General features: G+C 43.7%; 4 non-coding genes across 4 annotated transcripts; all 4 read right to left on the bottom strand.

Annotated features, from left to right (window-relative positions):
- Positions 1-24,045: 24,045 nt before the first annotated feature.
- On the bottom strand, positions 24,046-24,119 carry TRNAI-AAU (transfer RNA isoleucine (anticodon AAU)). The gene has a single exon. It is a non-coding gene; the product is annotated as a tRNA-Ile (tRNA).
- A 3,590-nt stretch (positions 24,120-27,709) lies between these two features.
- On the bottom strand, positions 27,710-27,783 carry TRNAI-AAU (transfer RNA isoleucine (anticodon AAU)). Its single transcript has one exon. It is a non-coding gene; the product is annotated as a tRNA-Ile (tRNA).
- Positions 27,784-35,038: 7,255 nt separating this feature from the next.
- On the bottom strand, positions 35,039-35,112 carry TRNAI-AAU (transfer RNA isoleucine (anticodon AAU)). The gene has a single exon. It is a non-coding gene; the product is annotated as a tRNA-Ile (tRNA).
- A 3,574-nt stretch (positions 35,113-38,686) lies between these two features.
- Positions 38,687-38,760, bottom strand: TRNAI-AAU (transfer RNA isoleucine (anticodon AAU)). Its single transcript has one exon. It is a non-coding gene; the product is annotated as a tRNA-Ile (tRNA).
- Between the last annotated feature and the right edge of the window lie 14,362 nt (positions 38,761-53,122).

Genomic DNA, 53,122 nt, shown 5'->3' with positions numbered 1-53,122 from the left:
TTCTGAACCCCTGGCTCTTCTACCTCCTTGGGTACTGCTCAAGTGTGTCTCTTCTCAGAACGACGTCCCTGACCTTCTTGCTCCAACTCACTCTTTCGCTTTGGAGGTTGAGAAGTCTGGACTGCTAGCAAAGGGTCTTTCCTCTTCCTTAGTGGAGTTAATTCAGCACTCCAGCAGGCCTTCTACTTCGAAGTCTTACTCAAAGAACTGGAAGTCCTTTCAGACGTGATGTTCTGCTCATGATCTTTTGGCACCTACCTGTAGTTTGTCTGCTATTTTGCATTTTCTTCTGAATGGGTTTAACTTGAATCTCTTTCCACTCTGAAAGCTCATTGGTTTGCGATAAAGGCTTTTAGGGACTTTTTTGAACTTTCATCGATGTTACACTCTTCGGTGTCTAGACTGTTATGATCTTTTGTCAATGGTAAGAACAATGAAAAATCCCTTTTCTCCAACTCAGAATCTTCCTACTCTTTTATAGGCTTTGCAATATTATCTCTTTGAGGATCTGGATACTGTAGAATTAAAGATTGTCTCCTATAAAGTTATTTTCCTATTTGCTATCACCTTGCTGAGAACAATTGGGGAGCTGGGAGCCTTAAAATGCTGTCCTCTCTTCATTTGATACTTTGGAAGATGGGGTAACTTTAAGGCCTAGCCCTACCTTTGCTGCAAAGGTTAAGTCTATTTTTGATAGATCTTAGGAAATAATTCTTCCTTCTTTCATTCCCTCTCCTTCTTCTCCGGAAGAACATTTGTTGAATACACTTGATGTTTAAAGAGCTCTTTTCATTTATGTCACCAGGCCTCTGCAGTTCAGGAAAACCGACTCCTTGTTTGTGACTTTTGGACAGCCTGGAAAAGACAAGAAGGTGACTTTTATGACTCTGAGTAGGTGGATTAAGTTGTCAATTTTTCTGGCTTTGCAAGGCTTTTTAGAAAATCTTCCAGGTCAGGGATGGTCTACGAGAGGAATGGCCACCTCCTGGGTTGAATTCCAGTGAGTTACAATCTAGGAAATTCCTAGGGTGGTTACTTGGGCTTCAGGGCATACATTTGTCAAGCATTATCGCTTAATAAATTTTCTGTTTTGCATTTGAGTACCAATGTTTTGAACTCTGCATTACCCTAAGTCCATCTTGTCCTTGTCACAAACATTACATCCTGCCCACCTTCCCATCAGTCCTTTGGCAAGGGCTTGGCACCCAGGTTGGGTGCATGGCGCTAGCATTTAAGAATCCTCCTGTTCCTTCTTCCTCTTGGAGGGTGACATCACTTTACTTTGTAATGACTGTCACAAGGACGCAATGGACTAAGGCTAATGAAGATTACCAATAAGTAACCAACGCATCACCACTCTTTCTGAATGTGCGTGGCTCATTCTGCAGAACTTGTTCTTTGTATGATTCCTGGATTTTCACAAGCCCTTTGATGGCAGCACCCCCACACTGAAAATTGTTTCAGCACCACTGGACAAGGGTCAGTTGTCATGCTCATCTGCGGCGTAAATTTGCATTGAAGTAGTCTAACTCCCCAGGTCCTGTCTTTTGCTCAATTTGCCTTTGTGAGTTTTCTCTCAATCACTGTTGATTTCCTTTGATCTTTCTTTCTTCTTTCACTTCACCTTCGCCTTCAGTGTATCTTTCGGCCCTGTTAAGAGACACGCCCCCTTGTAGCCACTTCTATACTTCTGTCACCTAATTATTTTCCTATCCTTTCCCCTCTAACGTTGCTGATCCTAGCTGTAGCATGACTATCCAGAATCTGTTCACCTGAGTTATGTTTCTCTTATCCCCACGCATCTAATAATCAGCTCTTGGTCTCCCTCCACCTCTCACGTGACATAGTCTGAGCCAGTGTCTCCATCTTGGAGAGATAATCTCTTGCACTTCTGTTGTTCTACTGGCGCTGCCGGCTTGAGCTTTGGTCAGAAGTGGCAAAAGAAGGACTAATGGAAAGTGAACGTGTACTGGAGCAACAGAGTGTATGGATTTACAAGCGTTTGATTAAATGAGAAAAAAAGAGTCTACTTGAGAGAAAAAACTTAACTTGGCCTGTACGGGGATCGAACCCACAACCTTGGCAGTATTAGCACCACGCTCTAACCAACTGAGCTAACCAGCCATGAATGACAGAGTTATCCTTTTTCCTTGACATGCAGATACACAGAAGAGTCGGTCTCACTATCGCAATTCCTTCCTACTTTTCTAATTCCGTCCCCTGTCTGGATTGCAATAACAAGAGCTGTTGAGTGCTGCACGCCAGCCTCAGCGCCTCTTCTTTCAGTCAATGTCACTGTGTGCTGTGATATCTTTGAAACATTGGTTGTTGCCGGAAGAAAAGGAAAGGATGGATAGGATTTCTATTCTTTTACAACAAAACCCAAAATGCATCGGCTTGCTTGCTCATTAAGTTTACAAGGCCAGCTGCTTTTGAGATATTCTAATTATAGTGGTTATTCGGCGTTGGAGGTAAGAGAGTTGTTTTTAGGTCTGGCCGTTCCTTCTGCTTTAAATTACTCTAGCTCATGTCAACAAAGTAACAACAAAACATAGCCAACGGTTTGTTGCTCAAGCCTTCCCTACTGCACCTTCCCATGTCTCTCCTGCCGACCACAGTGCAGGAAATTTGAATTTGCATTTGCGCAAAGAGACGCACAACACAAGAAGGCGCGCTTTCGTGCGCCGGGCACCACCCGGCCTGTGCATTCCTCACTGCCGTGAGATCAGTTTACTCAGCAGAGCATGACGCTGCAATTGGTTAGTAAGGCCTGCCAGACCAGAATAGTATATTTGGGGTCATGTATTTGATTGCATTTTTAAAACAGTAACAGAACTTAACTGCAATGTTTAAATAGGTCTAGACATATTTAAAAAGTGTCAATTTGATAGAAGAATTCTGGAAAATTCAGAGGGGAGGCACCAATGTTTTTTTTTCCCTTTGGGTGGATGTGGCATTAAAGAGTTTGAAGACCACTGGTCTAAGTGGACACTAATACACCTGGATCCTCCTGAATTCCTCGCAACAGATGCCATCAAACCTGGCTGGAGAGCTACTGTGTTGGACTGATCCTGTTGATTCAAGTGGTCTTTCCTAGAGAGTCGGAGGTCATGGAAGTAGATGGAGTTAATGGTAAGCTTCAGGGCTTTGAAGTTTTCCCATCATCATCTGTCTCAGAAAAATGTGCTAGTAAAGACAGAGAATAAGGTAGCGGTCTTTAACATTAACCAGCAGTGAAGCATGCATTCAATATCCCTCAATGCAATAGCAGAACAATTGGGCTATTGGGCAGAGATCAACCTGTTGAATACGTCGGCAGTACACATCAAGGGCACCGACAATGTGATGGCAGACAGCTGGAGGTTTCCAAATTTGCTGGAGTTGACGTTATCCAGGTCGTTGTTTTGAGAGATATGCCGAGAGTTTGTGAAACCCTTTCTGGATCTCTTTTCAAACAAGGACAATGCTCATCTTTGTCGATTCTGATCCAGGTTTCCGGAACAAGGAGCCTAGGTGGTGGACGTATTGGTGATAAAGTGGCTGAGAAGTCTCCTTTATACATTCCCCCCCTTTTTATTGATCCAGATGGTTCTCTTCAAGTCTCAGCAGGGGGGAGGGGACTTGATTCTTGTTGGCCCTGATTATCCAGAGATGTCATGGTTTCCTCTTCTGAACCCCTGGCTCTTCTACCTCCTTGGGTACTGCTCAAGTGTGTCTCTTCTCAGAACGACGTCCCTGACCTTCTTGCTCCAACTCACTCTTTCGCTTTGGAGGTTGAGAAGTCTGGACTGCTAGCAAAGGGTCTTTCCTCTTCCTTAGTGGAGTTAATTCAGCACTCCAGCAGGCCTTCTACTTCGAAGTCTTACTCAAAGAACTGGAAGTCCTTTCAGACGTGATGTTCTGCTCATGATCTTTTGGCACCTACCTGTAGTTTGTCTGCTATTTTGCATTTTCTTCTGAATGGGTTTAACTTGAATCTCTTTCCACTCTGAAAGCTCATTGGTTTGCGATAAAGGCTTTTAGGGACTTTTTTGAACTTTCATCGATGTTACACTCTTCGGTGTCTAGACTGTTATGATCTTTTGTCAATGGTAAGAACAATGAAAAATCCCTTTTCTCCAACTCAGAATCTTCCTACTCTTTTATAGGCTTTGCAATATTATCTCTTTGAGGATCTGGATACTGTAGAATTAAAGATTGTCTCCTATAAAGTTATTTTCCTATTTGCTATCACCTTGCTGAGAACAATTGGGGAGCTGGGAGCCTTAAAATGCTGTCGTCTCTTCATTTGATACTTTGGAAGATGGGGTAACTTTAAGGCCTAGCCCTACCTTTGCTGCAAAGGTTAAGTCTATTTTTGATAGATCTTAGGAAATAATTCTTCCTTCTTTCATTCCCTCTCCTTCTTCTCCGGAAGAACATTTGTTGAATACACTTGATGTTTAAAGAGCTCTTTTCATTTATGTCACCAGGCCTCTGCAGTTCAGGAAAACCGACTCCTTGTTTGTGACTTTTGGACAGCCTGGAAAAGACAAGAAGGTGACTTTTATGACTCTGAGTAGGTGGATTAAGTTGTCAATTTTTCTGGCTTTGCAAGGCTTTTTAGAAAATCTTCCAGGTCAGGGATGGTCTACGAGAGGAATGGCCACCTCCTGGGTTGAATTCCAGTGAGTTACAATCTAGGAAATTCCTAGGGTGGTTACTTGGGCCTCAGGGCATACATTTGTCAAGCATTATCGCTTAATAAATTTTCTGTTTTGCATTTGAGTACCAATGTTTTGAACTCTGCATTACCCTAAGTCCATCTTGTCCTTGTCACAAACATTACATCCTGCCCACCTTCCCATCAGTCCTTTGGCAAGGGCTTGGCACCCAGGTTGGGTGCATGGCGCTAGCATTTAAGAATCCTCCTGTTCCTTCTTCCTCTTGGAGGGTGACATCACTTTACTTTGTAATGACTGTCACAAGGACGCAATGGACTAAGGCTAATGAAGATTACCAATAAGTAACCAACGCATCACCACTCTTTCTGAATGTGCGTGGCTCATTCTGCAGAACTTGTTCTTTGTATGATTCCTGGATTTTCACAAGCCCTTTGATGGCAGCACCCCCACACTGAAAATTGTTTCAGCACCACTGGACAAGGGTCAGTTGTCATGCTCATCTGCGGCGTAAATTTGCATTGAAGTAGTCTAACTCCCCAGGTCCTGTCTTTTGCTCAATTTGCCTTTGTGAGTTTTCTCTCAATCACTGTTGATTTCCTTTGATCTTTCTTTCTTCTTTCACTTCACCTTCGCCTTCAGTGTATCTTTCGGCCCTGTTAAGAGACACGCCCCCTTGTAGCCACTTCTATACTTCTGTCACCTAATTATTTTCCTATCCTTTCCCCTCTAACGTTGCTGATCCTAGCTGTAGCATGACTATCCAGAATCTGTTCACCTGAGTTATGTTTCTCTTATCCCCACGCATCTAATAATCAGCTCTTGGTCTCCCTCCACCTCTCACGTGACATAGTCTGAGCCAGTGTCTCCATCTTGGAGAGATAATCTCTTGCACTTCTGTTGTTCTACTGGCGCTGCCGGCTTGAGCTTTGGTCAGAAGTGGCAAAAGAAGGACTAATGGAAAGTGAACGTGTACTGGAGCAACAGAGTGTATGGATTTACAAGCGTTTGATTAAATGAGAAAAAAAGAGTCTACTTGAGAGAAAAAACTTAACTTGGCCTGTACGGGGATCGAACCCACAACCTTGGCAGTATTAGCACCACGCTCTAACCAACTGAGCTAACCAGCCATGAATGACAGAGTTATCCTTTTTCCTTGACATGCAGATACACAGAAGAGTCGGTCTCACTATCGCAATTCCTTCCTACTTTTCTAATTCCGTCCCCTGTCTGGATTGCAATAACAAGAGCTGTTGAGTGCTGCACGCCAGCCTCAGCGCCTCTTCTTTCAGTCAATGTCACTGTGTGCTGTGATATCTTTGAAACATTGGTTGTTGCCGGAAGAAAAGGAAAGGATGGATAGGATTTCTATTCTTTTACAACAAAACCCAAAATGCATCGGCTTGCTTGCTCATTAAGTTTACAAGGCCAGCTGCTTTTGAGATATTCTAATTATAGTGGTTATTCGGCGTTGGAGGTAAGAGAGTTGTTTTTAGGTCTGGCCGTTCCTTCTGCTTTAAATTACTCTAGCTCATGTCAACAAAGTAACAACAAAACATAGCCAACGGTTTGTTGCTCAAGCCTTCCCTACTGCACCTTCCCATGTCTCTCCTGCCGACCACAGTGCAGGAAATTTGAATTTGCATTTGCGCAAAGAGACGCACAACACAAGAAGGCGCGCTTTCGTGCGCCGGGCACCACCCGGCCTGTGCATTCCTCACTGCCGTGAGATCAGTTTACTCAGCAGAGCATGACGCTGCAATTGGTTAGTAAGGCCTGCCAGACCAGAATAGTATATTTGGGGTCATGTATTTGATTGCATTTTTAAAACAGTAACAGAACTTAACTGCAATGTTTAAATAGGTCTAGACATATTTAAAAAGTGTCAATTTGATAGAAGAATTCTGGAAAATTCAGAGGGGAGGCACCAATGTTTTTTTTTCCCTTTGGGTGGATGTGGCATTAAAGAGTTTGAAGACCACTGGTCTAAGTGGACACTAATACACCTGGATCCTCCTGAATTCCTCGCAACAGATGCCATCAAACCTGGCTGGAGAGCTACTGTGTTGGACTGATCCTGTTGATTCAAGTGGTCTTTCCTAGAGAGTCGGAGGTCATGGAAGTAGATGGAGTTAATGGTAAGCTTCAGGGCTTTGAAGTTTTCCCATCATCATCTGTCTCAGAAAAATGTGCTAGTAAAGACAGAGAATAAGGTAGCGGTCTTTAACATTAACCAGCAGTGAAGCATGCATTCAATATCCCTCAATGCAATAGCAGAACAATTGGGCTATTGGGCAGAGATCAACCTGTTGAATACGTCGGCAGTACACATCAAGGGCACCGACAATGTGATGGCAGACAGCTGGAGGTTTCCAAATTTGCTGGAGTTGACGTTATCCAGGTCGTTGTTTTGAGAGATATGCCGAGAGTTTGTGAAACCCTTTCTGGATCTCTTTTCAAACAAGGACAATGCTCATCTTTGTCGATTCTGATCCAGGTTTCCGGAACAAGGAGCCTAGGTGGTGGACGTATTGGTGATAAAGTGGCTGAGAAGTCTCCTTTATACATTCCCCCCCCTTTTTATTGATCCAGATGGTTCTCTTCAAGTCTCAGCAGGGGGAGGGAACTTGATTCTTGTTGACCCTGATTGGCCAGAGATGTCATGGTTTCCTCTTCTGAACCCCTGGCTCTTCTACCTCCTTGGGTACTGCTCAAGCGTGTCTCTTTTCAGAACGTCGTCCCTGACCTTCTTGCTCCAACTCACTCTATCGCTTTGGAGGTTGAGAAGTCTGGACTGCTAGCAAAGGGTCTTTCCTCTTCCTTAGTGGAGTTAATTCAGCACTCCAGCAGGCCTTCTACTTCGAAGTCTCACTCAAAGAACTGGAAGTCCTTTCAGACGTGATGTTCTGCTCATGATCTTTTGGCACCTACCTATAGTTTGTCTGCTATTTTGCATTTTCTTCTGAATGGGTTTCACTTGAATCTCTTTCCACTCTGAAAGCTCATTGGTTTGCGATAAAGGCTTTTAGGGACTTTTCTGAACTTTCATTGATGTTACACTCTTTGGTGTCTATACTGTTATGATCTTTTGTCAATGGTAAGAACAATGAAAAATCCCTTTTCTCCAACTCAGAATCTTCCTACTCTTTTATAGGCTTTGCAATTTTATCTCTTTGAGGATCTGGATACTGTACAATTAAAGATTGTCTCCTATAAAGTTATTTTCCTATTTGCTATCACCTTGCTGAGAACAATTGGGGAGCTGGGAGCCTTAAAATGCTGTCCTCTCTTCATTTGATACTTTGGAAGATGGGGTAACTTTAAGGCCTAGCCCTACCTTTGCTGCAAAGGTTAAGTCTATTTTTGATAGATCTTAGGAAATAATTCTTCCTTCTTTCATTCCCTCTCCTTCCTCTCCGGAAGAACATTTGTTGAATACACTTTATGTTTAAAGAGCTCTTTTCATTTATGTCACCAGGCCTCTGCAGTTCAGGAAAACCGACTCCTTGTTTGTGACTTTTGGACAGCCTGGAAAAGACAAGAAGGTGACTTTTATGACTCTGAGTAGGTGGATTAAGTTGTCAATTTTTCTGGCTTTGCAAGGCTTTGTGGAAAATCTTCCAGGTCAGGGATGGTCTACGAGAGGAATGGCCACCTCCTGGGTTGAATTCCAGTGAGTAACAATCTAGGAAATTCCTAGGATGGTTACTTGGGCCTCACTGCATACATTTGTGAAGCATTATCGCTTAATACATTTTCTGTTTTGCATTTGAGTACCAATGTTTTGAACTCTGCATTACCCTAAGTCCATCTTGTCCTTGTCACAAACATTACATCCTGCTCACCTTCCCATCAGTCCTTCGGCAAGGGCTTGGCACCCAGGTTGGGTGCATGGCGCTAGCATTTAAGAATCCTCCTGTTCTTTCTTCCTCTTGGAGGGTGACATCACTTTACTTTGTAATGACTGTCACAAGGACGCAATGGACTAAGGCTAATGAAGATTACCAATAAGTAATCAACGCATCACCACTCTTTCTGAATGTGCGTGGCTCATTCTGCAGGACTTGTTCTTTGTATGATTCCAGGATTTTCAGAAGCCCTTTGATGGCAGCACCCCCACACTGAAAATTGTTTCAGCACCACTGGACAAGGGTCAGTTGTCATGCTCATCTGCGGCGTAAATTTGCATTGAAGTAGTCTAACTCCCCAGGTCATGTCTTTTGCTCAATTTGCCTTTGTGAGTTTTCTCTCAATCATTGTTGATTTCCTTTGATCTTTCTTTCTTCTTTCACTTCACCTTCGCCTTCAGTGTATCTTTCGGCCCTGTTAAGAGACACGCCCCCTTGTAGCCACTTCTATACTTCTGTCACCTAATTATTTTCCTATCCTTTCCCCTGTAACGTTGCTGATCCTAGCTATAGCATGACTATCCAGAATCTGTTCACCTGAGTTATGTTCCTCTTATCCCCACGCATCTAATAATCAGCTCTTGGTCTCCCTCCACCTCTCACGTGACATAGTCTGAGCCAGTGTCTCCATCTTGGAGAGACAATCTCTTGCACTTCTGTTGTTCTACTGGCGCTGCCGGCTTCAGCTTTGGTCAGAAGTGGCAAAAGAAGGACAAATGGAAAGTGAACGTGTACTGGAGCAACAGAGTGTATGGATTTACAAGCGTTTGATTAAATGAGAAAAAAAGAGTTTACTTGAGAGAAAAAACTTAACTTGGCCCGTACGGGGATCGAACCCACGACCTTGGCATTATTAGCACCACGCTCTAACCAACTGCGCTAACTGGCCATGAATGACAGAGTTATCCTTTTTCCATGACATGCAGATACACAGAAGAGTCGGTCTCACTATCGCAATTCCTTCATACTTTTCTCCTTCTGTCCCCTGTCTGGATTGCAATAACAAGAGCTGTTGAGTGCTGCACGCCAGCCTCAGCGCCTTTTTCTTTCAGTCAATGTCACTGTGTGCTGTGATATCTTTGTAACATTGGTTGTTGCCGGAAGAAAAGGAAAGGATGGATAGGATTTCTATTCTTTTACAACAAAACCCAAAATGCATCGGCTTGCTTGCTCATTAAGTTTACAAGGCCAGCTGCTTTTGAGATATTCTAATTATAGTGGTTATTCTGCGTTGGAGGTAAGAGAGTTGTTTTTAGGTCTGGCCGTTCCTTCTGCTTTAAATTACTCTAGCTCATGTCAACAAAGTAACAACAAAACATAGCCAACGGTTTGTTGCTCAAACCTTCCCTACTGCACCTTCCCATGTCTCTCCTACCGACCACAGTGCAGGAAATTTGAGTTTGCATTTGCGCAAAGAGACGTACAACACAAGAAGGAGCGCTTTCATGCGCCGGGCACCACCCGGGCTGTGCATTCCTCACTGCCGTGAGATCAGTTTACTCAGCAGAGCATGACGCTGCAATTGGTTAGTAAGGCCTGCCTGACCAGAATAGTATATTTGGGGTCATGTATTTGATTGCATTTTTAAAACAGTAACAGAACTTAACTGCAATGTTTAAATAGGTCTAGACATATTTAAACAGTGTCAATTTGATAGAAGAATTCTGGAAAATTCACAGGGGAGGCACCAATGATTTTTTTTCCCTTTGGGTGGATGTGGCATTAAAGAGTTTGAAGACCACTGGTCTAAGTGGACACTAATATACCTGGATCCTTCTGAATTCCTCGCAACAGATGCCAGCAAACCTGGCTGGAGAGCTACTGTGTTGGTCTGATCCTGTCGATTCAAGTGGTCTTTCCTAGAGAGTCGGAGGTCATGGAAGTAGATGGAGTTGATGGTAAGCTTCAGGGCTTTGAAGTTTTCCCATCATCATCTGTCCCAGAAAAATGTGCTAGTAAAGACAGAGAATAAGGTAGCGGTCTTTTACATTAACCAGCAGTGAAGCATGCATTCAAACTCCCTCAATGCAATAGCAGAACAATTGGGCTATTGGGCAGAGATCAACCTGTTGCATACGTCGGCAGTACACATCAAGGGCACCGACAATGTGATGGCAGACAGCTGGAGGTTTCCAAATTTGCTGGAGTTGACGTTATCCAGGTCGTTGTTTTGAGAGATATGCCAAGAGTTTGTGAAACCCTTTCTGGATCTCTTTTCAAACAAGGACAATGCTCATCTTTGTCGATTCTGATCCAGGTTTCCGGAACAAGGAGCCTAGGTAGTGGACGTATTGGTGATAAAGTGGCTGAGAAGTCTCCTTTATACATTCCCCCCCTTTTTATTGATCCAGATGGTTCTCTTCAAGTCTCAGCAGGGGGGAGGGGACTTGATTCTTGTTGGCCCTGATTGGCCAGAGATGTCATGGTTTCCTCTTCTGAACCCCTGGCTCTTCTACCTCCTTGGGTACTGCTCAAGTGTGTCTCTTCTCAGAACGACGTCCCTGACCTTCTTGCTACAACTCACTCTTTCGCTTTGGAGGTTGAGAAGTCTGGACTGCTAGCAAAGGGTCTTTCCTCTTCCTTAGTGGAGTTAATTCAGCACTCCAGCAGGCCTTCTACTTCGAAGTCTTACTCAAAGAACTGGAAGTCCTTTCAGACGTGATGTTCTGCTCATGATCTTTTGGCACCTACCTGTAGTTTGTCTGCTATTTTGCATTTTCTTCTGAATGGGTTTCACTTGAATCTCTTTCCACTCTGAAAGCTCATTGGTTTGCGATAAAGGCTTTTAGGGACTTTTCTGAACTTTCATCGATGTTACACTCTTTGGTGTCTAGACTGTTATGATCTTTTGTCAATGGTAAGAACAATGAAAAATCCCTTTTCTCCAACTCAGAATCTTCCTACTCTTTTATAGGCTTTGCAATATTATCTCTTTGAGGATCTGGATACTGTAGAATTAAAGATTGTCTCCTATAAAGTTATTTTCCTGTTTGCTATCACCTTGCTGAGAACAATTGGGGAGCTGGGAGCCTTAAAATGCTGTCCTCTCTTCATTTGATACTTTGGAAGATGGGGTAACTTTAAGGCCTAGCCCTACCTTTGCTGCAAAGGTTAAGTCTATTTTTGATAGATCTTAGGAAATAATTCTTCCTTCTTTCATTCCCTCTCCTTCCTCTCCGGAAGAACATTTGTTGAATACACTTGATGTTTAAAGAGCTCTTTTCATTTATGTCACCAGGCCTCTGCAGTTCAGGAAAACCGACTCCTTGTTTGTGACTTTTGGACAGCCTGGAAAAGACAAGAAGGTGACTTTTATGACTCTGAGTAGGTGGATTAAGTTTTCAATTTTTCTGGCTTTGCAAGGCTTTTTAGAAAATCTTCCAGGTCAGGGATGGTCTACGAGAGGAATGGCCACCTCCTGGGTTGAATTCCAGTGAGTAACAATCTAGGAAATTCCTAGGGTGGTTACTTGGGCCTCAGGGCATACATTTGTGAAGCATTATCGCTTAATAAATTTTCTGTTTTGCATTTGAGTACCAATGTTTTGAACTCTGCATTACCCTAAGTCCATCTTGTCCTTGTCACAAACATTACATCCTGCCCACCTTCCCATCAGTCCTTTGGCAAGGGCTTGGCACCCAGGTTGGGTGCATGGCGCTAGCATTTAAGAATCCTCCTGTTCTTTCTTCCTCTTGGAGGGTGACATCACTTTACTTTGTAATGACTGTCACAAGGACGCAATGGACTAAGGCTAATGAAGATTACCAATAAGTAACCAACACATCACCACTCTTTCTGAATGTGCGTGGCTCATTCTGCAGGACTTGTTCTTTGTATGATTCCTGGATTTTCAGAAGCCCTTTGATGGCAGCACCCCCACACTGAAAATTGTTTCAGCACCACTGGACAAGGGTCAGTTGTCATTCTCATCTGCGGCGTAAATTTGCATTGAAGTAGTCTAACTCCCCAGGTCCTGTCTTTTGCTCAATTTGCCTTTGTGAGTTTTCTCTCAATCACTGTTGATTTCCTTTGATCTTTCTTTCTTCTTTCACTTCACCTTCGCCTTCAGTGTATCTTTCGGCCCTGTTAAGAGACACGCCCCCTTGTAGCCACTTCTATACTTCTGTCACCTAATTATTTTCCTATCCTTTCCCCTGTAACGTTGCTGATCCTAGCTGTAGCATGACTATCCAGAATCTGTTCACCTGAGTTATGTTCCTCTTATCCCCACGCATCTAATAATCAGCTCTTGGTCTCCCTCCACCTCTCACGTGACATAGTCTGAGCCAGTGTCTCCATCTTGGAGAGACAATCTCTTGCACTTCTGTTGTTCTACTGGCGCTGCCAGCTTGAGCTTTGGTCAGAAGTGGCAAAAGAAGGACTAATGGAAAGTGAACGTGTACTGGAGCAACAGAGTGTATTGATTTACAAGCGTTTGATTAAATGAGAAAAAAAGAGTTTGCTTGAGAGAAAAAACTTAACTTGGCCCGTACGGGGATCCAACCCGAGACCTTGGCGTTATTAGCACCACGCTCTAACCAACTGAGCTAACCGGCCATGAATGACAGAGTTATCCTTTTTCCATGACATGCAGATACACAGAAGAGTCGGTCTCACTATCGCAATTCCTTCATACTTTTCTCCTTCTGTCCCCTGTCTGGATTGCAATAACAAGAGCTGTTGAGTGCTGCACGCCAGCCTCAGCGCCTCTTCTTTCAGTCAATGTCACTGTGTGCTGTGATATCTTTGTAACATTGGTTGTTGCCGGAAGAAAAGGAAAGGATGGATAGGATTTGTATTCTTTTACAACAAAACCCAAAATGCATCGGCTTGCTTGCTCATTAAGTTTACAAGGCCAGCTGCTTTTGAGATATTCTAATTATAGTGGTTATTCGGCGTTGGAGGTAAGAGAGTTGTTTTTAGGTCTGGCCGTTCCTTCTGCTTTAAATTACTCTAGCTCATGTCAACAAAGTAACAACAAAACATAGCCAACGGTTTGTTGCTCAAGCCTTCCCTACTGCACCTTCCCATGTCTCTCATGCCGACCACAGTGCAGGAAATTTGAGTTTGCATTTGCGCAAAGAGACGTACAACACAAGAAGGCGCGCTTTCGTGCGCCGGGCACCACCCGGCCTGTGCATTCCTCACTGCCGTGAGATCAGTTTACTCAGCAGAGCATGACGCTGCAATTGGTTAGTAAGGCCTGCCTGACCAGAATAGTATATTTGGGGTCATGTATTTGATTGCATTTTTAAAACAGTAACAGAACTTAACTGCAATGTTTAAATAGGTCTAGACATATTTAAACAGTGTCAATTTGATAGAAGAATTCTGGAAAATTCAGAGGGGAGGCACCAATGTTTTTTTTCCCTTTGGGTGGATGTGGCATTAAAGAGTTTGAAGACCACTGGTCTAAGTGGACACTAATACACCTGGATCCTCCTGAATTCCTCGCAACAGATGCCAGCAAACCTGGCTGGAGAGCTACTGTGTTGGACTGATCCTGTCGATTCAAGTGGTCTTTCCTAGAGAGTCGGAGGTCATGGAAGTTGATGGAGTTGATGGTAAGCTTCAGGGCTTTGAAGTTTTCCCATCATCATCTGTCTCAGAAAAATGTGCTAGTAAAGACAGAGAATAAGGTAGCCGTCTTTTACATTAACCAGCAGTGAAGCATGCATTCAAAATCACTCAATGCAATAGCAGAACAATTGGGCTATTGGGCAGAGATCAACCTGTTGCATACGTCGGCAATACACATCAAGGGCACCGACAATGTGATGGCAGACAGCTGGAGGTTTCCAAATTTGCTGGAGTTGACGTTATCCAGGTCGTTGTTTTGAGAGATATGCCGAGAGTTTGTGAAACCCTTTCTGGATCTCTTTTCAAACAAGGACAATGCTCATCTTTGTCGATTCTGATCCAGGTTTCCGGAACAAGGAGCCTAGGTGGTGGACGTATTGGTGATAAAGTGGCTGAGAAGTCTCCTTTATACATTCCCCCCTTTTTGCTGATCCAGATGGTTCTCTTCAAGTCTCAGCAGGGGGAGGGAACTTGATTCTTGTTGACCCTGATTGGCCAGAGATGTCATGGTTTCCTCTTCTGAACCCCTGGCTCTTCTCCCTCCTTGGGTACTGCTCAAGTGTGTCTCTTCTCAGAACGTCGTCCCTGACCTTCTTGCTCCAACTCACTCTCTCGCTTTGGAGGTTGAGAAGTCTGGACTGCTAGCAAAGGGTCTTTCCTCTTCCTTAGTGGAGTTAATTCAGCACTCCAGCAGGCCTTCTACTTCGAAGTCTTACTCAAAGAACTGGAAGTCCTTTCAGACGTGATGTTCTGCTCATGATCTTTTGGCACCTACCTGTAGTTTGTCTGCTATTTTGCATTTTCTTCTGAATGGGTTTCGCTTGAATCTCTTTCCACTCTGAAAGCTCATTGGTTTGCGATAAAGGCTTTTAGGGACTTTTCTGAACTTTCATTGATGTTACACTCTTTGGTGTCTAGACTGTTATGATCTTTTGTCAATGGTAAGAACAATGAAAAATCCCTTTTCTCCAACTCAGAATCTTCCTACTCTTTTATAGGCTTTGCAATTTTATCTCTTTGAGGATCTGGATACTGTACAATTAAAGATTGTCTCCTATAAAGTTATTTTCCCATTTGCTATCACCTTGCTGAGAACAATTGGGGAGCTGGGAGCCTTAAAATGCTGTCCTCTCTTCATTTGATACTTTGGAAGATGGGGTAACTTTAAGGCCTAGCCCTACCTTTGCTGCAAAGGTAAAGTCTATTTTTGATAGATCTTAGGAAATAATTCTTCCTTCTTTCATTCCCTCTCCTTCCTCTCCGGAAGAACATTTGTTGAATACACTTGATGTTTAAAGAGCTTTTTTCATTTATGTCACCAGGCCTCTGCAGTTCAGGAAAACCGACTCCTTATTTGTGACTTTTGGACAGCCTCGTAAAGACAAGAAGGTGACTTTTATGACTCTGAGTAGGTGGATTAAGTTGTCAATTTTTCTGGCTTTGCAAGGCTTTTTAGAAAATCATCCAGGTCAGGGATGGTCTACGAGAGGAATGGCCACCTCCTGGGTTGAATTCCAGTGAGTAACAATCTAGGAAATTCCTAGGGTGGTTACTTGGGCCTCAATGCATACATTTGTGAAGCATTATCGCTTAATACATTTTCTGTTTTGCATTTGAGTACCAATGTTTTGAACTCTGCATTACCCTAAGTCCATCTTGTCCTTGTCACAAACATTACATCCTGCCCACCTTCCCATCAGTCCTTTGGCAAGGGCTTGGCACCCAGGTTGGGTGCATGGCGCTAGCATTTAAGAATCCTCCTGTTCCTTCTTCCTCTTGGAGGGTGACATCACTTTACTTTGTAATGACTGTCACAAGGATGCAATGGACTAAGGCTAATGAAGATTACCAATAAGTAACCAACGCATCACCACTCTTTCTGAATGTGCATGGCTCATTCTGCAGGACTTGTTCTTTGTATGATTCCTTGATTTTCAGAAGCCCTTTGATGGCAGCACCCCCACACTGAAAATTGTTTCAGCACCACTGGACAAGGGTCAGTTGTAATGCTCATCTGCGGCGTAAATTTGCATTGAAGTAGTCTAACTCCCCAGGTCATGTCTTTTGCTCAATTTGCCTTTGTGAGTTTTCTTTCAATCACTGTTGATTTCCTTTGATCTTTCTTTCTTCTTTCACTTCACCTTCGCCTTCAGTGTATCTTTCGGCCCTGTTAAGAGACACGCCCCCTCGTAGCCACTTCTATACTTCTGTCACCTAATTATTTTCCTATCCTTTCCCCTGTAACGTTGCTGATCCTAGCTATAGCATGACTATCCAGAATCTGTTCACCTGAGTTATGTTCCTCTTATCCCCACGCATCTAATAATCAGCTCTTGGTCTCCCTCCACCTCTCACGTGACATAGTCTGAGCCAGTGTCTCCATCTTGGAGAGACAATCTCTTGCACTTCTGTTGTTCTACTGGCGCTGCCGGCTTGAGCTTTGGTCAGAAGTGGCAAAAGAAGGACTAATGGAAAGTGAACGTGTACTGGAGCAACAGAGTGTATGGATTTACAAGAGTTTGATTAAATGAGAAAAAAAGAGTCTACTTGAGAGAAAAAACATAACTTGGCCCGTACGGGGATCGAACCCGCAACCTTGGCAGTATTAGCATCATGCTCTAACCAACTGAGCTAACCTGCCATGAATGACAGAGTTATCCTTTTTCCATGACATGCAGATACACAGAAGAGTTGGTCTCACTATCGCAATTCCTTCATACTTTTCTCCTTCCGTCCCCTGTCTGGATTGCAATAACAAGAGCTGTTGAGTGCTGCACGCCAGCCTCAGCGCCTCTTCTTTCAGTCAATGTCACTGTGTGCTGTGATATCTTTGTAACATTGGTTGTTGCCGGAAGAAAAGGAAAGGATGGATAGGATTTCTATTCTTTTACAACAAAACCCAAAATGCATCGGCTTGCTTGCTCATTAAGTTTACAAGGCCAGCTGCTTTTGAGATATTCTAATTATAGTGGTTATTCGGCGTTGGAGGTAAGAGAGTTGTTTTTAGGTCTGGCCGTTCCTTCTGCTTTAAATTACTCTAGCTCATGTCAACAAAGTAACAACAAAACATAGCCAACGGTTTGTTGCTCAAGCCTTCCCTACTGCACCTTCCCATGTCTCTCCTGCCGACCACAGTGCAGGAAATTTGAGTTTGCATTTGCGCAAAGTGATGTACAACACAGGAAGGCGCGCTTTCGTGCGCCGGGCACCACCCGGCCTGTGCATTCCTCACTGCCGTGAGATCAGTTTACTCAGCAGAGCATGACGCTGCAATTGGTTAGTAAGGCCTGCCTGACCAGAATAGTATATTTGGGGTCATGTATTTGATTGCATTTTTAAAACAGTAACATAACTTAACTGCAATGTTTAAATAGGTCTAGACATATTTAAACAGTGTCAATTTGATAGAAGAATTCTGGAAAATTCAGAGGGGAGGCACCAATGTTTTTTTTTCCCTTTGGGTGGATGTGGCATTAAAGAGTTTGAAGACCACTGGTCTAAGTGGACACTAATACACCTGGATCCTCCTGAATTCCTCGCAACAGATGCCAGCAAACCTGGCTGGAGAGCTACTGTGTTGGACTGATCCTGTCGATTCAAGTGGTCTTTCCTAGAGAGTCGGAGGTCATGGAAGTTGATGGAGTTGATGGTAAGCTTCAGGGCTTTGAAGTTTTCCCATCATCATTTGTCTCAGAAAAATTTGCTAGTAAAGACAGAGAATAAGGTAGCGGTCTTTTACATTAACCAGCAGTGAAGCATGCATTCAAAATCCCTCAATGAAATAGCAGAACAATTGGGCTATTGGGCAGAGATCAACCTGTTGCATACGTCGGCAGTACACATCAAGGGCACCGACAATGTGATGGCAGACAGCTGGAGGTTTCCAAATTTGCTGGAGTTGACGTTATCCAGGTCGTTGTTTTGAGAGATATGCCGAGAGTTTGTGAAACCCTTTCTGGATCTCTTTTCAAACAAGGACAATGCTCATCTTTGTCGATTCTGATCCAGGTTTCCGGAACAAGGAGCCTAGGTGGTGGACGTATTGGTGATAAAGTGGCTGAAAAGTCTCCTTTATACATTCCCCCCCTTTTTATTGATCCAGATGGTTCTCTTCAAGTCTCAGCAGGGGGAGGGAACTTGATTCTTGTTGACCCTGATTGCCCAGAGATGTCATGGTTTCCTCTTCTGAACCCCTGGCTCTTCTACCTCCTTGGGTACTGCTCAAGTGTGTCTCTTCTCAGAACGTCGTCCCTGACCTTCTTGCTCCAACTCACTCTATCGCTTTGGAGGTTGAGAAGTCTGGACTGCTAGCAAAGGGTCTTTCCTCTTCCTTAGTGGAGTTAATTCAGGACTCCAGCAGGCCTTCTACTTCGAAGTCTTACTCAAAGAACTGGAAGTCCTTTCAGACGTGATGTTCTGCTCATGATCTTTTGGCACCTACCTGTAGTTTGTCTGCTATTTTGCATTTTCTTCTGAATGGGTTTCACTTGAATCTCTTTCCACTCTGAAAGCTCATTGGTTTGCGATAAAGGCTTTTAGGGACTTTTCTGAACTTTCATCGATGTTACACTCTTTGGTGTCTAGACTGTTATGATCTTTTGTCAATGGTAAGAACAATGAAAAATCCCTTTTCTCCAACTCAGAATCTTCCTACTATTTATAGGCTTTGCAATTTTATCTCTTTGAGGATCTGGATACTGTACAATTAAAGATTGTCTCCTATAAAGTTATTTTCCTATTTGCTATCACCTTGCTGAGAACAATTGGGGAGCTGGGAGCCTTAAAATGCTGTCCTCTCTTCATTTGATACTTTGGAAGATGGGGTAACTTTAAGGCCAGCCCTACCTTTGCTGCAAAGGTTAAGTCTATTTTTGATAGATCTTAGGAAATAATTCTTCCTTCTTTCATTCCCTCTCCTTCCTCTCCGGAAGAACATTTGTTGAATACACTTGATGTTTAAAGAGCTCTTTTCATTTATGTCACCAGGCCTCTGCAGTTCAGGAAAACCGACTCCTTGTTTGTGACTTTTGGACAGCCTGGAAAAGACAAGAATGTGACTTTTATGACTCTGAGTAGGTGGATTAAGTTTTCAATTTTTCTGGCTTTGCAAGGTTTTTTAGAAAATCTTCCAGGTCAGGGATGGTCTACGAGAGGAATGGCCACCTCCTGGGTTGAATTCCAGTGAGTAACAATCTTGGAAATTCCTAGGGTGGTTACTTGGGCCTTAGAGCATACATTTGTGAAGCATTATCGCTTAATAAATTTTCTGTTTTGCATTTGAGTACCAATGTTTTGAACTCTGCATTACCCTAAGTCCATCTTGTCCTTGTCACAAACATTACATCCTGCCCACCTTCCCATCAGTCCTTTGGCAAGGGCTTGGCACCCAGGTTGGGTGCATGGCGCTAGCATTTAAGAATCCTCCTGTTCTTTCTTCCTCTTGGAGGGTGACATCACTTTACTTTGTAATGACTGTCACAAGGACGCAATGGACTAAGGCTAATGAAGATTACCAATAAGTAACCAACGCATCACCACTCTTTCTGAATGTGCGTGGCTCATTCTGCAGGACTTGTTCTTTGTATGATTCCTGGATTTTCAGAAGCCCTTTGATGGCAGCACCCCCACACTGAAAATTGTTTCAGCACCACTGGACAAGGGTCAGTTGTCATTCTCATCTGCGGCTTAAATTTGCATTGAAGTAGTCTAACTCCCCAGGTCCTGTCTTTTGCTCAATTTGCCTTTGTGAGTTTTCTCTCAATCACTGTTGATTTCCTTTGATCTTTCTTTCTTCTTTCACTTCACCTTCGCCTTCAGTGTATCTTTCGGCCCTGTTAAGAGACACGCCCCCTTGTAGCCACTTCTATACTTCTGTCACCTAATTATTTTCCTATCCTTTCCCCTGTAACGTTGCTGATCCTAGCTGTAGCATGACTATCCAGAATCTGTTCACCTGAGTTATGTTCCTCTTATCCCCACGCATTTAATAATCAGCTATTGGTCTCCCTCCACCTCTCACGTGACATAGTCTGAGCCAGTGTCTCCATCTTGGAGAGACAATCTCTTGCACTTCTGTTGTTCTACTGGCTCTGCCGGCTTGAGCTTTGGTCAGAAGTGGCAAAAGAAGGACTAATGGAAAGTGAACGTATACTGGAGCAACAGAGTGTATGGATTTACAAGCTTTTGATTAAATGAGAAAAAAAGAGTTTACTTGAGAGAAAAAACGTAACTTGGCCCGTACGGGGATCCAACCCGCGACCTTGGCGTTATTAGCACCACGCTCTAACCAACTGAACTAACCGGCCATGAATGACAGAGTTATCCTTTTTCCATGACATGCAGATACACAGAAGAGTCGGTCTCACTATCGCAATTCCTTCATACTTTTCTCCTTCTGTCCCCTGTCTGGATTGCAATAACAAGAGCTGTTGAGTGCTGCACGCCAGCCTCAGCGCCTCTTCTTTCAGTCAATGTCACTGTGTGCTGTGATATCTTTGTAACATTGGTTGTTGCCGGAAGAAAAGGAAAGGATGGATAGGATTTCTATTCTTTTACAACAAAACCCAAAATGCATCGGCTTGCTTGCTCATTAAGTTTACAATGCCAGCTGCTTTTGAGATATTCTAATTATAGTGGTTATTCGGCGTTGGAGGTAAGAGAGTTGTTTTTAGGTCTGGCCGTTCCTTCTGCTTTAAATTACTCTAGCTCATATCAACAAAGTAACAACAAAACATAGCCAACGGTTTGTTGCTCAAGCCTTCCCTACTGCACCTTCCCATGTCTCTCCTGCCGACCACAGTGCAGGAAATTTGAGTTTGCATTTGCGCAAAGAGACGTACAACACAAGAAGGCGCGCTTTCGTGCGCCGGGCACCACCCGGCCTGTGCATTCCTCACTGCCGTGAGATCAGTTTACTCAGCAGATCATGACGCTGCAATTGGTTAGTAAGGCCTGCCTGACCAGAATAGTATATTTGGGGTCATGTATTTGATTGCATTTTTAAAACAGTAACAGAACTTAACTGCAATGTTTAAATAGGTCTAGACATATTTAAACAGTGTCAATTTGATAGAAGAATTCTGGAAAATTCAGAGGGGAGGCACCAATGTTTTTTTTCCCTTTGGGTGGATGTGGCATTAAAGGGTTTGAAGACCACTGGTCTAAGTGGACACTAATACACCTGGATCCTCCTGAATTCCTCGCAACAGATGCCAGCAAACCTGGCTGGAGAGCTACTGTGTTGGACTGATCCTGTCGATTCAAGTGGTCTTTCTTAGAGAGTCGGAGGTCATGGAAGTTGATGGAGTTGATGGTAAGCTTCAGGGCTTTGAAGTTTTCCCATCATCATCTGTCTCAGAAAAATGTGCTAGTAAAGACAGAGAATAAGGTAGCGGTCTTTTACATTAACCAGCAGTGAAGCATGCATTCAAAATCACTCAATGCAATAGCAGAACAATTGGGCTATTGGGCAGAGATCAACCTGTTGCATACGTCGGCAATACACATCAAGGGCACCGACAATGTGATGGCAGACAGCTGGAGGTTTCCAAATTTGCTGGAGTTGACGTTATCCAGGTCATTGTTTTGAGAGATATGCCGAGAGTTTGTGAAACCCTTTCTGGATCTCTTTTCAAACAAGGACAATGCTCATCTTTGTCGATTCTGATCCAGGTTTCCGGAACAAGGAGCCTAGGTGGTGGACGTATTGGTGATAAAGTGGCTGAGAAGTCTCCTTCATACATTCCCCCCCTTTTTATTGATCCAGATGGTTCTCTTCAAGTCTCAGCAGGGGGAGGGAACTTGATTCTTGTTGACCCTGATTGGCCAGAGATGTCATGGTTTCCTCTTCTGAACCCCTGGCTCTTCTACCTCCTTGGGTACTGCTCAAGTGTGTCTCTTCTCAGAACGTCGTCCCTGACCTTCTTGCTCCAACTCACTCTATCGCTTTGGAGGTTGAGAAGTCTGGACTGCTAGCAAAGGGTCTTTCCTCTTCCTTAGTGGAGTTAATTCAGCACTCCAGCAGGCCTTCTACTTCGAAGTCTTACTCAAAGAACTGGAAGTCCTTTCAGACGTGATGTTCTGCTCATGATCTTTTGGCACCTACCTGTAGTTTGTCTGCTATTATGCATTTTCTTCTGAATGGGTTTCACTTGAATCTCTTTCCACTCTGATAGCTCATTGGTTTGCGATAAAGGCTTTTAGGGACTTTTCTGAACTTTCATCGATGTTACACTCTTTGGTGTCTAGACTGTTATGATCTTTTGTCAATGGTAAGAACAATGAAAAATCCCTTTTCTCCAACTCAGAATCTTCCTACTCTTTTATAGGCTTTGCAATTTTATCTCTTTGAGGATCTGGATACTGTACAATTAAAGATTGTCTCCTATAAAGTTATTTTCCCATTTGCTATCACCTTGCTGAGAACAATTGGGGAGCTGGGAGCCTTAAAATGCTGTCCTCTCTTCATTTGGTACTTTGGAAGATGGGGTAACTTTAAGGCCTAGCCCTACCTTTGCTGCAAAGGTAAAGTCTATTTTTGATAGATCTTAGGAAATAATTCTTCCTTCTTTCATTCCCTCTCCTTCCTCTCCGGAAGAACATTTGTTGAATACACTTGATGTTTAAAGAGCTTTTTTCATTTATGTCACCAGGCCTCTGCAGTTCAGGAAAACCGACTCCTTGTTTGTGACTTTTGGACAGCCTCGTAAAGACAAGAAGGTGACTTTTATGACTCTGAGTAGGTGGATTAAGTTGTCAATTTTTCTGGCTTTGCAAGACTTTTTAGAAAATCTTCCAGGTCAGGGATGGTCTACGAGAGGAATGGCCACCTCCTGGGTTGAATTCCAGTGAGTAACAATCTAGGAAATTCCTAGGGTGGTTACTTGGGCCTCAATGCATACATTTGTGAAGCATTATCGCTTAATACATTTTCTGTTTTGCATTTGAGTACCAATGTTTTGAACTCTGCATTACCCTAAGTCCATCTTGTCCTTGTCACAAACATTACATCCTGCCCACCTTCCCATCAGTCCTTTGGCAAGGGCTTGGCACCCAGGTTGAGTGCATGGCGCTAGCATTTAAGAATCCTCCTGTTCCTTCTTCCTCTTGGAGGGTGACATCACTTTACTTTGTAATGACTGTCACAAGGATGCAATGGACTAAGGCTAATGAAGATTACCAATAAGTAACCAACGCATCACCACTCTTTCTGAATGTGCATGGCTCATTCTGCAGGACTTGTTCTTTGTATGATTCCTGGATTTTCAGAAGCCCCTTGATGGCAGCACCCCCACACTGAAAATTGTTTCAGCACCACTGGACAAGGGTCAGTTGTCATGCTCATCTGCGGCGTAAATTTGCATTGAAGTAGTCTAACTCCCCAGGTCATGTCTTTTGCTCAATTTGCCTTTGTGAGTTTTCTTTCAATCACTGTTGATTTCCTTTGATCTTTCTTTCTTCTTTCACTTCACCTTCGCCTTCAGTGTATCTTTCGGCCCTGTTAAGAGACACGCCCCCTTGTAGCCACTTCTATACTTCTGTCACCTAATTATTTTCCTATCCTTTCCCCTGTAACGTTGCTGATCCTAGCTATAGCATGACTATCCAGAATCTGTTCACCTGAGTTATGTTCCTCTTATCCCCACGCATCTAATAATCAGCTCTTGGTCTCCCTCCACCTCTCACGTGACATAGTCTGAGCCAGTGTCTCCATCTTGGAGAGACAATCTCTTGCACTTCTGTTGTTCTACTGGCGCTGCCGGCTTGAGCTTTGGTCAGAAGTGGCAAAAGAAGGACTAATGGAAAGTGAACGTGTACTGGAGCAACAGAGTGTATGGATTTACAAGCGTTTGATTAAATGAGAAAAAAAGAGTCTACTTGAGAGAAAAAACTTAACTTGGCTCGTACGGGGATCGAACCCGCAACCATGGCAGTATTAGCACCACGCTCTAACCAACTGAGCTAACCAGCCATGAATGACAGAGTTATCCTTTTTCCATGACATGCAGATACACAGAAGAGTTGGTCTCACTATCGCAATTCCTTCATACTTTTCTCCTTCCGTCCCCTGTCTGGATTGCATTAACAAGAGCAGTTGAGTGCTGCACGCCAGCCTCAGCGCCTCTTCTTTCAGTCAATATCACTGTGTGCTGTGATATCTTTGTAACATTGGTTGTTGCCGGAAGAAAAGGAAAGGATGGATAGGATTTGTATTCTTTTACAACAAAACCCAAAATGCATCGGCTTGCTTGCTCATTAAGTTTACAAGGCCAGCTGCTTTTGAGATATTCTAATTATAGTGGTTATTCGGCGTTGGAGGTAAGAGAGTTGTTTTTAGGTCTGGCCGTTCCTTCTGCTTTAAATTACTCTAGCTCATGTCAACAAAGTAACAACAAAACATAGCCAACGGTTTGTTGCTCAAGCCTTCCCTACTGCACCTTCCCATGTCTCTCCTGCCGACCACAGTGCAGGAAATTTGAGTTTGCATTTGCGCAAAGAGATGTACAACACAAGAAGGCGCGCTTTCGTGCGCCGGGCACCACCCGGCCTGTGCATTCCTCACTGCCGTGAGATCAGTTTACTCAGCAGAGCATGACGCTGCAATTGGTTAGTAAGGCCTGTCTGACCAGAATAGTATATTTGGGGTCATGTATTTGATTGCATTTTTAAAACAGTAACAGAACTTAACTGCAATGTTTAAATAGGTCTAGACATATTTAAACAGTGTCAATTTGATAGAAGAATTCTGGAAAATTCAGAGGGGAGGCACCAATGTTTTTTTTTCCCTTTGGGTGGATGTGGCATTAAAGAGTTTGAAGACCACTGGTCTAAGTGGACACTAATACACCTGGATCCTCCTGAATTCCTCGCAACAGATGCCAGCAAACCTGGCTGGAGAGCTACTGTGTTGGACTGATCCTGTCGATTCAAGTGGTCTTTCCTAGAGAGTCGGAGGTCATGGAAGTTGATGGAGTTGATGGTAAGCTTCAGGGCTTTGAAGTTTTCCCATCATCATCTGTCTCAGAAAAATTTGCTAGTAAAGACAGAGAATAAGGTAGCGGTCTTTTACATTAACCAGCAGTGAAGCATGCATTCAAAATCCCTCAATGCAATAGCAGAACAATTGGGCTATTGGGCAGAGATCAACCTGTTGCATACGTCGGCAGTACACATCAAGGGCACCGACAATGTGATGGCAGACAGCTGGAGGTTTCCAAATTTGCTGGAGTTGACGTTATCCAGGTCGTTGTTTTGAGAGATATGCCGAGAGTTTGTGAAACCCTTTCTGGATCTCTTTTCAAACAAGGACAATGCTCATCTTTGTCGATTCTGATCCAGGTTTCCGGAACAAGGAGCCTAGGTGGTGGACGTATTGGTGATAAAGTGGCTGAAAAGTCTCCTTTATACATTCCCCCCATTTTTATTGATCCAGATGGTTCTCTTCAAGTCTCAGCAGGGGGAGGGAACTTGATTCTTGTTGACCCTGATTGGCCAGAGATGTCATGGTTTCCTCTTCTGAACCCCTGGCTCTTCTACCTCCTTGGGTACTGCTCAAGTGTGTCTCTTCCCAGAACGTCGTCCCTGACCTTCTTGCTCCAACTCACTCTATCGCTTTGGAGGTTGAGAAGTCTGGACTGCTAGCAAAGGGTCTTTCCTCTTCCTTAGTGGAGTTAATTCAGGACTCCAGCAGGCCTTCTACTTCGAAGTCTTACTCAAAGAACTGGAAGTCCTTTCAGACGTGATGTTCTGCTCATGATCTTTTGGCACCTACCTGTAGTTTGTCTGCTATTTTGCATTTTCTTCTGAATGGGTTTCACTTGAATCTCTTTCCACTCTGAAAGCTCATTGGTTTGCAATAAAGGCTTTTAGGGACTTTTCTGAACTTTCATCGATGTTACACTCTTTGGTGTCTAGACTGTTATGATCTTTTGTCAATGGTAAGAACAATGAAAAATCCCTTTTCTCCAACTCAGAATCTTCCTACTATTTATAGGCTTTGCAATTTTATCTCTTTGAGGATCTGGATACTGTACAATTAAAGATTGTCTCCTATAAAGTTATTTTCCTATTTGCTATCACCTTGCTGAGAACAATTGGGGAGCTGGGAGCCTTAAAATGCTGTCCTCTCTTCATTTGATACTTTGGAAGATGGGGTAACTTTAAGGCCTAGCCCTGCCTTTGCTGCAAAGGTTAAGTCTATTTTTGATAGATCTTTGGAAATAATTCTTCCTTCTTTCATTCCCTCTCCTTCCTCTCCGGAAGAACATTTGTTGAATACACTTGATGTTTAAAGAGCTCTTTTCATTTATGTCACCAGGCCTCTGCAGTTCAGGAAAACCGACTCCTTGTTTGTGACTTTTGGACAGCCTGGAAAAGACAAGAAGGTGACTTTTATGACTCTGAGTAGGTGGATTAAGTTGTCAATTGTTCTGGCTTTGCAAGGCTTTTTAGAAAATCTTCCAGGTCAGGGATGGTCTACGAGAGGAATGGCCACCTCCTGGGTTGAATTCCAGTGAGTAACAATCTAGGAAATTCCTAGGGTGGTTACTTGGGCCTCAATGCATACATTTGTGAAGCATTATCGCTTAATACATTTTCTGTTTTGCATTTGAGTACCAATTTTTTGAACTCTGCATTACCCTAAGTCCATCTTGTCCTTGTCACAAACATTACATCCTGCCCACCTTCCCATCAGTCCTTTGGCAAGGGCTTGGCACCCAGGTTGGGTGCATGGCGCTAGTATTTAAGAATCCTCCTGTTCCTTCTTCCTCTTGGAGGGTGACATCACTTTACTTTGTAATGACTGTCACAAGGATGCAATGGACTAAGGCTAATGAAGATTACCAATAAGTAACCAACGCATCACCACTCTTTTTGAATGTGCATGGCTCATTCTGCAGGACTTGTTCTTTGTATGATTCCTGGATTTTCAGAAGCCCTTTGATGGCAGCACCCCCACACTGAAAATTGTTTCAGCACCACTGGACAAGGGTCAGTTGTCATGCTCATCTGCGGCTTAAATTTGCATTGAAGTAGTCTAACTCCCCAGGTCATGTCTTTTGCTCAATTTGCCTTTGTGAGTTTTCTTTCAATCACTGTTGATTTCCTTTGATCTTTCTTTCTTCTTTCACTTCACCTTCGCCTTCAGTGTATCTTTCGGCCCTGTTAAGAGACACGCCCCCTTGTAGCCACTTCTATACTTCTGTCACCTAATTATTTTCCTATCCTTTCCCCTGTAACGTTGCTGATCCTAGCTATAGCATGACTATCCAGAATCTGTTCACCTGAGTTATGTTCCTCTTATCCCCACGCATCTAATAATCAGCTCTTGGTCTCCCTCCACCTCTCACGTGACATAGTCTGAGCCAGTGCCTCCATCTTGGAGAGACAATCTCTTGCACTTCTGTTGTTCTACTGGCGCTGCCGGCTTGAGCTTTGGTCAGAAGTGGCAAAAGAAGGACTAATGGAAAGTGAACGTGTACTGGAGCAACAGAGTGTATGGATTTACAAGCGTTTGATTAAATGAGAAAAAAAGAGTCTACTTGAGAGAAAAACTTAACTTGGCTCGTACGGGGATCGAACCCGCAACCTTGGCAGTATTAGCACCACGCTCTAACCAACTGAGCTAACCAGCCATGAATGACAGAATTATCCTTTTTCCATGACATGCAGATACACAGAAGAGTTGGTCTCACTATCGCAATTCCTTCATACTTTTCTCCTTCCGTCCCCTGTCTGGATTGCAATAACAAGAGCTGTTGAGTGCTGCACGCCAGCCTCAGCGCCTCTTCTTTCAGTCAATGTCACTGTGTGCTGTGATATCTTTGTAACATTGGTTGTTGCCGGAAGAAAAGGAAAGGATGGATAGGATTTCTATTCTATTACAACAAAACCCAAAATGCATCGGCTTGCTTGCTCATTAAGTTTACAAGGCCAGCTGCTTTTGAGATATTCTAATTATAGTGGTTATTCGGCGTTGGAGGTAAGAGAGTTGTTTTTAGGTCTGGCCGTTCCTTCTGCTTTAAATTACTCTAGCTCATGTCAACAAAGTAACAACAAAACATAGCCAACGGTTTGTTGCTCAAGCCTTCCCTACTGCACCTTCCCATGTCTCTCCTGCCGACCACAGTGCAGGAAATTTGAGTTTGCATTTGCGCAAAGAGACGTACAACACAAGAAGGCGCGCTTTCGTGCGCCGGGCACCACCCGGCCTGTGCATTCCTCACTGCCGTGAGATCAGTTTACTCAGCAGAGCATGACGCTGCAATTGGTTAGTAAGGCCTGCCTGACCAGAATAGTATATTTGGGGTCATGTATTTGATTGCATTTTTAAAACAGTAACAGAACTTAACTGCAATGTTTAAATAGGTCTAGACATATTTAAACAGTGTCAATTTGATAGAAGAATTCTGGAAAATTCAGAGGGGAGGCACCAATGTTTTTTTTCCCTTTGGGTGGATGTGGCATTAAAGAGTTTGAAGACCACTGGTCTAAGTGGACACTAATACACCTGGATCCTCCTGAATTCCTCGCAACAGATGCCAGCAAACCTGGCTGGAGAGCTACTGTGTTGGACTGATCCTGTCGATTCAAGTGGTCTTTCTTAGAGAGTTGGAGGTCATGGAAGTTGATGGAGTTGATGGTAAGCTTCAGGGCTTTGAAGTTTTCCCATCATCATCTGTCTCAGAAAAATGTGCTAGTAAAGACAGAGAATAAGGTAGCGGTCTTTTACATTAACCAGCAGTGAAGCATGCATTCAAAATCCCTCAATGCAATAGCAGAACAATTGGGCTATTGGGCAGAGATCAACCTGTTGCATACGTCGGCAGTACACATCAAGGGCACCGACAATGTGATGGCAGACAGCTGGAGGTTTCCAAATTTGCTGGAGTTGACGTTATCCAGGTCGTTGTTTTGAGAGATATGCCGAGAGTTTGTGAAACCCTTTCTGGATCTCTTTTCAAACAAGGACAATGCTCATCTTTGTCGATTCTGATCCAGGTTTCCGGAACAAGGAGCCTAGGTGGTGGACGTATTGGTGATAAAGTGGCTGAGAAGTCTCCTTTATACATTCCCCCCCTTTTTATTGATCCAGATGGTTCTCTTGAAGTCTCAGCAGGGGGAGGGAACTTGATTCTTGTTGACCCTGATTGGCCAGAGATGTCATAGTTTCCTCTTCTGAACCCCTGGCTCTTCTACCTCCTTGGGTACTGCTCAAGTGTGTCTCTTCCCAGAACGTCGTCCCTGACCTTCTTGCTCCAACTCACTCTATCGCTTTGGAGGTTGAGAAGTCTGGACTGCTAGCAAAGGGTCTTTCCTCTTCCTTAGTGGAGTTAATTCAGGACTCCAGCAGGCCTTCTACTTCGAAGTCTTACTCAAAGAACTGGAAGTCCTTTCAGACGTGATGTTCTGCTCATGATCTTTTGGCACCTACCTGTAGTTTGTCTGCTATTTTGCATTTTCTTCTGAATGGGTTTCACTTGAATTTCTTTCCACTCTGAAAGCTCATTGGTTTGCGATAAAGGCTTTTAGGGACTTTTCTGAACTTTCATCGATGTTACACTCTTTGGTGTCTAGACTGTTATGATCTTTTGTCAATGGTAAGAACAATGAAAAATCCCTTTTCTCCAACTCAGAATCTTCCTACTATTTATAGGCTTTGCAATTTTATCTCTTTGAGGATCTGGATACTGTACAATTAAAGATTGTCTCCTATAAAGTGATTTTCCTATTTGCTATCACCTTGCTGAGAACAATTGGGGAGCTGGGAGCCTTAAAATGCTGTCCTCTCTTCATTTGATACTTTGGAAGATGGGGTAACTTTAAGGCCTAGCCCTGCCTTTGCTGCAAAGGTTAAGTCTATTTTTGATAGATCTTTGGAAATAATTCTTCCTTCTTTCATTCCCTCTCCTTCCTCTCCGGAAGAACATTTGTTGAATACACTTGATGTTTAAAGAGCTCTTTTCATTTATGTCACCAGGCCTCTGCAGTTCAGGAAAACCGACTCCTTGTTTGTGACTTTTGGACAGCCTCGAAAAGACAAGAAGGTGACTTTTATGACTCTGAGTAGGTGGATTAAGTTGTCAATTTTTCTGGCTTTGCAAGGCTTTTTAGAAAATCTTCCAGGTCAGGGATGGTCTACGAGAGGAATGGCCACCTCCTGGGTTGAATTCCAGTGAGTAACAATCTAGGAAATTCCTAGGGTGGTTACTTGGGCTTCAATGCATACATTTGTGAAGCATTATCGCTTAATACATTTTCTGTTTTGCATTTGAGTACCAATGTTTTGAACCCTGCATTACCCTAAGTCCATCTTGTCCTTGTCACAAACATTACATCCTGCCCACCTTCCCATCAGTCCTTTGGCAAGGGCTTGGCACCCAGGTTGGGTGCATGGCGCTAGCATTTAAGAATCCTCCTGTTCTTTCTTCCTCTTGGAGGGTGACATCACTTTACTTTGTAATGACTGTCACAAGGATGCAATGGACTAAGGCTAATGAAGATTACCAATAAGTAACCAACGCATCACCACTCTTTCTGAATGTGCGTGGCTCATTCTGCAGGACTTATTCTTTGTATGATTCCTGGATTTTCAGAAGCCCTTTGATGGCAGCACCCCCACACTGAAAATTGTTTCAGCACCACTGGACAAGGGTCAGTTGTCATGCTCATCTGCGGCGTAAATTTGCCTTGAAGTAGTCTAACTCCCCAGGTCATGTCTTTTGCTCAATTTGCCTTTGTGAGTTTTCTTTCAATCACTGTTGATTTCCTTTGATCTTTCTTTCTTCTTTCACTTCACCTTCGCCTTCAGTGTATCTTTCGGCCCTGTTAAGAGACACGCCCCCTTGTAGCCACTTCTATACTTCTGTCACCTAATTATTTTCCTATCCTTTCCCCTGTAACGTTGCTGATCCTAGCTATAGCATGACTATCCAGAATCTGTTCACCTGAGTTATGTTCCTCTTATCCCCACGCATCTAATAATCAGCTCTTGGTCTCCCTCCACCTCTCACGTGACATAGTCTGAGCCAGTGCCTCCATCTTGGAGAGACAATCTCTTGCACTTCTGTTGTTCTACTGGCGCTGCCGGCTTGAGCTTTGGTCAGAAGTGGCAAAAGAAGGACTAATGGAAAGTGAACGTGTACTGGAGCAACAGAGTGTATGGATTTACAAGCGTTTGATTAAATGAGAAAAAAGAGTCTACTTGAGAGAAAAAACTTAACTTGGCTCGTACGGGGATCGAACCCGCAACCTTGGCAGTATTAGCACCACGCTCTAACCAACTGAGCTAACCAGGCATGAATGACAGAGTTATCCTTTTTCCATGACATGCAGATACACAGAAGAGTTGGTCTCACTATCGCAATTCCTTCATACTTTTCTCCTTCCGTCCCCTGTCTGGATTGCAATAACAAGAGCTGTTGAGTGCTGCACGCCAGCCTCAGCGCCTCTTCTTTCAGTCAATGTCACTGTGTGCTGTGATATCTTTGTAACATTGGTTGTTGCCGGAAGAAAAGGAAAGGATGGATAGGATTTCTATTCTTTTACAACAAAACCCAAAATGCATCGGCTTGCTTGCTCATTAAGTTTACAAGGCCAGCTGCTTTTGAGATATTCTAATTATAGTGGTTATTCGGCGTTGGAGGTAAGAGAGTTGTTTTTAGGTCTGGCCGTTCCTTCTGCTTTAAATTACTCTAGCTCATGTCAACAAAGTAACAACAAAACATAGCCAACGGTTTGTTGCTCAAGCCTTCCCTACTGCACCTTCCCATGTCTCTCCTGCCGACCACAGTGCAGGAAATTTGAGTTTGCATTTGCGCAAAGAGATGTACAACACAAGAAGGCGCGCTTTCGTGCGCCGGGCACCACCCGGCCTGTGCATTCCTCACTGCCGTGAGATCAGTTTACTCAGCAGAGCATGACGCTGCAATTGGTTAGTAAGGCCTGCCTGACCAGAATAGTATATTTGGGGTCATGTATTTGATTGCATTTTTAAAACAGTAACAGAACTTAACTGCAATGTTTAAATAGGTCTAGACATATTTAAACAGTGTCAATTTGATAGAAGAATTCTGGAAAATTCATAGGGGAGGCACCAATGTTTTTTTTTCCCTTTGGGTGGATGTGGCATTAAAGAGTTTGAAGACCACTGGTCTAAGTGGACACTAATACACCTGGATCCTCCTGAATTCCTCGAACAGATGCCAGCAAACCTGGCTGGAGAGCTACTGTGTTGGACTGATCCTGTCGATTCAAGTGGTCTTTCCTAGAGAGTCGGAGGTCATGGAAGTTGATGGAGTTGATGGTAAGCTTCAGGGCTTTGAAGTTTTCCCTTCATCATCTGTCTCAGAAAAATTTGCTAGTAAAGACAGAGAATAAGGTAGCGGTCTTTTACATTAACCAGCAGTGAAGCATGCATTCAAAATCCCTCAATGCAATAGCAGAACAATTGGGCTATTGGGCAGAGATCAACCTGTTGCATACGTCGGCAGTACACATCAAGGGCACCGACAATGTGATGGCAGACAGCTGGAGGTTTCCAAATTTGCTGGAGTTGACGTTATCCAGGTCGTTGTTTTGAGAGATATGCCGAGAGTTTGTGAAACCCTTTCTGGATCTCTTTTCAAACAAGGACAATGCTCATCTTTGTCGATTCTGATCCAGGTTTCCGGAACAAGGAGCCTAGGTGGTGGACGTATTGGTGATAAAGTGGCTGAGAAGTCTCCTTTATACATTCCCCCCCCTTTTTATTGATCCAGATGGTTCTCTTCAAGTCTCAGCAGGGGGAGGGAACTTGATTCTTGTTGACCCTGATTGGCCAGAGATGTCATGGTTTCCTCTTCTGAACCCCTGGCTCTTCTACCTCCTTGGGTACTGCTCAAGTGTGTCTCTTCTCAGAACGTCGTCCCTGACCTTCTTGCTCCAACTCACTCTATCGCTTTGGAGGTTGAGAAGTCTGGACTGCTAGCAAAGGGTCTTTCCTCTTCCTTAGTGGAGTTACTTCAGCACTCCAGCAGGCCTTCTACTTCGAAGTCTTACTCAAAGAACTGGAAGTCCTTTCAGACGTGATGTTCTGCTCATGATCTTTTGGCACCTACCTGTTGTTTGTCTGCTATTTTGCATTTTCTTCTGAATGGGTTTCACTTGAATCTCTTTCCACTCTGAAAGCTCATTGGTTTGAGATAAAGGCTTTTAGGGACTTTTCTGAACTTTCATCGATGTTACACTCTTTGGTGTCTTGACTGTTATGATCTTTTGTCAATGGTAAGAACAATGAAAAATCCCTTTTCTCCAACTCAGAATCTTCCTACTCTTTTATAGGCTTTGCAATATTATCTCTTTGAGGATCTGGATACTGTAGAATTAAAGATTGTCTCCTATAAAGTTATTTTCCTATTTGCTATCACCTTGCTGAGAACAATTGGGGAGTTGGGAGCCTTAAAATGCTGTCCTCTCTTCATTTGATACTTTGGAAGATGGGGTAACTTTAAGGCCTAGCCCTACCTTTGCTGCAAAGGTTAAGTCTATTTTTGATAGATCTTAGGAAATAATTCTTCCTTCTTTCATTCCCTCTCCTTCCTCTCCGGAAGAACATTTGTTGAATACACTTGATGTTTAAAGAGCTCTTTTCATTTATGTCACCAGGACACTCCAGTTCAGGAAAACCGACTCCTTGTTTGTGACTTTTGGACAGCCTGGAAAAGACAAGAAGGTGACTTTTATGACTCTGAGTAGGTGGATTAAGTTGTCAATTTTTCTGGCTTTGCAAGGCTTTTTAGAAAATCTTCCAGGTCAGGGATGGTCTACGAGAGGAATGGCCACCTCCTGGGTTGAATTCCAGTGAGTAACAATCTAGGAAATTCCTAGGTTGGTTACTTGGGCCTCAATGCATACATTTGTGAAGCATTATCGCTTAATACATTTTCTGTTTTGCATTTGAGTACCAATGTTTTGAACTCTGCTTTACCCTAAGTCCATCTTGTCCTTGTCACAAACATTACATCCTGCCCACCTTCCCATCAGTCCTTTGGCAAGGGCTTGGCACCCAGGTTGGGTGCATGGCGCTAGCATTTAAGAATCCTCCTGTTCTTTCTTCCTCTTGGAGGGTGACATCACTTTACTTTGTAATGACTGTCACAAGGATGCAATGGACTAAGGCTAATGAAGATTACCAATAAGTAACCAACGCATCACCACTCTTTTTAAATGTGCGTGGCTCATTCTGCAGGACTTGTTCTTTGTATGATTCCTGGATTTTCAGAAGCCCTTTGATGGCAGCACCCCCACACTGAAAATTGTTTCAGCACCACTGGACAAGGGTAAGTTGTCATGCTCATCTGCGGCGTAAATTTGCATTGAAGTAGTCTAACTCCCCAGGTCCTGTCTTTTGCTCAATTTGCCTTTGTGAGATTTCTCTCAATCACTGTTGATTTCCTTTGATCTTTCTTTCTTCTTTCACTTCACCTTCGCCTTCAGTGTATCTTTCGGCCCTGTTAAGAGACACGCCCCCTTGTAGCCACTTCTATACTTCTGTCACCTAATTATTTTCCTATCCTTTCCCCTGTAACGTTGCTGATCCTAGCTATAGCATGAATATCCAGAATCTGTTCACCTGAGTTATGTTCCTCTTATCCCCACGCATCTAATAATCAGCTCTTGGTCTCCCTCCACCTCTCACGTGACATAGTCTGAGCCAGTGTCTCCATCTTGGAGAGACAATCTCTTGCACTTCTGTTGTTCTACTGGCGCTGCCGGCTTGAGCTTTGGTCAGAAGTGGCAAAAGAAGGACTAATGGAAAGTGAACGTGTACTGGAGCAACAGAGTGTATGGATTTACAAGCGTTTGATTAAATGAGAAAAAAAGAGTTTACTTGAGAGAAAAAACTTAACTTGGCCCATACGGGGATCGAACCCGCAACCTTGGCGTTATTAGCACCACGCTCTAACCAACTGAGCTAACCAGCCATGAATGACAGAGTTATCCTTTTTCCATGACATGCAGATACACAGAAGAGTCGGTCTCACTATCGCAATTCCTTCATACTTTTCTCCTTCCGTCCCCAGTCTGGATTGCAATAACAAGAGCTGTTGAGTGCTGCACGCCAGCCTCAGCGCCTCTTCTTTCAGTCAATGTCACTGTGTGCTGTGATATCTTTGTAACATTGGTTGTTGCCGGAAGAAAATGAAAGGATGGATAGAATTTGTATTCTTTTACAAAAAAACCCAAAATGCATCGGCTTGCTTGCTCATTAAGTTTACAAGGCCAGCTGCTTTTGAGATATTCTAATTATAGTGGTTATTCGGCGTTGGAGGTAAGAGAGTTGTTTTTAGGTCTGGCCGTTCCTTCTGCTTTAAATTACTTTAGCTCATGTCAACAAAGTAACAACAAAACATAGCCAACGGTTTGTTGCTCAAGCCTTCCCTACTGCACCTTCCCATGTCTCTCCTACCGACCACAGTGCAGGAAATTTGAGTTTGCATTTGCGCAAAGAGACGTACAACACAAGAAGGAGCGCTTTCGTGCGCCGGGCACCACCCGGCCTGCGCATTCCTCACTGCCGTGAGATCAGTTTACTCAGCAGAGCATGACGCTGCAATTGGTTAGTAAGGCCTGCCTGACCAGAATAGTATATTTGGGGTCATGTATTTGATTGCATTTTTAAAACAGTAACAGAACTTAACTGCAATGTTTAAAGAGGTCTAGACATATTTAAACAGTGTCTATTTGATAGAAGAATTCTGGAAAATGCAGAGGGGAGGCACCAATGTTTTTTTTCCCTTTGGGTGGATGTGGCATTAAAGAGTTTGAAGACCACTGGTCTAAGTGGACACTAATACACCTGGATCCTCCTGAATTCCTCGCAACAGATGCCAGCAAACCTGGCTGGAGAGCTACTGTGTTGGACTGATCCTGTCGATTCAAGTGGTCTTTCCTAGAGAGTCGGAGGTCATGGAAGTAGATGGAGTTGATGGTAAGCTTCAGGGCTTTGAAGTTTTCCCATCATCATCTGTCTCAGAAAAATTTGCTAGTAAAGACAGAGAATAAGGTAGCGGTCTTTTACATTAACCAGCAGTGAAGCATGCATTCAAAATCCCTCAATGCAATAGCAGAACAATTGGGCTATTGGGCAGAGATCAACCTGTTGCATACGTCGGCAGTACACATCAAGGGCACCGACAATGTGATGGGAGACAGCTGGAGGTTTCCAAATTTGCTGGAGTTGACGTTATCCAGGTCGTTGTTTTGAGAGATATGCCAAGAGTTTGTGAAACCCTTTCTGGATCTCTTTTCAAACAAGGACAATGCTCATCTTTGTCGATTCTGATCCAGGTTTCCGGAACAAGGAGCCTAGGTGGTGGACGTATTGGTGATAAAGTGGCTGAATAGTCTCCTTTATACATTCCCCCCCCTTTTTATTGATCCAGATGGTTCTCTTCAAGTCTCAGCAGGGGGAGGGAACTTGATTCTTGTTGACCCGGATTGGCCAGAGATGTCATGGTTTCCTCTTCTGAACCCCTGGCTCTTCTACCTCCTTGGGTACTGCTCAAGTGTGTCTCTTTTCAGAACTTCGTCCCTGACCTTCTTGCTCCAACTCACTCTATTGCTTTGGAGGTTGAGAAGTCTGGACTGCTAGCAAAGGGTCTTTCCTCTTCCTTAGTGGAGTTAATTCAGCACTCCAGCAGGCCTTCTACTTCGAAGTCTTACTCAAAGAACTGGAAGTCCTTTCAGACGTGATGTTCTGCTCATGATCTTTTGGCACCTACCTATAGTTTGTCTGCTATTTTGCATTTTCTTCTGAATGGGTTTCACTTGAATCTCTTTCCACTCTGAAAGCTCATTGGTTTGCGATAAAGGCTTTTAGGGACTTTTCTGAACTTTCATCGATGTTACACTCTTTGGTGGCTAGACTGTTATGATCTTTTGTCAATGGTAAGAACAATGAAAAATCCCTTTTCTCCAACTCAGAATCTTCCTACTCTTTTATAGGCTTTGCAATTTTATCTCTTTGAGGATCTGGATACTGTACAATTAAAGATTGTCTCCTACAAAGTTATTTTCCTATTTGCTATCACCTTGCTGAGAACAATTGGGGAGCTGGGAGCCTTAAAATGCTGTCCTCTCTTCATTTGATACTTTGGAAGATGGGGTAACTTTAAGGCCTAGCCCTACCTTTGCTGCAAAGGTTAAGTCTATTTTTGATAGATCTTAGGAAATAATTCTTCCTTCTTTCATTCCCTCTCCTTCCTCTCCGGAAGAACATTTGTTGAATACACTTGATGTTTAAAGAGCTCTTTTCATTTATGTCACCAGGCCTCTGCAGTTCAGGAAAACCGACTCCTTGTTTGTGACTTTTGGACAGCCTCGAAAAGACAAGAAGGTGACTTTTATGACTCTGAGTAGGTGGATTAAGTTGTCAATTTTTCTGGCTTTGCAAGGCTTTTTGGAAAATCTTCCAGGTCAGGGATGGTCTACGAGAGAAATGGCCACCTCCTGGGTTGAATTCCAGTGAGTAACAATCTAGGAAATTCCTAGGGTGGTTACTTGGGCCTCAATGCATACATTTGTGAAGCATTATCGCTTAATACATTTTCTGTTTTGCATTTGAGTACCAATGTTTTGAACTCTGCATTACCCTAAGTCCATCTTGTCCTTGTCACAAACATTACATCCTGCCCACCTTCCCATCAGTCCTTTGGCAAGGGCTTGGCACCCAGGTTGGGTGCATGGCACTAGCATTTAAGAATCCTCCTGTTCTTTCTTCCTCTTGGAGGGTGACATCACTTTACTTTGTAATGACTGTCACAAGGACGCAATGGACTAAGGCTAATGAAGATTACCAATAAGTAACCAACGCATCACCACTCTTTCTGAATGTGCGTGGCTCATTCTGCAGGACTTGTTCTTTGTATGATTCCTATATTTTCAGAAGCCCTTTGATGGCAGCACCCCCACACTGAAAATTGTTTCAGCACCACTGGACAAGGGTCAGTTGTCATTCTCATCTGCGGCGTAAATTTGCATTGAAGTAGTCTAACTCCCCAGGTCATGTCTTTTGCTCAATTTGCCTTTGTGAGTTTTCTCTCAATCATTGTTGATTTCCTTTGATCTTTCTTTCTTCTTTCACTTCACCTTCGCCTTCAGTGTATCTTTCGGCCCTGTTAAGAGACACGCCCCCTTGTAGCCACTTCTATACTTCTGTCACCTAATTATTTTCCTATCCTTTCCCCTGTAACGTTGCTGATCCTAGCTATAGCATGACTATCCAGAATCTGTTCACCTGAGTTATGTTCCTCTTATCCCCACGCATCTAATAATCAGCTCTTGGTCTCCCTCCACCTCTCACGTGACATAGTGTGAGCCAGTGTCTCCATCTTGGAGAGACAATCTCTTGCACTTCTGTTGTTCTACTGACGCTGCCGGCTTGAGCTTTGGTCAGAAGTGGAAAGTGAACGTGTACTGGAGCAACAGAGTGTATGGATTTACAAGCGTTTGATTAAATGAGAAAAAAAGAGTTTACTTGAGAGAAAAAAATTAACTTGGCCCGTACGGGGATCGAACCCGCGACCTTGGTGTTATTAGCACCATGCTCTAACCAACTGAGCTAACCGGCCATGAATGACAGAGTTATCCTTTTTCCATGACATGCAGATACACAGAAGAGTCAGTCCCACTATCGCAATTCCTTCATACTTTTCTCCTTCCGTCCCCAGTCTGGATTGCAATAACAAGAGCTGTTGAGTGCTGCACGCCAGCCTCAGCGCCTCCTCTTTCAGTCAATGTCACTGTGTGCTGTGATATCTTTGTAACATTGGTTGTTGCCGGAAGAAAAGGAAAGGATGGATAGAATTTGTATTCTTTTACAACAAAACCCAAAATGCATCGGCTTGCTTGCTCATTAAGTTTACAAAGCCAGCTGCTTTTGAGATATTCTAATTATAGTGGTTATTCGGCATTGGAGGTAAGAGAGTTGTTTTTAGGTCTGGCCGTTCCTTCTGCTTTAAATTACTTTAGCTCATGTCAACAAAGTAACAACAAAACATAACCAACGGTTTGTTGCTCAAGCCTTCCCTACTGCACATTCCCATGTCTCTCCTACCGACCACAGTGCAGGAAATTTGAGTTTGCATTTGCGCAAAGAGACGTACAACACAAGAAGGAGCGCTTTCGTGCGCCGGGCACCACTCGGCCTGTGCATTCCTCACTGCCGTGAGATCAGTTTACTCAGCAGAGCATGACGCTGCAATTAGTTAGTAAGGCCTGCCTGACCAGAATAGTATATTTGGGGTCATGTATTTGATTGCATTTTTAAAACAGTAACAGAACTTAACTGCAATGTTTAAATAGGTCTAGACATATTTAAACAGTGTCAATTTGATAGAACAATTCTGGAAAATTCAGAGGGGAGGCACCAATGTTTTTTTTTCCCTTTGGGTGGATGTGGCATTAAAGAGTTTGAAGACCACTGGTCTAAGTGGACACTAATACACCTGGATCCTCCTGAATTCCTCCCAACAGATGCCAGCAAACCTGGCTGGAGAGCTACTGTGTTGGACTGATCCTGTCGATTCAAGTGGTCTTTCCTAGAGAGTCGGAGGTCATGGAAGTAGATGGAGTTGATGGTAAGTTTCAGGGCTTTGAAGTTTTCCCATCATCATCTGTCTCAGAAAAATGTGCTAGTAAAGACAGAGAATAAGGTAGTGGTATTTTACATTAACCAGCAGTGAAGCATGCATTCAAAATCCCTCAATGCAATAGCAGAACAATTGGGCTATTGGGCAGAGATCAACCTGTTGCATACGTCGGCAGTACACATCAAGGGCACCGACAATGTGATGGCAGACAGCTGGAGGTTTCCAAATTTGCTGGAGTTGACGTTATCCAGGTCGTTGTTTTGAGAGATATGCAGAGAGTTTGTGAAACCCTTTCTGGATCTCTTTTCAAACAAGGACAATGCTCATCTTTGTCGATTCTGATCCAGGTTTCCGGAACAAGGAGCCTAGGTGGTGGACGTATTGGTGATAAAGTGGCTGAGAAGTCTCCTTTATACATTCCCCCCCCTTTTTATTGATCCAGATGGTTCTCTTCAAGTCTCAGCAGGGGGAGGGAACTTGATTCTTGTTGACCCTGATTGGCCAGAGATGTCATGGTTACCTCTTCTGAGCCCCTGGCTCTTCTACCTCCTTGGGTACTGCTCAAGTGTGTCTCTTCTCAGAACGTCGTCCCTGACCTTCTTGCTCCAACTCACTCTATCGCTTTGGAGGTTGAGAAGTCTGGACTGCTAGCAAAGGGTCTTTCCTCTTCCTTAGTGGAGTTACTTCAGCACTCCAGCAGGCCTTCTACTTCAAAGTCTTACTCAAAGAACTGGAAGTCCTTTCAGACGTGATGTTCTGCTCATGATCTTTTGGCACCTACCTGTTGTTTGTCTGCTATTTTGCATTTTCTTCTGAATGGGTTTCACTTGAATCTCTTTCCACTCTGAAAGCTCATTGGTTTGCTATAAAGGCTTTTAGGGACTTTTCTGAACTTTCATCGATGTTACACTTTTGGTGTCTAGACTGTTATGATCTTTTGTCAATGGTAAGAACAATGAAAAATCCCTTTTCTCCATCTCAGAATCTTCCTACTCTTTTATAGGCTTTGCAATTTTATCTCTTTGAGGATCTGGATACTGTACAATTAAAGATTGTCTACTACAAAGTTATTTTCCTATTTGCTATCACCTTGCTGAGAACAATTGGGAAGCTGGGAGCCTTAAAATGCTGTCCTCTCTTCATTTGATACTTTGGAAGATGGGGTAACTTTAAGGCCTAGCCCTACCTTTGCTGCAAAGGTTAAGTCTATTTTTGATAGATCTTAGGAAATAATTCTTCCTTCTTTCATTCCCTCTCCTTCCTCTCCGGAAGAACATTTGTTGAATACACTTGATGTTTAAAGAGCTCTTTTCATTTATGTCACCAGGCCTCTGCAGTTCAGGAAAACCGACTCCTTGTTTGTGACTTTTGGACAGCCTGGAAAAGACAAGAAGGTGACTTTTATGACTCTGAGTAGGTGGATTAAGTTGTCAATTATTCTGGCTTTGCAAGGCTTTTTAGAAAATCTTCCAGGTCAGGGATGGTCTACGAGAGGAATGGCCACCTCCTGGGTTGAATTCCAGTGAGTAACAATCTAGGAAATTCCTAGGGTGGTTACTTGGGCCTCAATGCATACATTTGTGAAGCATTATCGCTTAATACATTTTCTGTTTTGCATTTGAGTACCAATGTTTTGAACTCTGCATTACCCTAAGTCCATCTTGTCCTTGTCACAAACATTACATCCTGCCCGCCTTCCCATCAGTCCTTTGGCAAGGGCTTGGCACCCAGGTTGGGTGCATGGCGCTACCATTTAAGAATCCTCCTGTTCTTTCTTCCTCTTGGAGGGTGACATCACTTTACTTTGTAATGACTGTCACAAGGACGCAATGGACTAAGGCTAATGAAGATTACCAATAAGTAACCAACGCATCACCACTCTTTTTGAATGTGCGTGGCTCATTCTGCAGGACTTGTTCTTTGTATGATTCCTGGATTTTCAGAAGCCCTTTGATGGCAGCACCCCCACACTGAAAATTGTTTCAGCACCACTGGACAAGGGTCAGTTGTCATGCTCATCTGCGGCGTAAATTTGCATTGAAGTAGTCTAACTCCCCAGGTCCTGTCTTTTGCTCAATTTGCCTTTGTGAGTTTTCTCTCAATCACTGTTGATTTCCTTTGATCTTTCTTTCTTCTTTCACTTCAACTTCGCCTTCAGTGTATCTTTCGGCCCTGTTAAGAGACACGCCCCATTGTAGCCACTTCTATACTTCTGTCACCTAATTATTTTCCTATCCTTTCCCCTGTAACGTTGCTGATCCTAGCTATAGCATGACTATCCAGAATCTGTTCACCTGAGTTATGTTCCTCTTATCCCCACGCATCTAATAATCAGCTCTTGGTCTCCCTCCACCTCTCACGTGACAAAGTCTGAGCCAGTGTCTCCATCTTGGAGAGACAATCTCTTGCACTTCTGTTGTTCTACTGGCGCTGCCGGCTTGAGCTTTGGTCAGAAGTGGCAAAAGAAGGACTAATGGAAAGTGAACGTGTACTGGAGCAACAGAGTGTATGGATTTACAAGCGTTTGATTAAATGAGAAAAAAAGAGTTTACTTGAGAGAAAAAACTTAACTTGGCCTGTACGAGGATCAAACCCGCAACCTTGGCGTTATTAGCACCACGCTCTAACCAACTGAGCTAACCGGCCATGAATGTCAGAGTTATCCTTTTTCCATGATATGCAGATACACAGGAGAGTCGGTCTCACTATCGCAATTCCTTAATACTTTTCTCCTTCCGTCCCCTGCCTGGATTGCAATAACAAGAGCTGTTGAGTGCTGCACGCCAGCCTCAGCGCCTCTTCTTTCAGTCAATGTCACTGTGTGCTGTGATATCTTTGTAACATTGGTTGTTGCCGGAAGAAAAGGAAAGGATGGATAGGATTTCTATTCTTTTACAACAAAACCCAAAATGCATCGGCTTGCTTGCTCATTAAGTTTACAAGGCCAGCTGCTTTTGAGATATTCTAATTATAGTGGTTATTCGGCGTTGGAGGTAAGAGAGTTGTTTTTAGGTCTGGCCGTTCCTTCTGCTTTAAATTACTTTAGCTCATGTCAACAAAGTAACAACAAAACATAGCCAACGGTTTTTTGCTCAAGCCTTCCCTACTGCACCTTCTCATGTCTCTCCTACCGACCACAGTGCAGGAAATTTGAGTTTGCATTTGCGCAAAGAGACGTACAACACAAGAAGGAGCGCTTTCGTGCGCCGGGCACCACCCGGCCTGTGCATTCCTCACTGCCGTGAGATCAGTTTACTCAGCAGAGCATGATGCTGCAATTGGTTAGTAAGGCTTGCCTGACCAGAATAGTATATTTGGGGTCATGTATTTGATTGCATTTTTAAAACAGTAACAGAACTTAACTGCAATGTTTAAATAGGTCTAGACATATTTAAACAGTGTCAATTTGATAGAAGAATTCTGGAAAATTCAGAGGGGAGGCACCAATGTTTTTTTTTCCCTTTGGGTGGATGTGGCATTAAAGAGTTTGAAGACCACTGGTCTAAGTGGACACTAATACACCTGGATCCTCCTGAATTCCTCCCAACAGATGCCAGCAAACCTGGCTGGAGAGCTACTGTGTTGGACTGATCCTGTTGATTCAAGTGGTCTTTCCTAGAGAGTCAGAGGTCATGGAAGTAGATGGAGTTGATGGTAAGCTTCAGGGCTTTGAAGTTTTCCCATCATCATCTGTCTCAGAAAAATGTGCTAGTAAAGACAGAGAATAAGGTAGCGGTCTTTTACATTAACCAGCAGTGAAGCATGCATTCAAAATCCCTCAATGCAATAGCAGAACAATTGGGCTATTGGGCAGAGATCAACCTGTTGCATACGTCGGCAGTACACATCAAGGGCACCGACAATGTGATGGCAGACAGCTGGAGGTTTCCAAATTTGCTGGAGTTGACGTTATCCAGGTTGTTGTTTTGAGAGATATGCCGAGAGTTTGTGAAACCCTTTCTGGATCTCTTTTCAAACAAGGACAATGCTCATCTTTGTCGATTCTGATCCAGGTTTCCGGAACAAGGAGCCTAGGTAGTGGACGTATTGGTGATAAAGTGGCTGAGAAGTCTCCTTTATACATTCCCCCCCTTTTTATTGATCCAGATGGTTCTCTTCAAGTCTCAGCAGGGGGGAGGGAACTTGATTCTTGTTGGCCCTGATTAGCCAGAGATGTCATGGTTTCCTCTTCTGAACCCCTGGCTCTTCTACCTCCTTGGGTACTGCTCAAGTGTGTCTCTTCTCAGAACGTCGTCCCTGACCTTCTTGCTCCAACTCACTCTATCGCTTTGGAGGTTGAGAAGTCTGGACTGCTAGCAAAGGGTCTTTCCTCTTCCTTAGTGGAGTTAATTCAGCACTCCAGCAGGCCTTCTACTTCGAAGTCTTACTCAAAGAACTGGAAGTCCTTTCAGACGTGATGTTCTGCTCATGATCTTTTGGCACCTACCTGTAGTTTGTCTGCTATTTTGCATTTTCTTCTGAATGGGTTTCCTTTGAATCTCTTTCCACTCTGAAAGCTCATTGGTTTGCGATAAAGGCTTTTAGGGACTTTTCTGAACTTTCATCGATGTTACACTCTTTGGTGTCTAGACTGTTATGATGTTTTGTCAATGGTAAGAACAATGAAAAATCCCTTTTCTCCAACTCAGAATCTTCCTACTCTTTTATAGGCTTTCCAATTTTATCTCTTTGAGGATCTGGATACTGTACAATTAAAGATTGTCTCCTATAAAGTTATTTTCCTATTTGCTATAACCATGCTGAGAACAAATGGGGAGCTGGGAGCCTTAAAATGCTGTCCTCTCTTCATTTGATACTTTAGAAGATGGGGTAACTTTAAGGCCTAGCCCTACCTTTGCTGCAAAGGTTAAGTCTATTTTTGATAGATCTTAGGAAATAATTCTTCCTTCTTTCATTCCCTCTCCTTCCTCTCCGGAAGAACATTTGTTGAATACACTTGATGTTTAAAGAGCTCTTTTCATTTATGTCACCAGGCCTCTGCAGTTCAGGAAAACCGACTCCTTGTTTGTGACTTTTGGACAGCCTGGAAAAGACAAGAAGGTGACTTTTATGACTCTGAGTAGGTGGATTAAGTTGTCAATTTTTCTGGCTTTGCAAGGCTTTTTAGAAAATCTTCCAGGTCAGGGATGGTCTACGAGAGGAATGGCCACCTCCTGGGTTGAATTCCAGTGAGAAACAATCTAGGAAATTCCTAGGGTGGTTACTTGGGCCTCAGGGCATACATTTGTCAAGCATTATCGCTTAATACATTTTCTGTTTTGCATTTGAGTACCAATGTTTTGAACTCTGCATTACCCTAAGTCCATCTTGTCCTTGTCACAAACATTACATCCTGCCCACCTTCCCATCAGTCCTTTGGCAAGGGTTGGGCACCCAGGTTGGGTGCATGGCGCTACCATTTAAGAATCCTCCTGTTCTTTCTTCCTCTTGGAGGGTGACATCACTTTACTTTGTAATGACTGTCACAAGGACGCAATGGACTAAGGCTAATGAAGATTACCAATAAGTAACCAACGCATCACCACTCTTTCTGAATGTGCGTGGCTCATTCTGCAGGACTTGTTCTTTGTATGATTCCTGGATTTTCGGAAGCCCTTTGATGGCAGCACCCCCACACTGAAAATTGTTTCAGCACCACTGGACAAGGGTCAGTTGTCATGCTCATCAGCGGCGTAAATTTGCATTGAAGTAGTCTAACTCCCCAGGTCCTGTCTTTTGCTCAATTTGCCTTTGTGAGTTTTCTCTCAATCACTGTTGATTTCCTTTAATCTTTCTTTCTTCTTTCACTTCACCTTCGCCTTCAGTGTATCTTTCGGCCCTGTTAAGAGACACGCCCCCTTGTAGCCACTTCTACACTTCTGTCACCTAATTATTTTCCTATCCTTTCCCCTGTAACGTTGCTGATCCTAGCTGTAGCATGACTATCCAGAATCTGTTCACCTGAGTTATGTTCCTCTTATCCCCACGCATCTAATAATCAGCTCTTGGTCTCCCTCCACCTCTCACGTGACATAGTCTGAGCCAGTGTCTCCATCTTGGAGAGACAATCTCTTGCACTTCTGTTGTTCTACTGGCACTGCCGGCTTGAGCTTTGGTCAGAAGTGGCAAAAGAAGGACTAATGGAAAGTGAACGTGTACTGGAGCAACAGAGTGTATGGATTTACAAGCGTTTGATTAAATGAGAAAAAAAGAGTCTATTTGAGAGAAAAAACTTAACTTAGCCCGTGCGGGGATCGAACCCGCGACCTTGGCAGTATTAGCACCTCGCTCTAACCAACTGAGCTAACCGGCCATGAACCACAGAGTTATCCTTTTCCCATGACATGCAGATACACAGAAGAGTCGGTCTCACTATCGCAATTCCTTCATACTTTTCTCCTTCCGTCCCCTGTCTGCATTGCAATAACAAGAGCTGTTGAGTGCTGCACGCCAGCCTCAGCGCGTCTTCTTTCAGTCAATCTCACTGTGTGCTGTGATATCTTTGTAACATTGGTTGTTGCCTGAAGAAAAGGAAAGGATGGATAGGATTTGTATTCTTTTACAACAAAACCCAAAATGCATCGGCTTGCTTGCTCATTAAGTTTACAAGGCCAGCTGCTTTTGAGATATTCTAATTATAGTGGTTATTCGGCGTTGGAGGTAAGAGAGTTGTTTTTAGGTCTGGCCGTTCCTTCTGCTTTAAATTACTGTAGCTCATGTCAACAAAGTAACAACAAAACATAGCCAACGGTTTGTTGCTCAAGCCTTCCCTACTGCACCTTCCCATGTCTCTCCTGCCGACCACAGTGCAGGAAATCTGAGTTTGCATTTGCGCAAAGAGACGTACAACACAAGAAGGCGCGCTTTCGTGCGCCGGGCACCACCCGGCCTGTGCATTCCTCACTGCCGTGAGATCAGTTTACTCAGCAGAGCATGACGCTGCAATTGGTTAGTAATGCCTGCCTGACCAGAATAGTATATTTGGGGTCATGTATTTGATTGCATTTTTAAAACAGTAACAGAACTTTACTGCAATGTTTAAATAGGTCTAGACATATTTAAACAGTGTCAATTTGATAGGAGAATTCTGGAAAATTCAGAGGGGAGGCACCAATGTTTTTTTTTCCCTTTGGGTGGATGTGGCATTAAAGAGTTTGAAGACCACTGGTCTAAGTGGACACTAATACACCTGGATCCTCCTGAATTCCTCCCAACAGATGCCAGCAAACCTGGCTGGAGAGCTACTGTGTTGGACTGATCCTGTTGATTCAAGTGGTCTTTCCTAGAGAGTCGGAGGTCATGGAAGTAGATGGAGTTGATGGTAAGCTTCAGGGCTTTGAAGTTTTCCCATCATCATCTGTCTCAGAAAAATGTGCTAGTAAAGACAGAGAATAAGGTAGCGGTCTTTTACATTAACCAGCAGTGAAGCATGCATTCAAAATCCCTCAATGCAATAGCAGAACTATTGGGCTATTGGGCAGAGGTCAACCTTTTGCATACGTCGGCAGTACACATCAAGGGCACCGACAATGTGATGGCAGACAGCTGGAGGTTTCCCAATTTGCTGGAGTTGACGTTATCCAGGTCGTTGTTTTGAGAGATATGCCGAGAGTTTGTGAAACCCTTTCTGGATCTCTTTTCAAACAAGGACAATGCTCATCTTTGTCGATTCTGATCCAGGTTTCCGGAACAAGGAGCCTAGGTAGTGGACGTATTGGTGATAAAGTGTCTGAGAAGTCTCCTTTATACATTCCCCCCCTTTTTATTGATCCAGATGGTTCTCTTCAAGTCTCAGCAGGGGGAGGGAACTTGATTCTTGTTGGCCCTGATTGGTCAGAGATGTCATGGTTTCCTCTTCTGAACCCCTGGCTCTTCTACCTCCTTGGGTACTGCTCAAGTGTGTCTCTTCTCAGAACGTCGTCCCTGACCTTCTTGCTCCAACTCACTCTATCGCTTTGGAGGTTGAGAAGTCTGGACTGCTAGCAAAGGGTCTTTCCTCTTCCTTAGTGGAGTTAATTCAGCACTCCAGCAGGCCTTCTACTTCGAAGTCTTACTCAAAGAACTGGAAGTCCTTTCAGACGTGATGTTCTGCTCATGATCTTTTGGCACCTACCTGTAGTTTGTCTGCTATTTTGCATTTTCTTCTGAATGGGTTTCACTTGAATCTCTTTCCACTCTGAAAGCTCATTGGTTTGCGATAAAGGCTTTTAGGGACTTTTCTGAACTTTCATCGATGTTACACTCTTTGGTGTCTAGACTGTTATGATCTTTTGTCAATGGCAAGAACAATGAAAAATCCCTTTTCTCCAACTCAGAATCTTCCTACTCTTTTATAGGCTTTCCAATTTTATCTCTTTGAGGATCTAGATACTGTACAATTAAAGATTGTCTCCTATAAAGTTATTTTCCTATATGCTATCACCTTGCTGAGAACAATTGGGGAGCAGGGAGCCTTAAAATGCTGTCCTCTCTTCATTTGATACTTTGGAAGATGGGGTAACTTTAAGGCCTAGCCCTACCTTTGCTGCAAAGGTTAAGTCTATTTTTGATAGATCTTAGGAAATAATTCTTCCTTCTTTCATTCCCTCTCCTTCCTCTCCGGAAGAACATTTGTTGAATACACTCGATGTTTAAAGAGCTCTTTTCATTTATGTCACCAGGCCTCTGCAGTTCAGGAAAACCGACTCCTTGTTTGTGACTTTTGGACAGCCTGGAAAAGACAAGAAGGTGACTTTTATGACTCTGAGTAGGTGGATTAAGTTGTCAATTTTTCTGGCTTTGCAAGACTTTTTAGAAAATCTTCCAGGTCACGGATGGTCTACGAGAGGAATGGCCACCTCCTGGGTTGAATTCCAGTGAGTAACAATCTAGGAAATTCCTAGGGTGGTTACTTGGGCCTCAATGCATACATTTGTCAAGCATTATCGCTTAATAAATTTTCTGTTTTGCATTTGAGTACCAATGTTTTGAACTCTGCATTACCCTAAGTCCATCTTGTCCTTGTCACAAACATTACATCCTGCCCACCTTCCCATCAGTCCTTTGGCAAGGGCTTGGCACCCAGGTTGGGTGCATGGCGCTAGCATTTAAGAATCCTCCTGTTCTTTCTTCCTCTTGGAGGGTGACATCATTTTACTTTGTAATGACTCTCACAAGGACGCAATGGACTAAGGCTAATGAAGATTACCAATAAGTAACCAACGCATCACCACTCTTTCTGAATGTGCGTGGCTCATTCTGCAGGACTTGTTCTTTGTATGATTCCTGGATTTTCAGAAGCCCTTTGATGGCAGCACCCCCACACTGAAAATTGTTTCAGCACCACTGGACAAGGGTCAGTTGTCATGCTCATCTGCGGCGTAAATTTGCATTGAAGTAGTCTAACTCCCCAGGTCCTGTCTTTTGCTCAATTTGCCTTTGTGAGTTTTCTCTCAATCACTGTTGATTTCCTTTGATCTTTCTTTCTTCTTTCACTTCACCTTCGCCTTCAGTGTATCTTTCGGCCCTGTTAAGAGACACGCCCCCTTGTAGCCACTTCTATACTTCTGTCACCTAATTATTTTCCTATCCTTTCCCCTGTAACGTTGCTGATCCTAGCTATAGCATGACTATCCAGAATCTGTTCACCTGAGTTATGTTCCTCTTATCCCCACGCATCTAATAATCAGCTCTTGGTCTCCCTCCACCTCTCACGTGACATAGTCTGAGCCAGTGTCTCCATCTTGGAGAGACAATCTCTTGCACTTCTGTTGTTCTACTGGCGCTGCCGGCTTGAGCTTTGGTCAGAAGTGGCAAAAGAAGGACTAATGGAAAGTGAACGTGTACTGGAGCAACAGAGTGTATGGATTTACAAGCGTTTGATTAAATGAGAAAAAAAGAGTTTACTTGAGAGAAAAAACTTAACTTGGCCCGTACGGGGATCAAACCCGCGACATTGGCGTTATTTGCACCACGCGCTAACCAACTGAGCTGACCGGCCATGAATGACAGTGTTATCCTTTTTCCATCACATGCAGATACACAGAAGAGTCGGGCTCACTATCGCAATTCCTTCATACTTTTCTCCTTCCGTCCCCTGTCTGGATTGCAATAACAAGAGCTGTTGAGTGCTGCACGCCAGCCTCAGCGCCTCTTCTTTCAGTCAATGTCACTGTGTGCTGTGATATCTTTGTAACATTGGTTGTTGCCGGAAGAAAAGGAAAGGATGGATAGGATTTCTATTCTTTTACAACAAAACCCAAAATGCATCGGCTTGTTTGCTCATTAAGTTTACAAGGCCAGCTGCTTTTGAGATATTCTAATTATAGTGGTTATTCGGCGTTGGAAGTAAGAGAGTTGTTTTTAGGTCTGGCCGTTCCTTCTGCTTTAAATTACTCTAGCTCATGTCAACAAAGTAACAACAAAACATAGCCAACGGTTTGTTGCTCAAGCCTTCCCTACTGCACCTTCCCATGTCTCTCCTGCCGACCACAGTGCAGGAAATTTGAGTTTGCATTTGCGCAAAGAGACGTACAACACAAGAAGGCGCGCTTTCGTGCGCCGGGCACCAAACGGCCTGTGCACTCCTCACTGCCGTGAGATCAGTTTACTCAGCAGAGCATGACGCTGCAATTGGTTAGTAAGGCCTGCCTGACCAGAATAGTATATTTGGGGTCATGTATTTGATTGCATTTTTAAAACAGTAACAGAACTTAACTGCAATGTTTAAATAGGTCTAGACATATTTAAACAGTGGCAATTTGATAGAAAAATTCTGGAAAATTCAGAGGGGAGGCACCAATGTTTTTTTTTCCCTATGGGTGGATGTGGCATTAAAGAGTTTGAAGACCACTGGTCTAAGTGGACACTAATACACCTGGATCCTCCTGAATTCCTCGCAACAGATGCCAGCAAACCTGGCTGGAGAGCTACTGTGTTGGACTGATCCTGTCGATTCAAGTGGTCTTTCCTAGAGAGTCGGAGGTCATGGAAGTAGATGGAGTTGATGGTAAGCTTCAGGGCTTTGAAGTTTTCCCATCATCATCTGTCTCAGAAAAATGTGCTAGTAAAGACAGAGAATAAGGTAGCGGTGTGAGAAAACAGGGCTGATTGCAGAGGCCCCATAACTTTTTGCCCCCATTTTCCTCTTTTTGCTGGTGTTTTCCTGACTTTGATGGTGCCCTGGGTACTGCTAACCAGTCCCAGGGCCTGTGCTCTGTGTAAAATGGATATGCAAATTAGGCTAATTATAATTGGCTAAGTTAACCTACCTATAAGTCCCTAATGGGCATGTAGGTTTAGGGACCACAGCATAGGTGGTGCACACCTAGGTGCACTGCTGAGGTGCCCAGTGTCATTTTAAAAGCAAGCCTGCCTTGCTGGCTGCTTTTAAATTAAAGTTATATGCAAATTCGACTTTGGAATTAAAGGTACTTCCAAAGTCTTAAACTACCTTATTTTTACATATAAGTCACCCCTAAGGTGTGCCCTATGTGCCCCTAGGGCTGGGTGTCATGTAACTATAAGCAGGGACTTTATAAAAATAGATTTATAAGCCCTGGTGAGGTAAAAACAGCCAAATTCGTTTTTCCCTCATTGAAGTAAATGGCCTTCATAGGCTAGAATGGGCAGACTTTATTTTAAATTTTAAAGTCTCCTTAAATGTTACATACCAAGAATTTGGTATCAAATTAATTGTTGTAATAAATCCCACAACTTCCAGTTGTTGGATTTAATATAACTTGTTCAGGTAAAAAGTTTAGACTTTACCTAAAAAGTTGCCAATTTCAGCTCTGCATTGTTTTTGCTGCTGTGCTCTGATTGGCCAGCCTGCAGCAGCTTCTGCCAGGCTGCCTTGATGAGGTGTGAAGTGGCCTGGCTTCACACAAAGGAATGTGCTTGGGGGAGAGAATCTCCCCTCAGCAGATGGTGAGGCAGGAAGGGGGAGGGCTGCCAAACTGGTCTTCAAAGGCAGAGAAGGACATTTGGAGCACCCAGCAACACCCCCACATCCTGCAACCCCAGACAATTAGGTGCCCCCTTGATTAGATTAGGAGAGGGCAGGAGAGGGGTGTGTTTATGATTTTTAGCCACACCAGTGGGTGGGCTCAGCCAGATGTAACCTCCAAAAATCAGATTCATCCATGTTGGATTTTTAGAGACTGTTGCCTTCTGGGATGGATTTTTGCCACACTTCCCAGGAAGTGGTCATCACAGGGGGACAACCCTGTCCCTGATTGGAGAACCAGGGCCCCTCTGCTTTTCACCCAGGAGCAAGGATAAAACTGGCAGACCTGCACCCACACCTCAGATCCCCACCAAATTTCAAGAAGAAAGAACTTAAGGAGAAGAAGGACTGCCCTGCTGGACCCCTGGCCTGCACCTGGAACCTGCACTCAGAAGGACTGCACCAGCTGCACACTTGGGCTTCATCACAAGAAGGACTTTGCCTGGCTTCAACTGGTTCAAGGAGGGACTCCCTGTTTGCTACAGGTGAAAAATTGCTAACCAGAGTCCCCTGCACCAACTCCTGAAGAAAGCGACCAGCTGACCACTGTCCAGTGGCCAAAAAGGAGTTTGCACCAGGTGCATTCTGGGAGTTGAAGTCCGCACCCCCCAAGGACCATCACAGAACGTCTGGACCCTTGGGGTGAGCTGTGGACCCCAATAGAACCTTAAAAGAACATCTGGGTGAAGCCCCAGAAGTTTGGAAAAGATTTGAGAATTTTTGGAAAAAAAGCTCCAGAGAGGGACCGACCCGCCGCGGAAATTCTAGCCGGCTTGCCTCAACCGCGACCCGGCCTGACTTCGTGGTTCGTCCCGGTAAAGAAAAACATCCAAAAAAGAGACTAAGTCCGAAGGTAAAAAGTTGACCGGGACCTCCCAGCCATCGTATCCGAGAAGGGCTCCATGGACGTCGGATCAAGATCCAGGTTTACCCCGGTCGAAGGATTTTCATCTCGAAAAAACAACTAAGTCCGAAGGTAAAAGTCTCCACCGAGGAAACCCACATCGCGTATCCGGACAAGGGCTCCAGGAGGTCGGATTCAACTGGCAGGTTCGTCCCGGTGAAGAAAAACTTCTAAATAAAGACTAAGTCAGAAGGTAACTTTTTAACCGAGGCCTCCCGCGACCTGTAGCCGAGCAGGGCTCCATCGCGGTCGGCCTGAAAGTTTGACTTTGCCCCGGTCGAGGTGCAACCAGAAGACCCGATTGGCGCTTTTTGTTTCTAAGCGCTAGAAAAGTAATAATTCTTTAAAAATTCATATCTCCGGTTCCCCTGAACCGATTTTAATCGTTTTTGTGTCATTTTAAAGATAAAAATATAAACTATTTTTATGAATTGGTTTTGGATTTTTAAACT

Source organism: Pleurodeles waltl, chromosome 12 (genome assembly GCF_031143425.1).
Source record: "Pleurodeles waltl isolate 20211129_DDA chromosome 12, aPleWal1.hap1.20221129, whole genome shotgun sequence".
Classification (NCBI taxonomy): Eukaryota; Metazoa; Chordata; class Amphibia; order Caudata; family Salamandridae; genus Pleurodeles; species Pleurodeles waltl.
The sequence above is the reverse complement of the archived record's forward strand: the minus strand, read 5'-3'. Positions and strand labels throughout refer to the sequence as shown.